Source organism: Zingiber officinale, chromosome 1B, assembly GCF_018446385.1.
Source record: "Zingiber officinale cultivar Zhangliang chromosome 1B, Zo_v1.1, whole genome shotgun sequence".
Lineage (NCBI taxonomy): Eukaryota > Viridiplantae > Streptophyta > Magnoliopsida > Zingiberales > Zingiberaceae > Zingiber > Zingiber officinale.
In genome coordinates, this window is record NC_055986.1 from 165,840,774 (window position 1) to 165,912,862 (window position 72,089).

A 72,089-nucleotide genomic window follows, 5' to 3' on the forward strand; every position below is an offset into this window, starting at 1 on the left:
AAAAATTAAAAATAAAAAATAGAAAAAACAAAAAAAATGTAAAAAAAGGAAAAAAAGAAAAAACATAAAAAATTTAAAAATATATAAAAATTTTAAAAATATAAAATTTAAAAATATTTAACAATTTAAAAAATAATAAAAATAAATAAAAATATAAAAACGTAAAAATAAAATAAAAATAAAAATAAAAAAAATTAAGAAACGTCAAAAAAAAAAAAATATGTAAAAGATGTATAATGAATGTTAAAAGGTTTTTGTACTGTGTTCGTGACTGCTCAACGTCAAAAAATTTATGGATTGCTCTTGGTCTTTACTGTGAAAGCATACAGCAAGATGTGGTTGCTTGGCTGAGAGATGGTTCATATGGTCCCATTACATTTCTTTTCATGGCTGGGGTATGGTGGGCTTGGAGAGTCCGGAACATTATTTGTATGGGTAAGGAAATTATGCCCATGTGCACTCTTTTATCAAATGTCCGTAACTTTGACATTATGCAGAAGTAATATGGATAGTAGAAGTGATACTATGCAGGAGTAATATTGTATATCGACATTCTCTTGACATTGAGCACATGATTCTTAACATGGATGGTAGCTCCTTTTGAGATAGTGTAATAGTTAAGATATAAGGTGTTGTCATATTAGGTCATGAGGTCTAAACTTGACATGTCCGAATGTACCTTCTCTCATGCTTTGGCCATTGTACTAATGACATATGTAATTTATTTTCTCTGTGTTGACCTAGCAACGAATTGACGGAAGCGCTGGGGATGAACGAATCACCTATTACCACATTAACATTAATAGTAGCTACATAGGCAACCTAGGTATGGTAAGTTTTGGAGGTGTTATTCATGGCTCTCATGGTGCTTGGATTGGTTTACTGGTTCTATCGATTTTTCTAATATCCTTTATGCAGAGCTAGAAGCTATTTTACATGGTCTCTCGTTATCTTGGTTCTTGGGATTTAGAGACCTCGTTTGCTACTCTGATTGAAACAATGTTATATCTTTGATTAAAGAGATGATGCTTTCTATGCATAAATTTGTAGTTATTATGTATGATATTTAATACACTGAACAAAACGGGACAACTAGAGTGTGTTTAGTTTAAATCATCATATATATATAATCTTGATTATATAATTATTTGATAATCATATAACTAAGATTACGAAGAATAAAGTATAATATAATGTTATTTAGTTCAATCCCTAATTTGATATTTAGTATATTACCCTTGGTTCAATACTAAATACCTTTCCAATTAAAAAATTTTAATATTTGATTAATTGATTTTTAAATAAATTAAATTAATAATATTTAAGTAAAATAAACGAGCAGGTGCACCATGGGTCTATCTCTCATCTTCCCCTTCCATGCCTAGCTTAGACGGAGTAATCTAAAAACTTGTGTGGAAAAGAATTACAATAGTAATTTAAAATTTCTTCTATTAAACTCTACAATAGTTATTAACACTTAGAACAAATAAAAAACAAACTAAAAAAAAAGACAGTATAATTCAATGGAGGAAAAGCAAGTCAAACCACACAGTCACTTTATCGTATTTTCCTTTTGTTATCACGCAGTCACGCATTCTGTAGGCGAGTGGGACTGGTGGCGACCGCCGACGAGCACCACCGAGGTCGAGGTTAAGGAACAGGTGGTAATCCCTCACTTCTCGAGGGTACTAATTAGCTGCTGTGACAGGCCTAATATGCAATGGCGGAGCCCAGCATTGGCTTGCTCGGGTTATAATTCGGGGGTCCAATTGATGATTAGGTTGATTTTATTTATTCACCCTTTGTATTTTGGATTTTTAAAGGGAAAAAAGAACTTTTAACCCGGATGACAATTTTAGCTCAGGTGGACTATGATTCCAGGCTCTGCCAGTGCTAATATGGCAATAGAGAGCTCATCCTAGTCCACACCGACAACGAAGCGCTCTTCTCCCTCTTCGTCCTCCTCGGAGTTGTAGGAGTCAGTGACGTGTTCCTCATCCTTGTCGCTCTCCTCAAGCGGAGACTCGGGGAGGCCATGGAAGCTCTTGAAAGCCTCCTCGTTGAGAATGGATTTGGGAGAGGCGATAGAGACGGGGACGAAGACGGGAAGAGCACGAGGAACTCTCGAAGTGGTGGAGAACTAGGGGAAAGCGAGGCCCCTAGTGGGCAGGGAGCTGGAGGAGGCCACCAGTGCCCGAGGGGGAAGAGTGAACAAGGGAAGAGTAGTAGTAGAGGGAGGATATGCCAATGGTGAAACTGGAGGCGGAGCCAACCATGGTGGAGTGGAGGAGGTCGACCCCTTTGTTCGCCAGCTTCGCTCCTTTCCCGCCTAGATAGTCGCTTGCCCTCCTTTGTGCGAACTGCAAGGATAATTTTGGAAAAATTTCTTTCTTAATCCTTGAACGAAGAAAAACCCTAGGATTCCAAGATGATATGATTCCATCTTTTCCTGAAGTTTTAATGATGTGCGAGCATCTTTCATTTATATAATCGATCAATACCTAAATCAAATAAAGTTATAATTGAATCAAAGATACCATTAGGATAGAATATACTTAAAGAGAAAAAAAAAAAAACCTATCCCGAATTTTAAATTATACAATAAAAAATTAATATTTTACGATTACTTTTATTATTTATAAGCTCACCAACCAAAAGACCGGAAAAGGTGTTTCGTGCATTATGAATAACAGCTGATCCTAAAACCGGGCCGCTACCGAGTACCGAGTCCATAGCCGCGTCAATCACTGAGTAATAATAAATAAATAAACCCTCGTACCCATCGGCCCAACTCTAATTCTACAGCGACGAGGGAGGGAGGGGGAAGGAGAGGGAGGGAGGGGATGGCCGCCGCAATCCGTTGATCCCCGCTGGTACCCTAGTTGTAGAGAAGGGAGGATATGCGATGGGAGGGGGCAGAGGATCGGTAGCGGCGGGCCTGGCTTTGGAGGATGACTATGCGACGGTGAAGACGTCGGTGTGGTGGGATATCGAGAACTGCCAAGTCCCGAAGGTATGCGACTCGCACCTGATTGCCCAGAACATTAGCTCGGCGCTGGCGGCGTTGGGATACCGCGGCCCCGTCTCGATCTCCGCCTTCGGAGACACGAACAAGATACCCCAGTCCGTGCAACAAGCGCTCAATAGCACCGGCATCGCGCTTAACCACGTCCCCGCCGGTAAAATTTCTTGATGCTTTACTTTCTATGGTAAACCATAATTTTCTCGACGTTGTGGTTTGTGGATCTTCTTTTTCTGCCCTAAAGTGTGCCCAAATTGCCTGTTTTGTTCTATCCTATGGTAAGGCCTTAATTTTATCTTTATTTTTTGGGGTTTCATTATTGAGTTTTCAACTCTTTTGTTGTTTTTCATATATGCTTTGATTGTCTGGGAACTTCTTAATACTTCATGCTTGTTCTTCGTTAATCCCCGCTGGCTAGAAAGTGACAAGACCTAAACAAGAATGCGGCAAAGATTGCCAGATGACTAAAGTAATCATCATGATGAGGTGCTGAGATAATCAATGATTTGGTAAAACTTGCCAATTGATTTTATTGAAAATTAGTTCTTTTGTCTTGTTGCACAAAGAAGGGGCAACACTTCTCAATCTCCAATGCGGAAGAAGAGGAAGAGAGAAAAAGATCGCGCGGAGTAACGAGGCAAAGCCGCACAAGAAAAGAGCAAACACGAGGAAGGAGAAGAAGAAGAGAAAGAAGAAGAGTTAAAGTGTTTTAGTAGCATGCCTACTTTACAAAAACAACCGAAACTTTATTAGAATTCTCTCTACTAAAGAGAATCACATTCTATGATTCTCATGATTGTACAATAGGTTTACAATGATCCATATAAATAGTGCATAAATCTCAGACCCGGTAAAATCATAACAGAATTTTATTATGAAAAATTGTAACAAAATTCTGTTATGAAAAACCATAACAGAATTCTGTTATATAAAATCGTAATAGAATTTTATTACGAAAAATCTTAACAGATTTTTTTTCATAACATCCATCGCATTGATCTTCATCCAAATATGAGCCATCCGTTAACAATCTCCATCTTGGCGAATATTCACCCTTTCGAAAAACACGAGTATCTGAACAAAACTCCACCTGGACCTCTGGTCTAGGTTTCCTCTAGCATCTAGAGATATGGATCAAGTTCAAGCAATGCTTGAACTTCTCTGTGGTCACTAGCTTTGTCAGCATGTCTACAACATTGTCAGCATGTCTGCAGTGTGAACATTCTCAAGTTGAATTTCTCCAAAAGCAATTGACTCTATGATATTGTGAAACCGCACATCAATGTGCTTGGTTCTCGCATGATACACAACCAACTACATTGACATAAAGAACCTTTGACATCTTTTGGATCTCGTCATTCATTTTTGGACACTGTGTACTTATAACTTGAAGTGATGCACCAGGGGTGTGCTCACCGACTTTGCATTCTTCATGTTGAACCTATCCAACACATTTTCCACATAGCTACGTTGAGACAACTATAATCTCCCTGTAGCTCTATCCCTGTGAATCTCCATCTCAAGAATCTTCTTGGCTTCTTCTAAATCTTTCATGTTAAATTCCTTGCTAAGTAGCCTCTTCAATTTGTCGATCTCTTTCATCTTCTTCGCAACAATAAGCATGTCATCTATGCATAGTAGTAAGAAAATCAGTACTTCATCTTCAAGGCTCTTCACATATATGCAGTAATCATACTCACATTTCCTATATCTATTTTGAATCATGTATGAATCAAAATGTTTATACCATTGCCTAGGAGATTGCTTCAATCCATAGAGCGATTTCTTCAACTTACAAACCAACCACTCTTGTCTGACTAAATCCCTCAGTTGTGACATAAAAATTTGTTTCTCCAAATTTCCATGAAGAAATGCCGTCTTCACATTTATTTCCTCCAACTGCAAATCGTAATGTTCCACCAAAGCCAACGCCGCTCTAATTGACGTATGTCTTACTATTGGAGAGAAATTTTTTTTATAGTTAATATCTTTTTTCTGTGAATGCCCCTTTGTTACCAACCGAACCTTGAACTTCACTTCTTCTCCCACATTGCTTCTTTATTCTTGAATATCCACTTGCACCCTATAACTTTCTCATCTGTTATAACATCCGTCCACTTATCCTTCTCACAGCTGTGTATCGCCTCCCGAAAAGACGTAGGGTTTCCGCTACTAGTGATAAGTTCATAAGATACTAAGTCTTCAAATCCGTATATAGTGGGTGGTTTTACAACTTCTCTCGCTCTGCCACCAACTATAATGTGTGCTCTAAGTTAGAATCATCAGAGTTATCAGTCTGTAGCTCCACCTACACGACATCTTTCTCCATATTGCTCTGTGGTGTTTCCTTTCCTTCTTCCTGAGTACGTTGTAGCATAGCCTTCTAGTCAAACATTACATCTCTGCTGATCATCACCTTGTTTACCTTAAAATCCCAAAGCTTGAAACTTTAACTCTTTTTTATACCCCCAAAAAATGCATCGCTTTGACTTTGCATCCAACTTTGATTTTTTCTTATTAGATATGTGCTTATAAGCTGGACATCTAAAAACTCGAAGATGAGAGTAATCTACTTAATTTTCTGTTTATACTTTCTCTGATATTTTGCCTTCTAGTGCTGTCCTTGGTGATTTATTAATGAGATAACATGCCCTGTTAATTGCTTCCGCCCAGAAATTCTTTGCTAGCTCTGCATTTAGCCTGAGACATCTTGTCTTCTCAATGATAGTCCTGTTCAATCTTTCCACTACCCCGTTTTGTTGAGGTGTCTTGCGAATCGAGAAATGTCTCATTATCCGGTTTGGTTCTCCACTTCAGTTTTCCACAGTTTGAACTTTGTGAAAGTTTCTGACTTGTGACGCATAAAAATATACTCAGACCTTTCGTGAGTAATCATTAGTAAAACTCACAAAATACAAGCCCTCCACATGATGTTACACTGGCTAACCCCAGAGATCTGTATGTATGTAGTCTAGAATCCCCTCCGTCTTATTTGTTGCCGTCTTGATTTGCACTTTGCTTTGCTTTCTAAGAACATAGAATTTGTAGAATTCAAGCTTGCACGTCTTGACACCCTTCAATAAATCTCTCATGTGAAGTTTTAGCATTCCACATTCACCCATATGCTCTAGCCGCATATGCCATAAGCCAATAATGTCAGATTCAGATTCTACCGAGACAACTCTACCTACAACTGTAGTCCCTATTAACTTATAGATATTCTCTGCTAACTTTTGTCCTTTCATTACCGTTAGAGCTCCCTTGCTGACTTTTATCATTCCGCTTATTGATTTGTAACTACAACCAATATCATCTAGTGTGCCCTAGCGAGATTAAGTTCTTCCTTAGCTTTGGTATATATCTAACATCACATAGGATTCTGATCACACCATCAAATATCTTGATTTTGACGTTTCCTCTACCGATAACTTTGCATAACGCATCTTTTTCCATCAATACTGAACTAGAATCTACTACCCTATAGGTGTCAAATCAATCCTTGTTTAATATGTAGAGTCTAAAATCCATACATCCGTCAGCTACTTCGAACTCGACATAACTGATAATATATCTCCATCACCGCTCTATGAATTTTCCTCTGCAACTATTTTTGCTGACTTTGCCGAATTACCTTTGTTCTCTGCAACATGTTTCTTTATTTCTGGACAATCTCTCTTAATATGACCTTTGCCTCCATATTTGTAGCACGTGATCACCTTCTTCTTTCTCGACTTAGAACGAGCCTTGTTGTTGTTACCTAACCCATGTCGAGATTTGCTCCTACCACGCTCTTGGTTGCTATTTATCATAAGTCTTTCTCCCTGAGAAACTTTATCGCTTATTTTCTTCCATTGGTGAAAACCTAGCAACGCACCTATGATCTCCTCCAATTTGAGAGTTTCCTTACCCCACATCAAAAAAGTAGTAACTAAATTCTCGTACGTAGGAGATGAAAGTAGAGAATTCAACAACATCAGCGCCTTGTCTTCATCTTCGATCTTCACATCAACCTGCTTCAGATTACTTATATTCTGGTTGAATACGTTGATGTGCTAGCTCAGATCGGTTCCTTCTGTCATTTTCAGCCCGAATAATTTGTACTTAAGATACAATTTGTTTGTCAATGTATTGACTTTCCAACTTTTGCCAAACTGCCACTGGTGATTTTTCGTCCATGATACGGTACATCACATCATCCGTAAGACAAAGCCTGATTATTGTCATTGCCTTCACCTGAAGTTCTTCCCAATTTAATCTCTCCATGCTTTTCGGTTTCCTTTCTCCTAACGCCTTCACCATGCCTTGTTGCACCAACAAATTCTTGACCCTTCTCTGCCATAATCCGAAGTTCCCGGTTCCGTCAAACTTCACCATATCAAACTTCGCAGAAGTCGTCGTCGACATATTGAAGAAATCTGCCAAAACCTGTAGTTCTGATACCAATTGTTGTGTAAAGAGGGGGCAACACCTCTCAACCTCTAATGTAGCAAAAGAGGAAGAGAGAAAGAGATCGCGCGGAACAACGAGGCAAAGATGCACAAGAAAGGAGCAAACACGAGGAAGGAGAATAAGAAGAGAAAGAAGAATTATCGTGATTTGGCAGTGTGCCTACTTCACAAAAACGATCGAAGTTTTATTAGAATTCTTTCTACTCAAGAGAATCACATTCAATGATTCTTATGATTGTACAATAGGTTTACAATGATCCCTATAACTAGTACATAAACCCAAAATCCGGTAAAATTGTAACAGAATTTTGTTATAAAAAATTACAACAGAATTCTGTTATGAAAAATTGTAATAGAATTCTGTTATATAAAATCGTAACAGAATTTTATTACGAAAAATCTTAACAGATTTTTCTTCTATGACATCCATCGCATTGACTTTCATCCAAATATGAGTCACCCGTCAACATGTCTTGTATAGAAGATTGACAATTGATTTTATTAATTTGTGTAGATGATTGTATAGGTAGATTTCTAGGGAGCCATTTGGGGACTATATATATATATATAGAAGACCTACGCCCTATTCGCTTACCAGGTAAATCCGAAGTACAATTTATGCACACTTAGAAGCCGACCTCCATCATATTCGTCCCTATTGGGATTTGAACCATGGGTCTCTTTATTGGTCCTTTTGAGTGTTTTACCATTGCACCACACCGATGGGGGCTCCACTATTGGATCAGTCAAGATGTATAACAACAAAAAGTACTAACTCGTCCTTCTGATTTTCATGGTATCATAGCCAAAATTTTCCTCCCTCTTCAAATCCTATCAATTTTGTTGGTTGGTCTTCTATTCTCTCTTCAAATACTGTTGTTGGTTGAGCTTGAATTGTAGGATTGACATGGACTCATTGCTTCTTGCATCGCCTGCTCCTTCCTCAAGAAGAAGCAATTGCGTCTGCCAACACTAAGCCTCATCCTTTAGTGCCAAGATCCACTACAATGCCAAGTCATTAAGTTGCAAGCTTTCTATACAAAACACCCTCTAAAAAAGATAATATCATGGTGTGTCTGTTACTGATTAAAAAAAGGAAAAAAAACAAAAAAGGAAAGAAAATAATTAAAAAAAAATAGTTAATGTAGGCCGTAGGCGTTCACTTATTGAAAAAATTTACAATGTGTAGTATCGATTGATAAAGATGCATATTGTTGGGTGAGAAAAACTAACCTACATCATGGATAAAAGTGCTCCACCTGTTGCATTGGAAAAGAGAGGTAAAAAATGGTAAATCAAAAGATAAAACATTGACTTCTGATATCTGGCTCCTGACATCATGAAGCATTATTTTCATATACCCATTGCTCATAAAATCTAGAGTATTCAAGCTTTTTGTGATGGTAATAATGAGATGCATATTATTCTTTGCATCAGAAAGCCTTCTTAGTCAAACAAGGTGCCTAATCCCGCTCAGTATATTGTTGGGAGCTCTTAGTATATTATGGGAACTACTAGAAATTTTTTGGTAACTAAATTATTGTTATAAAGTAGCCATAAAGGATTTCGATGATCCAACGTATGATAGGCCTTTTAGTGAACTTGAGCACATATATTTTGTTCTGAATTAGATAAATATTTTTATCATCATTGATGAGAAATTTTATGGCATGACCCACTTCTATGTTCGGAAGAGTGTTATTCTTTAGTTTGTTGTGAGGTCATACGATCTATTACTTACATTGAGTTTCCAGAAGCTTCCATTATGATTTTTCATGATCTACTCAGTTGGATGTCATAAGACTAACCAAACCAATGAAATTGACTACAATAAAATGTTAGCCTGGCTTGGACGCTTTTCCAAATCTATGACAATCTTTGGTTACAAACGAAGTAATTTAGATCACATATTATTATTATTATTTTAAAATGACATGGAAAAAATTGCTGCACATTATATATGTGGATGATGTGAACATCATAGGCAACAATCCAGAAAAAATGAAAGATTTGCCGTCATATTTGTCTAAGGAATTCAGAATGAAAGACTCGGTGCTTTTAAAATATTTTTTGAAAATTGAAGTATCTCGATCAAGTAAAGGGATTTTCTTATCTTAAAAAAAGTATGCCTTAGATCTATTACATGAAGCCAGTATGTCAATCTGACACTTTAGTGGAAGAGGATCTAAAATTGTGTACTAAGACAAGCCAGGAACTACTGGACATCAATGGACAGGAAGAGATATTGGAAGATTATGTAATTAACTTGCACAAAACTAAATCTTGCCTATACTTTAAATATTGTGTCAGTTTATGCATAATACTGGCGAACAAGATATAAAATATGAATGTTGTCCTTCAAATTTTGAGATATCTAAAATTAGTTCTTCGAAAGTCCATCATGGCCGGCCCCAAGCCTGGATGAGAAAGCGTGAGGGTTGCATTAGGTTGTCAACTAATGTTGAATTCACGTAAATGTTCAATGAATGGATCCATCAAACTATTGCGCAAATGTTAGGTTGTTCTCCGAAAGGAGCGTGTTGTTGGGCAAGGACTGCTACATCTCTATAAAAATTCGGGTGTAGTATTAAATGTGTAAGAGTTCTTGTTACAAGATCGATTGTAACGTATCAATAAGGGCCGCTACCTAACAATATGCAAGAGTTCTCATACCAGAGGTTATATAAGATCAAATATTATAAGAAAATTAATGGTCTAAGATTTGGAACATGGACATAAGAACGCTCATTGATAAAAACAATAAAGGTAAGTTATAGTATAAAGGTAGGAGTAAAATAAGAAATAAAGTAGGTATTATCGTAGATAGTTCGTTAAAAGATGAAGTTATACGAGTAGTTAGAAAAGGGGATAAGATTATAGTTCTCAAGATAGTAGTGAGGACAGAAATTATTAACGTAATTAGCATATATGCACCTCAAATATGATTAGATGCAGACACCAAATCTAAGTTTTGGGATCACCTAGATGAGGTATTACAAAATTTTTCATCAAATGAAATGATTTTACTAAGAGATCTAAATAAACATACAAGAGTGAAAAAATAGGAATATGATAGGGTACATGAGAGCCATAGATTTCGAACAAGAAATGAAGAAGGAAAAACTATATTAGATTTTGCGATAACAGATGACTTAATACATTTTTTAAGAAAAGAGAAGAATATAATAATAAATTGCAACTTGATTTTTTTATGGTTAGAAAGAAAGATAGAAAGATTTATAAAAATTATAAGGTTATCTTCGAAGAAAACTTAACTACCTAACATAAGTTAGTAGTGTTCAAACATAGTATTAATAGAAGAAAAATATGCATGACTTTTATAATTAAGTGGTGGAATTTAAGAATGAGAAACAAAATATATTTAAGGAGCGAGTAGAAGTACAATTATTAGGAGAAATATACGACGACTCGAATACGACATAAGATAAGATGGTATCAAAGTTGAAAATAGTAGCCAAAAGTGTACTCGGTGAATCAAAGGTACATGCATCAACTAAGTAAATAATCTTAGTGGTAAAATGAGAAAATACAGGGAAAGTGAAATAAAAACGAATAACTTCTAAGGCATTATATCTTTATAAAAATGAGGAAAACTTAAAAACAAATACAGTAGTCAAGAAAGAAACTAAGAAAGCAATGAATGAAGTAAAAAATGAACTTTGGAACACTTATATCGAAAATTAAATACAAAAGAAGGGGAAAAAGACATTTATAGAATAGTTAAAGCGAGAGAAAGGAAGACAAGAAATCTTGTCCAAATAAGACGTAGGTACTAGTAAATGAGAGCAAATAAAAGAGCGGTGGTTGAGCTATTGTCATCATAATTTAATGAAGATTTAGATAACCAATTTAATTTAGGTAATTATTAAAAGTAGTATAATCTCAAATGGGATGCAAAATGGAAAAGTAGTTGGAGCAGATGATATTCCAATAGAGATATGAAAGTGTCTAGGGAAATAAGGTATTGAATGACTTACAAAGTTATTTAACTTGATATTGAAAATGAAAAAAATCTGATTAATGAAGGGTAAGCATTTTAGTTCTCTTATATAAAAATAAAGGAGACGTACGACATTGTGCAAATTATAGGGGTATTAAATTAATGAGTCGTACCATGAAATTTTGGGAAAGAGTAATAAAAAATGATTAAGGAAGGAAATCATGGTGATCGAAAATCAATTTGGATTAATGTTTGGAAGGTCGACAATAAAAGTTATACATCTTCTCAACTGAAAAGTATCGGGAACAAAAATAAGATCTACACATTGTATTAATTGACTTAGAAACAACTTATGATAGAGTTCCAAGAGAAATTATATGAAGAATTTTAGAAAAGAGAGGTGTTAGTGTAACATATATTGAACTAATCATGAATATGTATGAGGATGTAACGACAAGAGCGAAGATTTCAGGCAGATTAACCGAAGTGTTTCCCATAAAAAGAGAGTTACATTAAGGATCAACTCTAAGTTCTTATATTTTTACACTAATCATAGAGTAACTTACTGGACACATCCAAGATACGGTACTATGATGCATGTTGTTTGTAAATATTGTTTTGTTAGATAAGACACGCGAAGAAGTAAATGATAAACTTGAATTTTGGTGGTAAACACTGAAGTTGAAGGGAGGCTCAGTAGAGTGAAGTCATAATATATAGAATTTAATAATATATGATGTAATGAGAATTTTTAAAATATGAGATACTTCTAAAATTGAGAGCTTTAAGTATTTAGGAGCTTTTTTTTGCAAAAGGATGGAGGGATTGAGAGAGATGTCTTATATAGAATATAAGCAGGATAGTTGAATGAAGAAGAGCTTCAGGTGCTCTATGTGATCATAAAGTATTTCTAAAAAAGAAAAGTTTTACAAAACGATGGTTAGACTTGCTATGTTATATAAAGTTGAATATTGAGCTATGACTCGAGCACATGAGCCGAAGATGAGAATTGTAGAGACGAGGATGTTAAGGTGGGTATGTGGAGATACAAGGATCGACAAGACAAAAAATGAAAACATTTGAGAGAGTCGGAGTTGCATCAATTGAGGGAAAATCTCTAAGAAACATGTTTAAGATTATACAAATATGTACTTAGATGATCAATAAATGCTCTAGTTAGATTATATGAAACTATGATAAATATGCACATCAAACGAGGAAAATGAAGATAAAAAAAATACTTGATTAGCAACAATAAAGCAATATAAAATTTAGTTAAATATAGATGATGATAGAAGTAGGGGATAGAACCCAATGACGTATAATGATCCATATAACGGATTCCACCTAGTGGGATATGATTTGGTTGATGATATAGTAGGGGAAGAATCTTATGACGTAGAATGATCCATATAATAGACTCCACCTAGTGGGATATGATTTGGTTGATGATATAGTAGGGGAAGAATCTTATGACGTAGAATGATCCATATAATAGACTCCACCTAGTAGGATATGACTTGATTATTATTGTTATTGTTGAAAAATTAGTTCCCGGAAAGGGAATTCTACTATCTAAAAATACAAACTACTAAAATATAAAGATATATATAGATGCTTCTAAAATTAGGCTGGACTTTTTGATGATAGACGGTCAGTTTGTAGGTGGGAGCTTAGTTACATGGAGAAGGGAGACATAAAATGTAATTACATAAACTAGTGGAAGTTACAATTTGATATAAATATAGATTTTCCATGTTACAATCTTATTTTGATTAGTGTGCACTAATTTTAATATATCACTTGGCTATGTAGTCTGCTTTTCTTCTTTGGAGAGATCTTATTTCTTGAATAGTATAGAGTTGTTTCAGAAGGTTTGTTTACAGTCCATTTGTATATTTATCCTCATCTCCGTAACACAGGCGTTAAAGATGCAAGCGATAAGAAGATTTTGGTTGACATGTTACTTTGGGCAGTTGATAATCCACCGCCTGCCAACTACTTATTAATATCTGGTGATCGTGACTTCTCAAATGCTCTCCACCAACTTAGTTTTCGAAGGTACAACATTCTTCTTGCTCAACCACCAAATGTATCACAAACTCTTGTTGCAGCAGCAAAGAGTGTTTGGAACTGGAAGGACCTTGTGACTGGTGGGAAACCATTGGCTGTGCCACCTTATATTAACAATGTGTCAATTGGTAATCCTGTCAGTGAAGATATAAATTGTCGATGTTCTGCTGATCATGAACGAATGACTGAATACCCTAGTGATCCCACTACAGCAGGAAGTCTAGGCACTCATAGAATTTGTGCGAATGTTAAAGTTGATAATCGCACAAAATGGAAACAAAGGAAACAATCAAATCCTACCCGGTCAACTAGTGTTATAACCTTGACGCCAAGCACGGTCAATCTGCCTCCAATAAGATCAGGTCTTCCAGATTACGTTAGTAGCCAACAATTTAGCAACAATATGAAAAATCCTGAGCAAGTGTCTCTCTCAACTATACCTAGCCCTGAATTCCAGGATGATTCCCAATTGAAGAATTCTATTCCTTTTTATCAGTCATCAACTCAAATGCCACCTTGTCACCCTTCTGAATCAATGCCTTTTAAGGTGGCTCCTCATGAGTTTTTTCAAGGAAACTGTCCTGATTCTTCTAGTAGCCATTTAGCAGAAGGAAACTGGCCTGAATATTCTAATGGCCATGTAGCAGAATATACTGCACCTAGGCCTGTTTTTGCTGTAGAACATGGGAATATCTTTTCTAGTAACCATAAATCGCATGGGCCTGATCCACTAAAACCAAGTGATTTGCTGCCGCCACAACCTAATAATCAACATGGGAATTTGTCGTCAGCAAATTCTCCAAGTTACAACTATGCTACCTCAAACTCTTATAATGACCCGCGATACTATTCCCGTGGTCCATTCAATCCATCAATTCGCCCATTTAGCCAATCTGAAGTGGTTAGGCCTGGTGCCTCAGAATATTCCAGCAGTGGTAATCGAAATGGCCTATCCTATAAACAAAACCCAAACAAGCCAAGTATGAGTTCTTGTCCAGAGAAAAATGGCTCTTGGAGTTCTGAATATATGCACAGACCTCCACCTCTACCTTCACCAGTAACAAACAAATTTATGTCTCAAGATGGGCTTTCGAATAACCCAGGGCGCCCTGTGCCAAGTTCTGAGGTTCAGATTATTTTAAATGCCTTGCATATCTTAGAAGTTGACAAAATGATTCCGACAGAAGCAAATATAGCTGATTGTATTTGGTATGGTGAAATGAATATCCAGAATTTCGACATTAAGGCAGCCTTAGATTATGCTATTCAACATCAACATGTTGTGGTCCATATGTTGGGCGGTAAATTGCCTTTATATGTAGAAAAAAACATTACACTCTGGAAATGGGTTAATACTATGGATATTTATGCTAAACATCCAAAGGCTACTTGGGATACAGTGCTTAAGTTTCTATCGTCAATAGAAGGACGCCGTTCAGTGGCGGCATCACAAAGCAGGTAACATTCTTTTCTTTGCAGATATGCTTCATTTTGTTTTCACATCTATATTATCAACAATGATAATCTTGTGCAGGTATCAAGCAGCAATAGCTATTAAAAAATCATGCCTGAACCATCTTACTTTAGGTGAAATTCTTCAGATACTGCAAGCTATAACTGATGTGAAAAAGTGGATTGTGCCTCACCTATCGGGTTGGCAGCCATTATCTTTCAGTTTACCATATGCAGATAAAAACACAGATATGGGAATGAGTGGCAAATGAGATAACCGTCCTAAACTATGATGATGCAAAAAAAAAAATGGAAATGCAGTTTCAGTACATGTTATCTGTATGCAAAATCTAGGATAGCACACCTGAGATCAGCTCATTCTCTACAAGTTTGCTACATATTGTTATTTACTGTTAATCGGTAAAAACTTATAGAAATATGCTAAATGCTTTCAAGTAAAGCTAGGTAATTTGGTGGTCAAACACATTCTTCTGAATGTGCTACTAGATTATGTTATTAGTTGAAGACAATGAGCTTGTATGCGTGCTATTGGCAAACGGCATGCCAAAGATGTTGAGTTGCTGTTATACTCATTGAGTTCTTGTACTGAAATATGTTTATGTGATATGCTTTTACTATCAACGAGGTTTTTTTTTTTTTGTTGTTAAACCAATTATTTAGCTTTTGCTATCTGACTAATTTTGGAGGTGGACGATCCGACCCTACAAATTGCCACGAGGTAAATTTGAAAAGCGTGTGAGCGTGTGATATGCCTTATGAAAGAGAGTTCAATTGAACTCTCCCTGTATGAGTATACATACTATCCTGTTGCTTGCCATCGCGCTGGGCACACTCAGTGTGTCTGTTGATTTCATAAGTACTCTTGATTGGGTATCATCCCATTTTAACTTTATTAGATTTCATTATATAGGATAAAGGAATCTAGCAATCGTGCACTGCAGAAAGAAAGATACACGAAAACGTATTAAAATCCTTATTAGTTTTCTTATGAAAACGTCGACATTGCTTCTGCTGATTGCTGTCTCTTTTTTGTTATTTTTTCATTCAAAAATATTGGTGTAATATACATTCTGTTATTCGTCTTCTGTACTCCTGTCTACTTAATTCGTCTTCTGTACTCCTGTCTACTTAATTAATGCAAGGTTTTAACATGAAAGAGAATTATTGTAAGCGATAGATTATAGTAAAAAATTCTAAATAGTGTCACTATTTTTATGATAGATTAACAAACTATTCATAGTTATTTACAGCATGAGCCTTTAAAAATACATAGGTGCAGTCGAACCTTAAACCTTAGACACAAGGTGAGACACACTTCTTACTAAAAGAAAATATTTTAAATATAAATTTTTACAATTTAAATATATATACAAGTAATTTCTGTTAAAATATTTCTAATAAAATTTAAATATCAAAAAACACGAGTTTAAGCACGCTTCATTAAGTACTATGCTTGAGTCATGCATAGGCGTGTCTAACTATTCTTTACACTTAGACTATCCATATCATTTTTTTTTTTATTATTATATCTAAAATTTAAGATAAATGACCTATTTTATTAAATTTAGACAATTACTTTTCACTACATACTAAATCAAATACCTTAAAATTTCCATCATCCTTAATTTATTTCCATCATACTAAATACTCATCCTTAAGATTGAATGGAAGGAGAGAGATTGAAAAAATTGAGTGAAAGAAGAGAGATTAAAAAGAAATATTATTTTATTTTTAGGATAGTGATTTAATTTCTTAAATTTAGAGAATCATTATTCATCAAATCTAAATTTAAAGAATTGATAGAATAGTTGATGTAAAATTTTTTTAACTATTCTATTTAAAATTTAAGATAAAATTTTTTCATAAGATAATTAATATGGATGCTCTTAGGCACAGACATGCGTTTTTTTACATCTATGAAGCTATTGACGTTGCTTGTTATAAGTTTATTAATCTGATTGATAATTTTTTTTTCCATTGAAAATATTTATCGTCCCATGCATAAAGCTCCTAGGCTTCTGTACAACCCCTATTCACTTCATAATCCTACTACCCACTTCAAAATTATCCTGTGTCACAATGCAGCAGCAGAAGGCACCTCCGCTTCCTCTGGTGTTGTCATTTCTCTCTCCGATGGCTTCTGGTCTTTACCCACGCCCAACTCTTCTGATAACCTTGAGCCCATCTGTGAATGAAAACCAAGGGAAGTTGAACTAAGCCATCACTGAAGTGGGAGTTCTGAATCCCAGAGTTCGGAGTTTGAACCAGAAGTAAATTTAGTACCTTCCTATACCATGAAGAATCACCTCGTGATTTCATCAATTCTACAACACATAAAGATGGATTGACCTCGAACACCTGCATCCCACATTAAATGATAACTAAAATTCTTTGAATTAGGGAATCGACTAGTTCTGCATCTAGCTCATGCATTGAGTCACCTCTATCGAAACGCAGAGTGATCCAACGTTCTTGGGCCTCTTTGAGTCCTGCTTCTGAACGACTTTCAACTGATAACGAACAAGAACATTAACTCCTCGTTCTGAAATGAAAGTTTGGCAATGCCAATGAGAAAAATATCAAGGAGTTACTAACTTTGTCGTGTGTCTTCAGAACCTGAAGGTCCATTTGTGTGACAATGTCCACTATACGCTCAAACAAAACATTAGGCGCATAGTTTGATGTAAATCTGATTTTCCTTTCGGAGACATCCTGTAATCGCAAACAAGGCAATAGAATGTTAATCATCCAGATAACTTCAACTGGTTGTTCCTGAAAATGAATATTTTTTTTCCCTTTTTTTTTTTAAAAAAAAAATTCGTTTAAGTTTAGACCATAGCTTTCTCACAGTTCGATCTATGTACTGATTAACATCCTTACCTCTTTCTCAAAAAAACCAGAAAGATCAAGTGATGAAGACATTCCGATCAGCTGAAATGCATTGATATGGCTGGGCGAAGTCTCATTTTCATCTGCGACATTATCCTGCAGACAAAAAAAAAATCAGTTCTCTTGCTGCATCCAATTAACAATTCTCTGTTTTAGATTGATATACATCTTAATTAATATCAGTGTCACCTAAGCGGCATTCTGTTTGATAATTATTATTATTACTGAAGTTCAACTTTTTTATGAATTCAGTACCAGTTTCATGTAACACATTATGCATATGTTCCTGCCTTGTTCCTTTCAAAAAACAAATTTACAAAGAAGTGCATGATAGTGTAAAAACAATAGTTTGTCATCAAATTGCTCTTTTTACCTCTTTACTTGGAAGAGAGTTATGGAAGAGTATCTCCTCATCGCCATAGCCATCGTTCGGGACAGCTGGTACATAGTCTTGCTTGAACCACTCATCTGCCTTGATTCCTGCCACATTTATCCGAGTAACAGGATTTGGATCGAGAATTCTCCTAAGCATGTTTTGAGCACCAGGAGAGAGCCAGTTGGGAATCTTTGTATCTCCCCTAAGTATCTGAAGAAACAAGGCACATTAAAATGAGTCAAAAGTAACTTGGTTCACCGTTGTATCATTTCATCCTTCAAAAATTTACCTTCTGATATAGAACAGCAAGATTTCGATCATCGAAAGGAAGATAACCAGTGAGAAGAACATATAAAATGACACCACACGACCATATATCTGACCTTGCACCATCATAACCTCGGTTGGAGAGAACCTAGTCATTGATCATGAGAACTGTTAAGACTCGCAAAGAAATTAAACACGTTCTAAATCTTTATCTTGGAAGGTATTGTATGAGTTGAATATGTACCTCAGGAGCAATGTAGTTTGGGCTTCCGCATGTTGTGTGTAACAAGCCGTCATTCTGATGCACAAGGCAAGATATTAGTCAAATTGTATGTTAATAGATAGATTGCTCTGTGTTTTGTTTCATTTGGAAGATTGAATGGCATACCCCAAGATGCTGAGGTAAAGCACTGAGACCGAAATCAGATATCTTTATGTTTCTATTTGCATCCACAAGTACATTTTCCGGCTGTTTAAAAAAAAAAGAGAGTCAAGAATCATTATCTAACAAGTGAAAAAATCTGGTTGCTTGCATCTTATAATCATATGCTAGGGTGTAACTTGAAACGCCATAGTTATGTAATTGAACCTTTAGATCTCTGTGGTAAACACCCATATCATGGCAATAGCTAATCGCATCAATCAACTGTTGAAAAAAATGTCGTCCTTGCTTTTCGGAAAGCTGTCCCTTCGCCGGCTTCAATAGATCAACAAACAACAAGAAGAGGGTACCAACTTTAGGAACCCTGCATCTCGAAATGCAAGAACAAGCATAAAGTCACTGGTCGAAGTTCCTTACAATTATGTCGAACAATTCGCCACCATTTACGTATTCGAGGACCATGTAAATCTTGATTTTGCTAGCGGACACCTGTCACATGACCAAAATAAATCATGAAAAGCTAAACGATAAAAAGTATCTTTCTAAAATTCGTCACCACTGACAATGATGCAGTTTTTCGCTTAGAACTTTCTGATATATATAGTGAAATTAAAGTACAGCCGTAGGCCATAAGATATTCTACATCCTTGTAGCAAAAGATGGACGACCGGCCCATGGACATGGAGGTAAATCAAGAAGCTTGACCCCTTGCTTATTGTAGTAATATCTAGAGGTCCATAAGATATTCTACACCGCTTAATAAGTGGGTTGCGGAGATTAGTGGTAACAAAGTTATGAAATTTAACAATTCGACACCACTAAATAGCCAAAAAAAAAATACTCAATAATTTTGCCGAAAAAAATAATGCCGCCGTGTTAGTTAAGACACAAAACAATGCTGCAGACAAAAATTCTCTATAATTAAATGAGTGCTAGACAATCGCACTCCTGATAACTGCTGGCGACGAGCACGGATCCTCTGGATATGGTCCAGATCCAGACCAACTCATTGGGCTTTATGTGGCAAAAAGGTGAAATCGTTCGTCTTCAGCGCCTCCATCGCATCCGACCCAAGGATCATGAGAGAGATAAATCACAGTATCCTGAACTCATTGGGTTTTATGGACCTTATATACAGATGAAATCTATGAAATTTCATGTATGAATAACCCCTGATATGGAGCGGACCAAGGATTGTGGTCGTCCGTGACACCAATTACAGAGGCTGAGCCGAAGCACTGTGCGTCTGACACTGAACAGAGCACGATGGAGTAAAATAGCAGGGACAGCGTGTCGGCACCGGACGGATGGGGATGTTGGGGTCCCACGCTAAAAGGGTACCTCAATAATTTGGGTCTATTCCATCCTTTTATGAACAAAAAGAGATCGTAACCAAACTAAAGGCGACGACGGGAGGGGGAGCCAATCCGCGCCGTATCACGCGAGCAAAACTTTTTGTGAAAAAAAAAAAAATCCCCCAAACCCAAGAACATATGAAAACAGCCATTCTCCGGGTCATGTTTATCCACGCGAAATAACTGCCTTCTCCTTCTCACAATCAACTTATCGAATCACATCGGACTCAATCACTCCATTAAATACCTAAAAAAAAACTCAAAAACGGAATAGGAAAACTAGCAATATTCTAAATCGAGGAGGAGGAACTCGAAGAAACGGACCTCGTACAGGCGGACGATGTTGGGGTGCTTGAGAAGCTTCAAGGTGCCGATCTCCCTCTTGATCTGTTTCCACGTTTCCCGGAGAAATCAACGACGGCGACAAGTGAATTGCTCTGTTAATTAGAGCAAACGAGACCGAAACGAAACTAACCTGGTCGTCGAGGTTGAGCGATTGGATGCGCTTGCGGTCGAGGATCTTGACGGCAAAGGAGCGGCCGGTCTCAACGTGCCTCGCGTACTTGACCTTCCCGAAGTTGCCCTCGCCCAGCGTCCGTCCCATCTCGTACTTCGACAGCAACGATCGCATTCCAGGCCTGCTCCTCCCCTCTGACTCCTCTCCCTCCTTCATTATCTACCTCGACTCCGCTCCGATCGATGACAGCGGTCAATAGCCGGAACACGAGGAGAGAGGCAATCGATTCGCTGGTCGGAAGAAAGGAATGGGATATATATAGAGAGAGGGGAAGGGGAAGGAGAAGGCCGGAAGGGAGGTTGTGGCGATGAGCTTTCCTTCGGGTGTATTTTGCTGCAGTAGTAGTACTATTTAGGGAAAAAATTAAATTTCATTCTACCCCTTATAATTTATTCATATTGCGAAAGTACCTTTTATAGGTTTTCAGCTTTTATAATGGAACGTTAAATATAAATATGACAGGGCGTATTTTGATGATTCTAAAATTATTCGGGATTCTTGATGAATGAAAAATAGTTGAGGGTGTGGAATGCAAATTTCGTGGAATAGAAGTGGATAGAATTGCGCAGCTGGCGATTCTGTTTCCTTTCTATGATACTTATCGTAATTAACAAATTAATTGATTGGTTAAATTAATTAATTAATTAACCAGTCAGATATTTGGGAGAGGAAAAAGAGAAGAAAAAACAAGTTGCAAAGCCAATAAGTATAAGCCAAGCTATAGAATTAAATAATAATCATGTGTAATTAAATTAATAAAAAAAGGTAATTTGCACACAAATTTCTTCGAAAACATAGCAATTTAGCTTAATTTTGATTGGGCCGAGTGTCGTTGACTTAAGATAGGATCAACGGTAAAGGGGGGAAAAATAATATCATTTATTTATTGACATGTCAAATATCAACTACCATTTCCATCTAAATTAATTGGTATCAGGACAACGCAATTAGATGAACTAATTAGTTTTTGAAGTTGATAAGAAAATGACCGTTTATTTTTAAAAAACAAAATTCTAATTCAGGTGTAATTAAAAAAAACAAGGGTAATATGATAATTCAGGGGACATTTGGTATTTTCTTAGGAATATAAATCAGAATATGAATCATAGTGTTATGGAATGTAAATGAGTATGAGTATGTATATCACTCTTAAAAGAAATGTTTGGTTAATTGAATATTTTCTTTCGGAATAAATCAAAATTTCCTTTTTTACCCTTAAATGAAAATAAGAGAAAAAATTAGATGTTAGAGAAAAATATGATGAGAAAGAATGATGAGAGAAAGTATGATAAGAGAAAAAGTGTGATGGGAAAGAATGAAGAGAGGGAAAGTGTGATAAGAGAAAATGAGGAAAAAGAGTGTAATGAGAGAGAGTATGATGAGAGAGAAAATGCGACGGGAGAGGATGAAGAGAGAGAAAGTGTAATGAGAAAAAAAAGTGAGGAGAGAGAGTATGATGGGAAAGATTAAGGAGAGAAAAAGTATGATGAGAGAGAAAACATGATGAGAGAGAAAGTATGATGAGAAAAAAAGAGGAAGCGAGTGTGATGGGAGAGATTGATGAGAGAGAAAGCATGATGATAGAGAAAGTGTGTTAAGAAAAAAAGGGAGAGAGTGTAATAGGAGAGATTGAGGAGAAAGAAAGTGTGATGAGAAAGAAAGTTTGATGAGAGAGAAAGTGCGATGAGAATAAAGAGAAAAGAGAGTTTGATGAGAGAGATTGAGGGGAGAGAAAATATGATGAAAGAGAAAGCGTGATAAGAAAAAAAAAGGGAAGAGAGTGTGATGGAAGAGATTGAGGAGAGAGAAAGTGTATGATAAAATAAGGAGAGAGAAAATATGATGAAAAAGAATAAGGAGAGAGAAAATGATATGAAAGAAAAATTAAATAAATATATTTTGATATTTGATATTAAGGGAGGAAATTTTAATTTTATGTCAAGATATTTTTAGAATAAGGGAATATTTTGATTGTTGAAAATAGAGTAATGATTCGTTGAAGAAGAGACATGGAAATGAATTATTACCCAATTATAAAGATTCATTCTCTTATTTATATTTTCATTCATATAATTCAAATATTAACAATGATAATTAATAATTACTATTTTTATTTTCTACTCTTATTCCTTTGATACAAACCATCCTCTCAATCTACGATTCCACAATAAAATATTGATAAATAAATTAGAGTACAAAGGAATTTTAATTCATGTCATAACACTCCATCAAGCGGTCAGTATCATGACCTCACTATATGTAAATTATAAATAGTATCATCGAACCCCACTTGATGTAAATTAATAAATTATAAAGGACATTTTATTCTAATACAAGAAATCTTTATCTAAAAAGTTATGACTATAAAATTAATTACCAACGCCAACCCAGGGACAATTTTAATTCATGTCATTTTTTTTTAATGAAAATTCTAATTAATGTCATTGTAGTTATCGTCATCACAGAGGTCAGGCAGAGTCAACAATAAGTTGGGAATTTATTTCATTTCGTGTTACTCAAGAAAAATAATTAAAATTCTCAGGTGGTAAATTTGGAATAATAATTAAACTTAGTTTTTCTATATATTATTTTTTAACCCAACCTAATTTCATATATACTATATAAAATAATTTTATATAAAAATTCTTTATAACTCAATAAAAATTATTTAAATTCCATCAAAGTCATCATAAAACTATTATAACATATATTAAATGACCGTTATATATATTTAATAATTTTAAAACTATTCTATTTAGTTTAAACCAGTGTCATTAAATCGTTAAAGAGTTGTATATATATCATTTTTGATTAAATTAAACTGATTTATTTTAATATATTATAGATATTCAATAGTACTCATCCTTATAACAATATTAAAATAAAAGTATTTTTAAAATTATATATATATAGTAACGTATACGTTTCCATCGTGGAACTCGAGCAAAAGAAGAGTGCACGAAGCTGTGTTGGATGGTGGTGCTTTGCTTCCACGTTAACCACGACTGTGGAGTCCAGACTCAGGTCACGAGTTGCTTATTCTCATAGATACAACTCTTCAAACGAAATAACTCACGAGTTTCTGTTATTCTGTCTCCATTTGTCCCACATCATCGTCTAGTTTCTCAATTCGGATCTTCTGTCCTTAAATTTTTTTGTTCCCGTGTCCCTTGCTGATTGGATGGAGCATATTAGATTTCAAGACATCATGACATCCTTAAGATGTGTACATCATGACATCCTTTTTGTCTTCTCGTTCGTGTCTTGGCATTTATAGTTGTAAGTTTTTTTTAATGGGATTTAAATTTGAAGAGAGGTCAATAAAATAATTTTAAAAAAGCAAAAAGCCAAAGGGAACATAAAATATTTCTTTTCATATATTTTTTTTAAAAATAAAAATAAAAATCATGATTGCACGTTTATAATGAGTTGAAGACGTTGGAGGTGTGGAATCCATCTGCCAATCTTTTGAACCTACCTTGCATTCTATATTTGTATTGAAACCTAACCTTCCTCGCTTCCCTTATCATATGATTTATATAGATAGATAGATAGATGGGTAGATGCTTAAAACACCTAGAAGATAGTGACACATTATGGGTTTACAGAGATGCATCTAAATAGAGGTAACATACTTAAAATATGTATTTGTTTTCAAAAGCATATCAATGCTATAGGCATCATAACAATTAGACGTAGGTCAATTGGGCCAAATTTGGGAAGAAAAAAAAAGTGTTTCTTATGTTTGAGATTGTTCTTAACGTTAAATATCTCTCAATGTTATCTCGCCACATAATATCAGAAAACTCTTAAATTTATTAAGCTTACTATTAGATCAAATAATGGTTAATCAAAGGTTATATTTTCTATATCAATCAAGAACTAAATTTACTAGTTTTTTTTTTTTTAACAAAATGATTGAAGCAACGTAACATGGAGCTTAAAGCCTTGTCCTATCTCTGCAATATCTAGCATGGACAGGACTGGTATGCCATGAAAAGCAGGCCGGTCTTAGATTTTAAGGATCCGGTGTAAATTTTTGATTTTAAAATTTAATTAAAATTTTTTTATTTAAATCGAACGGTTGACATGTATGTACTACCAAGTAATCGATGAACAAGGACGGCGATGTGACACAACAATGCTAGACGATGATTATTAGTGTGGGCGAAGAGTTTGAGGATGAATAAAAGTAAATTCCGAAAGATTAAGATTTAGAAAAATAAAAATAAGGAAAAATTCATCTACTTTCGTGTAGATTTTTCTCTTTTTTAGAGGCACCTTATATAAAAAAAAATTATAATATTTTAAAATTTATAATTACATCAGCCCCTAGGCCAGCTCTGATGAAAAGGTTGAGCAACGAGCAAGGTCAAATGCTCAGATAGATGAGCAATGCATCTAAAATCACGCAGTGAGCAGAGTTTAGGTTAACATAGCATAATGGCTAAGGTCATCAAGCGATGAAACTATTGACATCTATGGAAAGGTAAGTGAGACAAGAACGAGCAACATGAGGTCGACAAGGGGGACGACGAAAGTAATCTATCATTGCCTTTTTTCTATTCCTTCTCTACTTTTCCTCCTTTACTTGCTACAAGCTGCCTCTGAAGGGCATAAAGCGGATCAAATTAACCCATCTATTACTAATGTCTTTGAAATAATATCATGGCCTCTTGCCAATGTGAAATTTCGGAGAAAGATTAGACCACATTAAATTTATTATATACAGTCTTATCTTACATTGTAAAAGGCCGTTTATAAAATAAATGATGAAAAAAAGGCATGACATTATTTTCCTAAGATTGCACCTAAGAAGATGCGTGCAAATGTGAACTAAGGATACAACAAAAAGCGACAAAGAATCTAAAAGTGACAAGGAACCTAATTGAAGAGTCATCCTTGTCCTGTAGGATCGTCTGAGTATCTCTGAGAAAGAAGAAGAAGCAGAAGCAATAGAAAAGACCTTCCAACAGAAATAGGGTTGACGGAGTAGCTTAACGTTTGTTAATGGGGAGCAAAGGTTATGTCAAGATGTCACCGTTAGGGACCTCTCCTTTATATAGGCACTTCGATCTGTTATCAACCCATAAATGATAACAAATCGGGCTAAAGGGTTCTGCACATTAAACTTATATCCAATAACTTGAAACCCAATAACCTAAAGTTAGATCACTTAAACGGATTCAATTCGTATTCATATTCACAACTTACAACAAAAAGGATAATAATATCCAACAATCTCTTACTTAAGCTATATATGAGTTGTATATGAAATACAAGTGTAACTTTAGTTGATATCAAACTTTATGGGTATAAAATATCCCTGTAAATAATCTAGTCCATTAACTTCATTAGTTTAGGACTAAAGATGTCATAACTACTATATATGCCTGTAACAAGCCCAATAGTAATCACAATACTAATGTTATTAATTATATAAATCAAAACGTGGATGTGTAGAGTGAAAATTATATGAAATGTGATTAGTACATGTCAATTTTCAACTAATCCTGAAGTGACCCAAAAGGGTCTGATCATATTTACAAAAAATACTTTATGCTAAACTGCACTAACAGATCATGGTCCAAACCTTATGATTCTAAAAGGAATCTATATTATATTTACAAACATCGAATACTAAACAACAACAATAAATCATGATACTTTATTTCAGAGTGTCAAATAAACAAATAAAATTTTCATTAATATTTTGAACTTTAAGTACATATAGTAATCAAAATAAAATATTTATCTTTATTAATAAAAATAAAGAGCAATAAAGAAAATACAAACTTATACTAGATTAGTTTTTCTTCCATTTTTCGTATATCTTTCACCATTAAGTGGAAGTCTGCTCATGAGATAATCCTGTATAGTGACGCTTATGTGAGTAGTAGCACCAGTATCTGTTGGAGTGCATACTAAAAGCCTAAGCTTTTGTAAACATTTATTTTGAATAAAGAATCACATTTGGTTAAATTGTCTACATTTAGTTGTAGTTGTTCAATTAATTTATATTGTGGATAACATAGTATGTGGTACCACATACAGAAGATGATGTTATCAATACCTTATAAATTATAAACAGTAGCTCATGACCAAAATGGAAAGGAACAAACCATTGGAAGGTCATAGTGTAATTAGGAATTAGTTTATCTTGACTATATAATTACGCTAGTACACTTAGAGTATATTGAGTAGGACCATTTGAGGTTGTTTCTTTTATACTGACTTAATAAAGGAACAAATACCTCAGTTATTATGGAAGTGTGTGCTCTTAATCCTAATATAATAACAAGCACATATATTTGATATTTATTTCTTTAATTTATCAATGGGTGAGATTTAGTTCGATGAATCAATAAACCCGATAAGTTGAGAAATGATATCACTTATAGTGTGTGTTGTTGATTATAGAAGGAAACTGTGTCCTAGTAATCTAGGTTGATAATGTCCCCCAAGATGAGCTCATAAAGATTGTCATGTTAAACCCTGCAGGTGGACTTAGTCCGACATGACGATAAGGTTGAGTGGTACTATTCTTAGATTAAGATATTGATTAAATGAGTTGTCAGTAACTCACTTAATTAGTGGACATTCGACATCTTAAACACAGGGAGACTAACACACTCATAATAAGAAGGAACCCAAAAATGTAATTTGGGATTGGTGCGGTAGTTCAATAATAGTTCTCTAGTGGAATGAATTATTATTGATAAAATTAAGTTGTGTGTTCGGGGCGAACACGGGATGCTTAATTTTATCGGGAGACCAAAACCAATTCCTCCTCTCGGTCCCTATCGTAGCCTCTTATTTATAGAGTACTATACCCACCTATACCCACCTTCTATACCCACCTAAAGGGGGCCGGCCAAGCTAGTTTAGGAATCAAGCTAGGGCCGGCCTAAGCTTGGTTTATGGGTGGCCGACCCTAGCTTGAACCCAAGCTAGAGGGGGCCGACCATAATAAAATTAAAAAGATTTTTAATTTTAATTTTTATTATGTGGAAGATATAATTTATTAAAGAGAATTAAAATTAAAATATCTCTCTTAAAAAGATAAACAAAAGATTAAAGAAAGAGATTAGATCTCTTTCCTTATTTGTAAATTGGAAAGATATTTTATTTTCTCTTTGAAAATTATTCACATGTTGAAAAATTAAAATTATAGAAATTTCTTTTTATCAACCATGAAGGGATTTTAAAGGGAAATTTTATTTTTTTAAAAAAAATTTCCAAAGACAAATAAGGAAGTTTTTATTGTTGATTGAAACTCTCCTAATTTGTCTATTTGAGGTGACCGACCATGATTAATTGATTAAGAAATTTTATTTAATTTTTCTTAATTAATTGTTGTCAAGGAAAGTTAAGGAAATTTTATTATAAATAAATTTCTTTATTTGCCAAAGCCAAGGAATATAAAAGAAGAGGTAGGGGTGCCTTCATGGGTTACAACTTCTATTGTTCTCTCCCTCTTTTCCTTGGTGTTGTGGACGGCCATCCTCTCTTTCTCTCTTCCTCTTTGTGGTGGCCGAATTCTTCATCTCCCTTGAAGCTCTTGTGGTGGCCGGATACTACTTGGAGAAGAAGAAGAAGAAGGAGAAAAAGCTTGCATCCTTTGGAGCTTGGTTGGTGGTTTTCTTCATCCTTGGTGAAGCTCTTGTTTTGGCCGAATCTAGCAAGGAGGAGAAGAAGGTGTGTTGGTGATTTCTCATCTCGGAAGATCGTTGCCCACACAACGTCCGAGGTTAGAAGAGGAATACGGTAGAAGATCAAGAGGTCTTTCTAAAAGGTATAACTAGTAATTTTTCCTTTCCGCATCATACTAGTTATTTTTGGAAATAAGTACCAAATACAAGAGGCTTACGATTCTAGTATTTCGAATATGTTTTTCGATGTTGTGTTCTTTTGTTTTTTTTCTTTTCCTTGTGATTTGATTGTTCTTTTCGGTTAACCTAAAGTTATTTTAGGAAATTAAATATTAGCTTTCCTTAAAAGGTTTTGTCTAGTCAGTGGTGGTTGCTCCCATATCCAAGAAGGTCATGTGCCTCGCCACGTCAGTACTGGGAACCAATTATGGAAATTAATATTTAATGGAATTAATAACTTAGGTGATTTGGATCGAACGTGTTAAGTTCCGCAGGAGATCCAAGTCTAAACCTAAAAGAATAAATAAATTAAGTTTTGGATCAAACGTGTTTGTTGGGGTTGCAAGGTTGCAAACATAGTCCCATATTGAAAACACATGGAAAAGATCATGGGTTTATAAGAGAAAGATATCTCCATTGACGAGAGGCCTTTTGGGTAGAGCCCAAGAGCAAAACCATGAGGGCTTAGGCCCAAAGTGGACAATATCATGTCATTGTGGAGATATCTAAATTCTTTTCGATCCTACAATTGGTATCAGAGCCTGAACTGCCAGAAGGTTTAACCGCCGACTGTGCACAAGAGTTATGGTGTAATTGAACCATGTGAGTACAATATTGACCTCGAACAAAGAAAGTGGGGGCTCCTTTGTTCGGATCAAGAGGACCAGACACCAGGCAGGAAGTCCTAGTAGGTCGGGTGGACCGAGGGGCAGGAAGTCCTAGTTGCGGCTAGGCAAGGAAGTCCTAGTAGGTCGGGTAGACCGAGGGGCAGGAAGTCCTAGTAGGTCGGGTAGACCGAGGGGCAGGAAGATCTGGTGGGTCAAGGATCGGACGTGGGAAGCCCATGGTCCTTTGTTTGAGGGGGGGATTGTTGGGGTTGCAAGGTTGCAAACATAGTCCCATATTGAAAACACATGGAAAAGATCATGGGTTTATAAGAGAAAGATATCTCCATTGACGAAAGGCCTTTTGGGTAGAGCCCAAGAGCAAAACCATGAGGGCTTAGGCCCAAAGTGGACAATATCATGTCATTGTGGAGATATCTAAATTCTTTTCGATCCTACAGTGTTAAGTTCCGCAGGCGATCCAAAATTTAATTTAAAAGAACACATGGTAGCTAGGAAAAGGTTCAGACCTTTGTACAAATTTTTTGTACAGTGGAACCTCTAGGTTTTCCGAGTAGCATCCAACAGTATCTATCCACCAAGTGTTAGTGGATACAATAGTCAAATTGACTTCTAAACTAACAAAGTTGAGAAGTTTACCTTTCTTTACATCAGTTGACGTATTTGGAGTAGTCTTTTTTCATACGGTCTTTTCTTCTTGTAGAAGAAACAAGTGGACTCTTTATCTTGTTTCTTTTGCTCCTTATGACCAAAGTCCCAGAATCTACAATTTGCTTTCCCTTTGCTTTATTGATCCTCTTTCTCTTCTTGCCTGAACCTTAAGAACCAGATGCTAGGTGAGCACTTTCAGGTGTCTCAGACCTTAGTCTCTCCTCCTCTTGCATGCATTGAGCTATAAGCTTATTTAATGTCCACTTTTCCTTTTGAGAATTATAAGAAACACTACAAAAATAATAGTGAATAACGACTGAATTTTTCGTCGGTATTTGGGTTTATCAACGGATACCGACGGAATTTGTGATATCGGGAGTAATTTGGTCGGCAATGCAATTTACCGACGGAAATGAAATTTAGTTAGTAATTCTCGACGGAACAATATATTTTGTCGGTAAAATTTAACGACCGAACACTTTTCCCGTTGGCAAGGAGTGAACGACATGTAACGGAAGTTGTCGACTGAATTTTATGTTGGAACCCCAAGATTATTTTGATGTGATCAATAAGTTAAGTTAGGTCCTGTGATATTTAACCTTGTGTATAAGTGTGCAGGAGCTTAGGAGCACTGGGAGTCGAGCAAAAGACGCAGCTAGCGAGAATGATGACACGGGAGAGAGCCGACGGGCTCGGTGCATCTGAGGTACAAGGTGTTGCAAAAGAGTACGCGGGCGGACGAGAAGGAGGCGCGCGACATTTCCGAGGGACGAGAAACCGGAGCGGAAGGTTGCTCGAGAAGGCCGAAATTAGGTTTGGGTGAGCCTTATTTCGGTTGGCTGAAATCACCCAAGCGAGCGGAGCCGGAGAGGAAGACCCGGACCGAGGCGAGCAACACCAGAGCAGAGGACCAGGACCAAAAGTCAACTTTGTTGACTTTAGTGGTCCGGCCGCCCGGAACCATTTCGGGTGCCCGGACTAGTCTGGGCACCCGAAACCATTCCGGGCGCTCAGAATTGAATCTTTACCAGATCACGGTCAAACGTGATACGTTGTGAAAGAGATAAAATTTTATCCCCTCCCAGGCGCTTGGAACCCTTCCAGGCGCCCTGACCAAGACTATAAATACAACCTTAGTTTAGAAGCTTTTCAATCAATTCAAGAATTGTGTACTCAACACTTGTGCGCTTACTTTTAGTAATTTAGCTTCTATTTTTTTTTGTACGTCATTACTGTAAGAGGCTTCTCCGCCTGAAGGAGATTCTAGAGCGACTCATTCCTTGGATTAATAACCTCCCCAGTTGTAACCAAGTAAAAATCCCTTTGCCTCTTCTTTTAGTTTTATTTGTTTACTTTATTTATGCAAGTGTTATTTTGAAAATTCAAGAAGGGTAGTTTTATTTTTGTGCAGGCTATTCAACCCTCCTTCTAGCCGACCAACGCGGTCTAACAAGTGGTATCAGAGCCAGGACGCTTCAGGAGGACTAACCGCCGAACGAAGCGCCGAATTAATGGCTGGATCAAGCATCTACCCACCAAAATTCGAAGGGGAATTCACTAGCTAGAAAAAGAGAATGCAGGTATTTTTTAAAATTGATTTCGATTTATTATTAATAATAGAGTTCGGATTTACAACACCAGAAGGTAAAGAAAAATTCCAGTGGATGAAAAAGGAGCAGGTCGACTACGTGGCAAACGACAAAGCAGAATTCTATTTGCTAAGCATCCTTCCGCACAAGAAGTCAACCGGATCGACAACTACGACTCAGCAAAGGAACTGTGGGAAAAGTTCCTTGAGCTACATGAAGGGACGCCCGAAGTCAAGCTCACAAGACGGGATTTACTTCGCAACCAGCTCAGCAACCTGTGACTTGAAGAATACAAAACAGTTGAGTATCTGCACTCGAGAATTAAGGAAATCATCACTGAATTTTCGAATCTCGGAGAAAAGATATGTAACCGAGATTCGCTAAGGTACGCACTCAATTCTTTTCTTAGAAATTCAAAATGGGCGTCACTAGTAGATGCGTTTTATATTTCTAAGGATTTAGAAACTATTTCATTAGAGGAATTATTTTCCACATTTGAAGTGCAAGAATCAAGATGTGCAGGTATGAAGGAGCCCAAACACAACATTGCCCTCAAACCATCGAGAGACAAAACTGAGTTAGACTCTTCTCTCGACGACAAAGAAATGGTTATGATGGTAAGACATTTTAAGAAACTTTGTAAATCTAGAAAAACTAACCATCCGTAGGGTAAAAGAAAAGGACGATCCGATGCTACCACTGCAACGAAGAAGGCCACGTTAAGGACAACTGCCCAAGCTAAGGAACAAGGACAGAGACAAAGGAAAGAAGTCTGCCCCAAAACACAAGATCTTAAAAGCGACGTGGGATGATACGTCGTCCGAATCAGAAGTCGAGGCCTTCTCCGGACTTGCATTAATGACAAGTCATCAAGATGAGGACTACGATTTAAACTCGTCCGAAATGAGCATCGAGAGCATCGATAAAGGGGGAGCTACGTCGGAAGAAAATAGCAATTCAGGAGGGACACAGATAACGAGATCGACAAGGTAAGTCAGGTACGATCTCTTCCTCCCGATAAATTATTTTAGTTTGTTAAATTATTAACTAAGGATTGTTGTAAATTAGAAAAAGAGATTAAAAATTTAAAAATAATTCTAGCTAAATCTTGCCCATTAGAAGAATTAGACAAAGTAAAATTAGAAAATAAAAATTTGAAAATACAAGTAGATAGCTTGAAAAATCATACATGTTCATCAAATACAAGCTATAGAAAATTCACTAATTTAAATTGGTATTATAGATATCACAAGGGACAAATTAGGAATATTCTAAAGAGATATGTCCCTAAGAAATTCTTAGTTAATCCAATTGGCTGGAACCTATATTGGGTTCCAAAGTCGTGTCTAACTTAAAATTTAAATTAGACTTAGCGCTTTCAGCGAGAAAAATTAAACGTTAAATTTCTTTAAGAGGCTTTGTCTAAGAAAGTGGTTGTTTCTCCAATAACCAAGAAGGCCTAGTGTCTCGCCACTGCTTGGAAGCCAAAATATTGAAATGAATTGTTTAATTAACTTTTTGATAAAATATTAAAATTAGATAAATGATTTAAAAAGTTCTTTAACATTGTGGAAATCTCTCAATTTTTTTTTAAAAATTTGACTAAGGGTAGAATTTTTTCTAAACTTAGAAATTTTGCTCATTTTTTTTTTACTTATTTTCAAAAATAATTTTCTTGAAAAATTCTTTAACTTAGAATTTTTTTCCCAAAGTTTTCAAAATTATTCCCTTAGAGTTTTCTTGGAACCCCAGTTTTTTATGTGATCAAAGGGGGAGAAGAAAAAATATAAGTCTAGGGGGAGGTAGACTACTGATTCGATGGTAAAGGGGGGGGCCCGTCCGGCAGGAGGTCAGGGTGGTCAATACCCTGTAGGCGCCCGACTGGGGGCGAATTGTTGGATTGAAAGCGCTAGAGGGGGGGTGAATAGCGCTCGTGACTTTCACTCTTCGTTTTCGTTTTTAGAAAAAACTCGAGTGGCGTAGCGGAAGATAAGAAACAAAAAGAACCAAACACAGAGGACACAGTCGTTTACTTGGTTCAGAGCCTGTGGCGACTCCTACTCCAAGGCCCACGCTCATTGAGCATTTACGTTGGGCAACAACTATAATATCGAAAAAGATGATTACAATATGAATTACAATTAAGTGCAGTAAAAGAAATTATACCAACGAAAAGGAAAACAATGAACTTTTGGAGCTTTAATTCGTTGGAGCAGCAGGGCGTTGTTGAAGAGCACAGGGCAGCACACAGGAGCACAGGTTGTTCTGTTCGAGTTGTTGTTTTTAAAGCTGCACCTCGAAGCCTCCTTTTATAGTTCTGCAAAGTCTGATCCAAATCCCCAAGCTTCGGGATCAAGTTTGACCTGAGACGGATCGGTCGACCGATCCCCTGTTCGGTCGACCGATCAGGTGATCTCTTCCTATCTGATCCGCCTGATCCTCTCACTCCGCTTCATTCTGGTCAAACTTCATCCGAGGTTCGGTCGACCGATAAACAGGTTTGGTCGATCGATAATCTGTTCTGACTCAGCCCAGTCAGCCTGATCCAGTCGACACCCAACCGAGGTTCGATCGACCGATCCCAAGGTTCGGTCGACCGATCCCAAGGTTCGGTCGACCGATCCCCTGGTTGAGCCCGGTCCAACCTTTGGAGATCTGATCTGTTGGCTTGTGGGTTCGGTCGACTGATCCCAAGGTTCGGTCGACCAATCCAGGTCACTTCTAACTCTGCACAAAAACGTTAGTCTCCTGCAAAACAGAGTTAGAACGCAATAGATAATATATAAACAAATAAACTGACAGCCTTCGGACTGTTCGGGTCTGACTTCGAGTTTCCTACCAGAAATCCTAGGTCGACCCGACGCCTACTGTTCCCTCCAAGGGGACGCGTCCTCACCTACTCCACTCAGAAGATTTACCTGTTGCCAGTGCGATCCTCCAGATCGACTGGACTTTTGCTCGGCGCTCGATGCCTCCAGACTTTCTGCTGTACGCCTGCTTCCCGACCCGTCCAGTCTTTCACCTGGTTCGCGACACTAGGATTTCCACCTAGGGTTACCACCCCCTAGGATTTTGCCTGAAGCACTCGACCTGCCAAGACTTTCCGCATAGGGTTACCACCCCCTATGACCTAGGGTTACCGTCCCCTAGGGTTTTCAACTTGCCTAACCGCAGCTACGTCTTTCCTGAGACACTCAATCAAACTGTTAGATCACAAATAAACTTAACTCTGAATTCCTTTGCCATTATCAAAATAATGGTTTGATCGTCGGATGCTTTCCACACCAACAATCTCCCCCTTTTTGATTATGGCAATTGAAATTCAAAGTTAAGTAGTATGGACGCATAAAGTTTAAGTAAATACGCTTAAATAAATTTTAAATGCAAGTGTAATTAGGCTAAAACTTAAACTTTGTGAGGCTCCCCCTTAATGAGGGTTCTCTTTTGAATTTTCCCACTCTTTTGAATTTTCCTACTCTCCCCCTTTGCCATTTATCAAAAAATATGTTTGAGAAAATACCAACTTTTCAAAAAGATTTGATAATCAGAGAGATAGAGAATCAGATAAGTATTAGGTTTTTTTTTTTTTAATGTTTGGATAACACTTGGCTTTTCATAATTAGTTTACATTGTGTTATTTTTGCCAAGTGAAAGATAGAGTTTAATAGAGAACATTACTAAAGTTTCGAACACCACCCTTAGTAGAGATTACTTAGCTGAATTTTGAATAAAATTTGAAAGATTATTTTTGCAATTTTGAATAAAAACTGACTAAGTTTGAAAGTATTTGCTAAAATATTTGTAGACAGTTGTAGAGATCATGTTGCTAAGCATTTTGCAAATACTTTAGTTGAAAATATTGAATTTTGAGGGATCATAAAAGGAGATTATGAATTCGATAAGATGTTTTAGCAAAAATTTTAAAATATATATAGCTAAAGTTGAAAAGCTTGATAACAACATTTTCAATTTTGAAAGATGTTTAGTTTTAACAAAACTTAGTTATCTTTTAGTTGCAAAGAGGGAGTAGCTAGACTTATAAGAATTTAAGTAAGGTTATTTATTCAAATTTAGTTGGTCCTTAAGTCCAAGCATGAGTCAAGTTAAATATATTTCAAATTATCCAATTTACTTTAGAAAGACATTAGAGCTCTACAGGTTAAGCATGCTTAGCCTTAAAATCTTAACATTGTTTACCAACTGTCTAACCTTTAGCTACTGGTTGATTGCTTAGAGGGCAGCAACTTTCACTTGGTTAGTTAAGTTAAGTCATTTGGTCCAGTTAGATTTGACTAAGACTAGAAGACTTGACTTGATTACTGTAAATAAAGTATTTAACGCCCAGACTCATATTAATGCACAGATATAAGCATTCTTGAGTCCAGACTGTACCCTATGCATCTCACGCAGTTCTATGTTATATAACCACAAGCAAGGTAAGCCTAGGTGTTTGTGAGATGCTCTGGCTGAATTCTAGGGGAGCATAATTTCTAGGGTAGAGCCTAAGCTAATTCCATATTTTGAAAATCTAGTAAAATTGGAATTTTAAAAATAATATTTTCCTAGAATTTTAAAATATAAGATGATTTTTTTTTTTAAAAAAATAGGAAACTGATTTGAAAATCAAAAACTATTCTACCCAACACATTCCTATTTGCCTTCGAAGTGCACTGAACTCAAGTTTAGGTAAGAGTTTTGTGAAGATGTCAGCTAGGTTTGATTTGGACTCAACATGGTTAAGTACAATTTCACCTTTAGCTACATGATCCCTTACAAAGTGGTGTCTTACCTCTATATGTTTGGTCCTAGAGTGGTGAATTAAATTTTTGGTGAGATTAATTGAGCTTATGTTATCAATTAAAATTTTTGTTTTATTATATTCTAGTTGGTAATCTTTTAGAGTATACATCATCCATAAAAGTTGAGAAGCACACTCGCCTAGGGCTATGTATTCAGCTTCAGTAGTGGATAAAGCAACACATTGTTGCTTTCTTCTTGACCAACTTACTAGGCACTGACCTAGAATCTGGCAGCTACCACTTGTACTTTTTCTGTCTAGTTTGCACCCAGCATAGTCTGAATCAGAGTAGCCAAAAAGGTCAAAGGTGCAAGTTCTTGGGTACCAAAGTCCTACATTCATGGTGCCCTTAATGTACCTAAGTATCCTTTTGACATAGGTTAGGTGTGACTCTTTTGCACAGGATTGGTATCTTGCGCACATACCTACTGTAAATAATATGTCGGGTCGGCTTGTAGTTAGGTAAAGTAAGCTACCTATTGCACTTCTATAGTACTTTGGGTCTCTACTGGTTTTCCTTCTGGGTCAGAATCAATGTTAATATTAGTGGCCATTGGGGTATTTTTAATTTTTGAATTTTCCATTCCGAATTTTTTAATTAGTTCTTTAGCATATTTGGTTTGATAAATATAAATACCATCTTTGGTTTGTTTAATCTATAATCCCAAGAAAAAGTTGAGTTCCCCAACCAAACTCATTTCGAATTCATTTTCCATTAATTTTACAAATTCTTTTAAAAGTTTGGAATTTGTTGAACCGAAAATTATATCGTCAACATATATTTGGGCTATAAAAAATATCTTTTTCTAAGGTTTTTACAAATAAGGTCTATTCTATTTATCCTTGGTTGAAGCCCTTGGATATTAGGTAATTAGATAATCGTTCATACCATGCCTTAGGGGCTTGTTTTAGTCCATATAAGGCATTTTTCAGTTTAAATACATGGTTTGAGTAGTCTAAGTCTTCAAATCCGGGGGGTTGACTTACATAGACCTCTTCCTTAAAAAACCCATTAAGGAATGCAGATTTTACATCCATTTGGTATAACTTAAACCCTTTATGTGTTGCATAGGTTAACAACATCCTACTGGATTCGAGTCTAGCTACTGGTGCGTAGGTTTCGTCATAGTTTAAGCCCTCAACTTGACTAAACCCTTTGGCTACTAATCTAGCCTTATTTCTTATTATCTCACCCTGATCATCCAACTTATTTCTGAATACCCATTTGGTGTCTATTACTGATTTATCTATGGGTTTAGGTACAAGTTCCCAAACTTGGTTTCTATCAAATTGGGCTAACTCTTCCTGCATAGCAATAACCCAGTCTGGGTCAGGTAGGGCTTCTTCTACAGTCTTGGGCTCAATCTTTGAAATAAGGGCAATTTGGCTCTGGTTTCTATAAGATGACCTAGTTCTGACTCCTAAAGTTGGGTCACCCAAAATTTGGTCAGATGGGTGATTTGTGCTTGTTCTTGTTGGTCGTATACCATTTGAGTTAGTGATTTGTTCTTCAGATTCGATAGGTTCAGGTTGAATTTCGTCATCTTCTCTATTTCTTGGGTTAATGTCAACATTTTGATCTATATTTGGTAGATTATTTTCTTCATCAAATATTACATTAGTTATTTCTTCAACTTTTAGGGTATTTTGATTATAGACTCTATAGGCCCTACTGGTTGTAGAGTACCCTAAAAAGATTCCTTAGTTTGATTTGGGTGTAAACTTTCCTAAGTAGTCTTTAGTGTTTAAAATATGAACTTTACATCCAAATATTTTTAAATAGTTTAAGTTAGGAATTTTATTATAATATATTTCATATGGGGTTTTATTATGAAGTTTGTTAATTAGAATTCGATTTTGAATATAGTTTGCCATATTTATTGCTTCAGCCCAAAATTGATGATTTAGATTATATTTGTTTAGCATGGTTCTAGCGGCTTCTTGTAGGATTCTATTTTTCCGTTCCACTAGACCATTCTGTTGAGGGGTTCTAGGGCATGAAAATTCGTGTTTGTATCCGTTGATTTTATAAAATTGGATAAACCTATGATTTTCAAATTCCCCCCCATGATCACTTCTTATCCTTTTAATTTTAGTATCTTTTTTATTTTCTGTTAATTTACAAAAATTACAAAAGACTTCAAAGGTTTCATCTTTTGTTTTTAGAAATTTTACCCAGGTGAACCTGAAGTAGTCATCAATTATAACTAAGCAATACTGGTTCTTGCTTAGTGACTTGACTCCATGTGAATCAAATAGGTCTAGGTGAAGGAGCTCAAATAAAGAGTTAGTTCTATCTAGATTGGTTGACTTGTGGGTTGACTTGGTTTGTTTTCCTTGTTGATAAGCATGTCAAATTGTATTTTCTAGGTTTTTTAATTTGGGCAATCATCTAACTAAGCCATTTTGACTCATTTTTGAGATGAGTCTAATATGAGTGTGACCCAGTCTTCTGTGCCACAAGTTGGTTTCCTCTTGTTGTGTCAAGAGACACTTTATTGAGGGTGTGGGTAGGTCAATGGTGTAGATATTATTTTTTCTAAGTTCCTTAAGCGTGATTTCAGGGTTTTCAATATTTTTAACTAAGCAGCCAGAATTATCAAAGGTAACTAAGTATCCACTATCACACAATTGACTTATACTTAATAGATTAAAATTGAATTTTTCAACTAATAAAATTTTTCGAATAATAAAATCGGAACTAAGTTCGATATTACCTTTTCCGATTACTTTCAGTTTACCATCATTGCCGAATGCAACTGATCCTAGGTTCTTTAGTTTTAGCTTAGTGAACTTCAACCTATCTCCAGTCATATGTCTGGAGCATCCACTGTCCAACATCCATTGATCTAATTCCTACACATAAAGTAGTTGAATTGGTTTTTTTTTCGATGGATCAAAAGACAGTTTGATTGAAGTAAGCTCCTTAATTTTCCATCTCACCCAATCTAAGTTAACAATTAGTTAATCCTGTGAGTGTTTGTGAGATGGTTTGACGTTAATTGAAGAATTTCTGAAAATTATTTCAAGTTAATTTAATTTTGAAAAATATTTTAAGTTAATTTTGAAAAATATTTTAAGTTAATTTAATTTTGAAATTGAGTTAATTTTAATTACGAATTCAATTTGAAATTGAGTATTTGGATTAATTTTTTATTCCTTAGTCATCTCACCTGATCTAAATTTTCAATCAGGGAATCCTATAGTTTTTATGAGATGAATTATGGTTCATTTTAGGGTTTGATTTAACTTTGTGTTAGATTCAAGTTTAGCTTTGGGTTCAACAAGTAGACATTCTTTGGATAAACTTCTGGGCTATGGTGAGTCTCAAGGACATCATTAAAGTAACCATGCCTTCGAGGTTTTCCAAATAGTCCTACCCATTGGACTTAGTACAAAATCTTGATCTAACTGGCTAGAATCCATAAAGGGTAGTTTCGGTCAGTTCCACTTAGCCAAATGCACCAGGTCGAAGCCATATCTTCCTAGACATGCAATGACTAAGCTTCCCCAACGTACTATCATCCAATACTTCACCAGTACCGTGATTCAAGTTAATCCTAACCCGTTTTTAATCTAACCTTAATTACCCTTGCCGGGTAGTCTACTCTTGATTACCCTTGTCGGGTGAATTAAGTTTGGAGGTGCCAACTATTCTGGAGCCTTCCCTTGAAAATTTTAATTTTAATTCTGAATTTGATTCTTATTCTAATTTTTAATTTAATTTTTAATTTTAATTTTAATTTTTTATTTTGATCTCGAGTTTTAATTTTAACTTAATTTTTAATTTCAAATTTTAATTTAATTTTTAATTTCGAGTTTTAATTTTTAACTTAATTTTTAATTTTAATTTTTAACTTACTTTTTAATTTCGAGTTTTAATTTTAATTTTTATTTTAATTTTGAATTTTAATTTTTAACTTAATTTTTAATTTCGAATTTTAATTTTAATTTCGAATTTTAATTATTTTTGTGTTTACTCCCCCTGTATCATAGCCTCGATATGGTCTATCGAGGTAATGTATTTGATCTTTGGGAACTCAATATTGACCAAGTCCAACTTGATTGATCAGGTTGGACTTGGGGACCCATGCTTGGACCATTTTTCTATTTGGTCTTTGTATAAGTGATAAATATGATTTATATTTCTTTTTCGGTTTGAATCTTAGTCCAGTTCTATTGTAGATTGCCCTTTGTGTCCCAAGAATCAGGTCAAGGTTCTTGGAACCCAAAGAGAATCGTTCTAATGTTTTCTCCAGATCCTTGACCTGAGTTTTCAGGCTAGAATTCTCTTCCTCAAGTTTTTGGACTTGAGTCGAGTTTCCAGTCTGAACTGGTTCAGTTAAAGATTCGGAGTTAGTCACTTCTTTAAGGACAGCTACTTCCTTTAGAAGTGACTTAATTCTAAGATTAGACTTAGCTAATTTTCGTAACATGTAATTGACTAGATTGTTTAGTCGAAGGATACTTATAGTGGGATCGAGCCCTTCGGAGACAGATGCGGATCCGTGGCTTCTTTCCGATTCTGCTTCCGACTTGCTCTCGGACACATCGATCTGGTCCCGGGCCATCAGTGCAAGAAGGCTCGTCTGTTCGAGCTCGTTGTCGGTATCCTCTTCTGAAGATTCATTCCATGTCGCCTTCAGGGCCTTTTTCTTCCTTTGTTTCTTCGGATCTTTCTAATTTGGGTAGTTCGCCTTGATGTGCCCCTTTTGGTTGCACCCGTAGCAGATCACCTCAAACTTGACTTTTGAGCTCAGTTGACCCCCTTGGATCGGACTGCCTTCTTTAGGTCCTTCTTGTTGAACCCCTTCTTCTTCTTGTACAATTTCTCTACAAGATTGACGAGTTCGGTTGTTAGTTCGTCGTCTTCATCGTCTGAGTCTGGTTCTGGTTCCGACTCCTGTTCAATTCTTCGTCATGATCTTTGTTTGCGTGTTCTACTGGTACCTGCAAGCAAAGCTACACCTTTCTCGGGTGGCTATGTATTAGTCTGCTCATGAAGTTCAAATTCAGAGAATAACTCGTCTAATCTAATGGAAGATATTTCCTTGGAGACTTTGTAGGCATCTACCATTGATGCCCACAATGTGCTCCTCGGAAAAGCATTAAGTGCGTACCTTATGATGTCCCTGTTCTTGACCTTTTGTCCGATCGCGTGGAGGGAGTTTAGGATGTCTTGTATACGAGCGTGAAGTTGACTGGCCGTCTCGTCTTCCTGCATTTTAAGATTAAACAGTTTATTAAACAGTAGATCACGCTTACTTACTTTGGTTTCGGAGGAGCCCTCGTGCAGTTCAATTAACTTTTCTTATAGCTCCTTTGCAGTTGAGAACGGACCAACTCTATTGAGCTCCTCCTTGGTCAGTCCACACTGGAGGGTGCAGGTAGCTCTTGCATTAGCTTCCACCTTCTTGATTAGGGTCGGTTCCCATTTTTCGTAGGGTGTTGGCTCGCCATCTTCATCGGTTGGTAGTTGAAGTCCGGTCTTGACGATCATCCAAGTTTCAAATTAGATTTTCAAAAAATTCTCCATCCGTCCCTTCCAGTATCCGAAATCCTCTCCGGTGAAAAGTGGGGGACGAACGGTGCTATAACCCTCTTGTGGGCCATTGAAACCTTGCGTGGAAAAAACAAAGAAAACTGTTCCAAGACTAAGTCTTGGATTAGTAGTGCGGGATAAAAGAAAAAAAATATTACGAACTCGATTGGTATTGCACCTGATTCGAGTAAAACCGATTCGTAAAAAGAATTAGAATGTTGCTACAAAGCTAATTCTAATTGACTCCGAAAAGATAAAAAAGACCACGTAAAATTGCTTCGAATGGTGGTTGCACCAATTCAAAACGACCCTGCTCTGATACCAATTATTGGATCGAAAGCGCTAGAGGGTGGGCGGGGGGGGGGGGGGGGAATAGCGCTTGTGGCTTTCACTCTTCGTTTTCGTTTTTAGAAAAAACTCGAGTAGCGTAGCGGAAGATAAGAAACAAAAAGAACCAAACACAGAGGACATAGTCGTTTACTTGGTTTGCAGCCTGTGGCGACTCCTACTCCAAGGCCCATGCTCGTTGAGCGTTTACGTTGGGCAACAACTATAATATCGAAAAAGATGATTACAATATGAATTACAATTAAGTGCAGTAAAAGAAACTATACAAACGAAAAGGAAAACAATGAACTTTTGGAGCTTTAATTCGTTGGAGCAGCAGGGCGTTGTTGAATAGCACAGGGCAGCACACAGGAGCACAGGTTGTTCTGTTCGAGTTATTGTTTTTAAAGTTGCACCTCGAGGCCTCATTTTATAGCTCTGCAAAGTCTGATCCAGATCCCCAAGCTTTGGGATCAAGTTTGACCCGAGACGGATCGGTCGACCGATCCCCTGTTCGGTCGACCGATCAGGCGATCTCTTCCTATCTGATCCACCTGATCCTCTCGCTCCGCTTCATTCTGGTCAAACTTCATCCGAGGTTCGGTCGACCGATAAACAGGTTCGCTCGACCGATAAGCTGTTCTGACTCAGCCCAGTCAGCCTGATCCAGTCGATACCCAACCCAGGTTCGGTCGATCGATCCCCTGGTTGAGCCCGATCCAACCTCTGGAGATCTGATCTGCTGGCTTGTGGGTTCAGTCGACTGATCCCAAGGTTCGATCGAACGATCCAGGTCACTTCTAACTCTACACAAAAACGTTAGTCTCCTGCAAAACAGAGTTAGAACACAATAGATAATATATAAACAAATAAACTGACAGCCTTCGGACTGTTCGGGTCTGACTTCGAGTTTCCTACCGGGAACCCTAGGTCGGCCCGACGCCTATTGTTCCCTCCAAGGGGAACGCGTCCTCACCTACTCCACTCAGAAGATTTACCTGTTGCCAGTGCGATCCTCCAGTTCGATTGGACTTTTGCTCGGTGCTCGATGCCTCCGGACTTTCTGCTGGACCCCCGCTTCCCAACCCGTCCAGTCTTTCACCTGGTTCGCGACACCAGGACTTTCCACCTAGGGTTACCACCCCCTAGGATTTTGCCTAAAGCACTCGACCTGCCAAGACTTTCCGCATAGGGTTACCGCCCCCTATGACCTAGGGTTACCGTCCCCTAGGGTTTTCAACCTGCCTAACCGCAGCTAGGTCTTTCCTGAGACACTCAATCAAACTGTTAGATCACAAATAAGCTTAACTCTGAATTCCTTTGCCATTATCAAAACAACGGTTTGATCATCGGATGCTTTCCGCACCAACACGAACCACCTCCCTGATCGGCAGAAAGCTGACCCCGCATCTTGATAGCTCGGCTCGACTCGGGTCCGAGCTCCTGACGCCTGGCGAGTGACTAGCACGGCTTAACAGCAGAGGATGAAGGCTGTGTTGGTTGCTACTCGGAAAATCTAATGGTTCCACTGTACAAAAATTTTGTACAAAGGTCTGAACCTTTTCCTAACTACCATGTGCTCTTTTAAATTAAACTTGGATCGCCTGCGGAACTTAACACGTTTGATCCAAAGTTTAATTTATTTGTTCTTTTAGGTTTAGACTTGGATCTCCTGCGGAACTTAACACGTTCGATCCAAATCACCTAGGTTATTAATTCCATTAAATATTAATTTCCAAAGTTGGCTTCCAGGACTGCATGGCGAGGCACATGACCTTCTTGGATATGGGAACAACCACCACCGCCTAGACAAAGCCTTTTAAGGAAAGCTAATATTTAATTTCCTTAAATAACTTTAGGTCAACCAAAAAGAACAATCAAATCACAAGGAAAAGAAAAATAAAAGAACACAACATCGAAAACTAATTCGAAATACTAGAATCACATGCCTCTTGTATTTGATATTTTTATAAAGAAATAAAACTAGTATGATGCGGAAATTAAATACTAGTATACCTTTTCTTTTGCAAACAAAAACCTCTAGGTCTTCTACCGTATTTCTCTTCTAATCCCGGACGTTGTGTGGGCAACGATCTTCCGAGACAAGAACCACCAAGGCACCTTCTTCTTCCTTCCTTCAAGTTTCGGCCAAGCATATCTTCTAAAGGATGAAGAACTTTTTTCACCAACCAAGCTTCAAGGGATGCAAGCTTTCTCTCCTTCTTCCTCAAGCTAGATCCGGCCACCTCCTCCAAGCTCCAAGAGATAAAGGATTTCGGCCACACAAGAGGAAGAGAGAAAAGGAGAAGGGCCGGCCACACCAAGGAAGAAAAGAGGGAGAAAATAGAATAGAGTCGTTAGCCATTAAGGCACCTCTACCCCCTCTTTTATAATCCTTGGTCTTGGCAAATAAGGAAATTTTAATAAAAACTTCCTTTATTCTTTTTCCATGAAAAAGAAAAATTAATTAATTAAAAATCAATTTTCTTTTTCCAATTTTCTTGGCCGGCCACTTTCTCCCCCCAAAAAAGGAAAGTTTTAATTAAAACAAGAATTAAAACTTCCTAATTTGTTTTCAGAAATTTATAAAAATTTCTCCAATAATTTTTATCCCTTCATGATTGGTTAAAAGGAAATTTTATAAATTAAAATGTTTCTTTTAAACATGTGGATAATTTCCAAAAAGGAAAGTTATCTCTAAAAATTAAAATCTCCTTTCAATCTACAAATAACGAAAGATATTAAATCTTTTCTTAATCTTTTGTAGAAACTAATAAAAGAGAATTTTTAATTTTTAAACTTTTTTTTTAAATCACGAACATGATTAAAAGGAAAGATTTTACCAAAATTAAAATCAACCTTTTAACCTACAAATAAGGAAAGAGATTTAGCTCTTCTTTTAATCTTTTGTAGAATCTTATAAAAGGAATGATTTAAATTTTTAAACTCTCTTTTAAATCATGTTATCCACATAAGAAAATTTTAAAAATTAAAATTCCTTTTTATTTTAATAGGGCCGGCCACCTAAGCTTGAGTTCAAGCTAGGGCCGACCACATGAATTCACCCATGAACCTAGCCATGGCCGGCCCTAGCTTAGTCTCCAAGCTAGCTTGGCCGGCCCCTATAGGATGGGTAAAAAGGTGGATATAGGTGGGTATAGTACTCTATAATTAAGAGGCTACGATAGGGACCGAGAGGAGGAATTGGTTTTGGTCTCCCGATAAAATTAAGCATCCCGTGTTCGCTTCGAACACACAACTTAATTTTATCAATAATAATTCATTCCACTAGAGAACTATTATTGAACTACCGCACCAATCCCAAATTACATTTTGGGCTCCTTCTTATTATGAATGTGTTAGTCTCCCTGTGTTTAAGATGTCGAATGTCCACTAATTAAGTGAGTTACTGACAACTCATTTAATTAATATCTTAGTCCAAGAGTAGTACCACTCAACCTTATCGTCATGTCGGACTAAGTCCACCTGTAGGGTTTAACATGACAATCCTTATGAGCTCCTCTTGGGGACATTCTCAACCTAGATTACTAGGACACAGTTTCCTTCTATAATCAACAATACACACTATAAGTGATATCATTTCCCAACTTATCGAGCTTATTGATTTATCGAACTAAATATCACCCATTGATAAATTAAAGAAATAAATATCAAATATATGTGCTTGTTATTATATTGGGATTAAGAGCACACACTTCCATAATAACTGAGGTCTTTATTCCTTTATAAAGTCAGTATAAAAGAAACGACTTCTAATGATCCTACTCAATACACTCTAAGTGTACTAGTGTAATTATATAGTTAAGATAAACTAATACCTAATTACACTACGACCTTCCAATAGTTTGTTCCTTTCCATCTTGGTCGTGAGCTACTGTTTATAATTTATAAGGTACTGATAACATGATCCTCTGTGTGTGACACCACACACCATGTTATCTACAATATAAATTAATTGAACAACTACATTTATCATAAATGTAGACATTTGACCAATGTGATTCTTATTTCTAGATAAATGTTTATACCAAAAGCTAGGCTTTTAGTATACATCCTAACAGGCTGAGCGGTTTGCGTCTCGACCGAACGGGAACCATGGACACCGAGGTTCTCCCGTTCGTACGAGCAGTGCCAGGGCCTTCGTATGATCGGCTGAGCAGATGTCCCGCTCGGCCAACCGCGACGTTAGCCGAGCGGTTCTTCCGTCCAGCTTAGTATGAGACAAAAGGGACAGGTAACTCTATCTTCCTCGAGACAAGTGTCGCCGACAGGCAGCATGGTAGGCGGCCGGATCAGACAGAGAATCGTATGACGGAAGTTTCCACTGTCACGTCAGGGATATGCTTGCGCTATTGAGGTATGGCGTCAGGCACGCTTTCCTGACACACTCATTACAAGTATGCTTTGAGAAGTATGCACGTCCCGGTAAGCGTGCACGCGCCTTCAGGGAGCCCTATATAAGGATCCCCAGACTCCAACGGAGGTAGGCACGATTCATTACTGTAGCTACAGTTCTCGTCACTCTCTTTTTATTTCTTGCCGCTAGGAGATGACTTGAGCGCCGGAGGGCCGTCGCCGGGAATCCCTTCCCGGCTCGGTTTTGTGCTTGCAGGTTCTCACCGGAGGCCTACGTCCCTTAGAGGGCCACACAGAGTCAACGAGAGCGTCGCGCCCCCAATGACCATCGACTAAGCACTCGGACAGGATCAAATTGGCGTCGTCTGTGGGAACGCACCTGAATCCGAGTCTAGTAGAAGATGGAGGAAGCTGGAAGACCTCACACCGTGACACTCTCTCAAGAAAAGCTCGAGGCGCTCATCCAGGCACGGGTGGCAAAAATCGTGGAGCAGCAGCAGCAAAAGGCATTAGCTGAACGAATGGCGCAGCAAGCGACTTCGGTGTCGGGAGGCCGAGCGGCGCACGAGGATCGGCCAGAGCAACTCTCCATATGGGGACAAAACAAAGGCCCGACCGACACTCAGGCAGAAGCACCGCCCGCCCCAATACCGTTTTATAGGGCTTTGTTCCAGACGCCCTCAGAAATTGCACAAGCTCATCAAGACGAAGGATCTTCGTCAGATGAAGCTCCAGCTCGGGATGCCAGGAAGGGGAAAGCTCCCCGAGCTGATTTGTCGCCCGAGCGGATCAACCGCCAATTCTTTGAGGTAATTTTGCAGGATCCGTTACCCAGGCATTATGCACCTCTGGCGATCGAGGAGTATAATGGATCAACGGACCCGGATGACCACTTGGGCAAGTTCGACAATACTGCTACTCTTCATCAATATACGGATGGAGTCAAATGCAGGGTCTTCCTCACGACGTTGTCAGGCTCGGCACAACGCTGGTTCCGGAGGCTACCGGACGGATCGATCAAAAGCTTCAAAGACTTCCGAACGGCCTTCCTCCACCACTTTGCTAGCAGCAGACGTTACCAGAAGACAAGTGTCAGCTTGTTTTCTATGAAGCAAGGGCCGAGAGAGACCCTTCGATCCTACATTCAACGCTTCAACCAGGTGGTAGTGGACATTCCCACGGTCTCCTCTGAAACCATGATGCATGCCTTCACACAAGGGCTTACCGACGGTGACTTCTTCCGCTCGCTCATCCGGAAGCCACCTCACGATTATGATCATATGCTGAAGAAGGCAAGCAAGTATATCAATGTAGAGGAGGCCCAGACAGCCCAAAGGAAGGAGGCTCCGACCGAGCCTGCTGCGCTGACTGAGCGGAGGTAGCCGGTTAATTATCAACCACCCAGACGACCTCGAACCGAAGGGGTAAGGCCCCATCAAGAAGCCAGACCGCACGCCGTTCAGCATGTGGCTTCCGAGCGACCAAAGCCGAGGGGAAAGGTATGGACTCCCATGTTTTGTTCTTTTCACCAGTCTGCCAGCCACAACACACGAGACTGTCGGGGGTTCGCCCTGGGTGTCTAGCCAACCTCGAGGAACTATCGTCGCCAATCACCCTCGCCCGAGCAGCGGCACCCAGATATCGAGAGACGAACGGTTAGATAGTCACCCGATCGAAAGCATCGTCGTTCGCCCAAGAGTGGCGATCGACCCCGAGCCTCGCACGAGCAAGCAAGACACTCTGTTCGGGAGGAAGAAAACAGGAGCAATGCTGCTCGAGGGGAGATCAACATTATAGCGGGAGGACCGACCGACGAAGACTCCAACCGAGCCCGCAAGTCACACGCCCGGCGGTTAGAGATCCATGCCATCGGTTGTAGCCAGGAGAAGGCGAGCGGGCCCGAGATCAGTTTTGGCCCCAGGGATCTTGAGGGAATTGAAGTGCCACACAACGATGCCCTCATCATCCAAGCGGTAATAGCGAATTACACTATTCATCGCATCTTCATTGACACAGGGAGTTCGGTCAATATCATCTTCAAAAAGGCGTTCGACCAACTCCAGATCGATCGTGCCGAGCTGCTTCCAATGACAACCCCCCTGTACGGGTTCACGGGCAACGAGGTCCAGCCACTCGGCTAGATAAAATTGGCCGTGTCGCTCGGAGAGGAGCCCCTTCAGAGGACAAGAGTAACTAACTTCATCGTAGTGGAGGCTCTCTCAGCATATAACGTCATTCTAGGCCGACCGACCCTCAATGAGTTTCGCGCGGTCTTCTCGACTTTTTTCCAAAAGATCAAATTCCCGGTCGAGGATCAAGTAGGAGAAGTGAAGGGGGACCAGCTGGCGGCTCGGCGATGTTATGTCAAGATGGTCAGAATGGAGGCTAGTTCTGCCCGAAAGACCCCGCGAATCGAGGTAAATACCATAACTAAAAAACCTCTTGCCTTAGTTTATGAAGAAAAGGAGGAAGTACAGATACATCCTGGCCGACCAGAGGCGACAACTTTCATAGCATCTGATTTGGAAGCTGATCAAAAAGCCGAGCTGATCAACTGCCTATAGCAGAACCATGATGTCTTCGCGTGGTCAACGCATGAGCTGCCCGGCATCTCCCCTAGCGTCGCGCAACATGAGCTCCATGTCCTATCAGATGCCCGACCAGTAAAGCAAAGAAAGAGAGATTTCAACGTCGAGCAGAACCAGATTATCCGGGCGGAGGTCGGGAAGCTGTTGGAGGCCGACCATATACGGGAAGTCCAATTTTCGAGCTGGCTAGCGAATGTAGTACTTGTCTCCAAGCCGAACAACAAGCGGAGAGTCTGCATCGACTTTTGGGACCTGAACAAAGAGTGCCCGAAGGACTTCTATCCCCTACCCAGGATCGACCAAATGGTGGACTCCATGGCCGGATGTGAATTAATATGCATGCTGGACGCGTATCAGGTGTGTCACCAGGTGCCGCTCGCCAGAAAAGACCAAGAGAAGGTCAGTTTCATAATAGCGGATGACACGTATTGTTATAACGTCATGCCGTTCGGGCTGAAAAATACGGGAGCAACCTGTATACTTCTTGAGCCATATATTGAAAGACACTGAATCTCGCTACACCGACCTCGAAAAGCTCGCATTCGCGTTAATACTGGTCGCTCGGAGGCTTCACCCATACTTCCTCGTGCACACTATCATTGTGAGAACCAACAGTCCCCTGGGACGAGTCCTCCTAAACCTGGAAGCCTCCGGACAGTTGATCAAGTGGACAACAGAGTTTAGAGAATTCGACATCCAGTATCAACCCGAACTACTATTAAGGCGCAGTCTTTGGCAGATTTCGTCACCGAAGTACAAAACCCCAAGCCGGAGGCCACGTGGCGGATATATGTGGACGGATCATCCACTCGGCAAGGAGGTGGAATTGGTGTACTGCTAGTTTATCCTCGGGACGAACGGATGCATCTGGTCGTCCGGCTAGACTATCGGGCCACCAATAATGAGGCCGAGTATGAGGCCCTCATTGCCGGCTTATAGGCCGCTCGGCATGTGGGAGCAGTCAAGATTTTGATCCACTCAGATTCTCAGCTAGCCGCTCAACAACTTGCCGGAAACTTTAAGATAAGCAATCCAAGGCTCAGACTCTACGTCGAGGCATTTGAAAGGCTAAAGGGCAATTTCGAAGAAGTGATCATACAAAAGATTCCCTGATCAGAAAATCAAGCTGCTGATGATTTATCCAAGCTCGCCAGTTTCATATCACCAGTCGTCATTCAGTAATCGGTCGAACAAGTAGCCCTAGTAGCTCACATAGATAGGATGGAAGGGCTCAACTTTCCCCATGACTGGCGGACGATCATAACAGAATTCCTGAAGTCTGGGGCCACACCCTCCGATCGGGAGGAAACACATCTGCTTCGAAGAAGGGCTGATTGTTTCATCCTGATCGGAGAACAGTTTTATAAGAAAGCATTCTCCCGGCCTTTACTTAAGTGCGTCGGTCCGGAAGACGTCGACTATATACTACAAGAGGTGCATCAAGGGTCCTGTGGAGGACATCGGGGCGGCCGCTCATTAGCAAGAAAGGTCCTTTTAGCCGGGTATTTTTGGTCGACACTCCAGGAGGACGCTGTTTGGATAGTCAGCATGTGTCTGTCCTGTCAAAAATACCATATCTTCTCGCATCGCCCAACGGAAGAGATGAAGTCCTCCACCATGTCCTGGCCGTTCGACTAATGGGGCATGGACATCGTAGGGTCGTTTCCTATGGCACCAGGGCAGCGAAAATTCTTACTAGTGGCAATTGACTATTTCTCCAAGTGGATCGAGGCCGAGCCATTAGCGAAGATAACAGAGCAGATGGTCATGAAGTTCATCTGACAGCATATCATCCGTCGGTTCGGCATTCCCCGTCGGCTCATTTCGGACAACGGGAGGTAGTTCTCAGGTCAACAACTAAAGAATGGTGTGAGGGGTACGACATCCAACAAGCCTTCACCTCTGTTGCATACCCGCAGAGTAACATGCAAGTCGAGGTAGCGAATCGGGAAATCTTACGGATCCTTCGAGCTTGGCTTGATCATGAAGGGGGAAGCTAGGTGGACGAGCTGCCGGGTGTGTTGTGGGCGATCTGCACAACGCCTAAGAAAGGGACGGGGGTCACCCCGTTCCACTTGGTATACGGAGGAGAAGCCGTCGTTCCGGTCGAAGTTGGAATAGAGTCCGACCGGATCCGGCGTTACAGCGAGAACAATGCCGAACGGAGGCAATTGGAGCTAGACCTGGTGGACGAGACGTGAGCCAAGGCAACCGTCCGGTTGATGGCGTATTAACAAAGAATGAAACAAAACTACAACAGGCGAGTGGTACCCAGATCATTTCAGGTTGGCGACTTCGTTTGGAAGAAAGTCAAGCAGGTCAGTGACGTCACCAAGCTGGAGGCCCCATGGGCTGGGCCATTCAAGGTTGTGGAAAAGTTCCGCTCGGGGGCATATTATCTGGAAGACGAGAACGAGCGGCGATTGGAGCGCCCGTGGAGCGCCAAACACCTGCAGCCATACCGAGCTGGATGAGAGGTGAGATAATGTAACTAATATCCTGTACCTTTGCATTCCCCTTCGCCTTTTCATTACAGGCTGAAAACCAAAAAGCGCAATGTTCGCTGAATTTATCGCCGAACGGCCAGTCCTCAAGACCTCACCAGACCGTCGAGCGGTGACGTTAAATCCAAGAGTCGAGTGGTGACTATAAACCCCAGGGTCAGAGTGGCGACCATAAAAACTCCGCCTTGAAGACCGTCGAGCGGCGACGTTAAACCCAAGAGTCGAGCAGCGACTATAAACCCCAGGGTCGGAGCGGCGACCATAAAAACTTTGCCTTGAAGACCGTCGAGCGGCGACATTAAACTCAAGAGTCGAGCAACGACTATAAACCCCAGGGTCAGAGCGGTGACCATAAAAACTCCGCCTTGAAGACCGTCGAGCGACGACGTTAAACCCTAGAGTCAGTGCAACGACTATAAAAACCCCGCTCGGAAGACCGTCGAGCGGCGACGTTAAACCCAAGAGTCGAGCGGCGACTATAAACCCCAGGGTCGGAGCGGCGACCATAAATACTCCGCCTTGAAGACCGTCGAGCGGTGACGTTAAACCCCAGAGTCGACGTGTCGACTATAAAAACCCCGCTCGGAAGACCGTCAAGTGGCGACGTTAAATCCAAGAGTCGAGCGACGACTATAAACCCCAGGGTCGGAGCGGCGACTATAAATACCCCGCCTAGAAGACCATCGAGCGGCGACGTTAAACTCCGGCCTTGAAAAATTGCCTAACACAGACACTAAAGCTAAAGTCAGGCAGCGATTCTAAACCCCAGAGATATAATCCTAAGAGAATCTTTCAGTAATATCCTAGGCATCATTGCCGATCGGGACTACGCGACCACGTACACAGCAAACCGACAGCATATGAAAGAGACAAGATTTCATTCATAGACATTGCCGAATGGCAGGAAAGCCATTAAGGCTTACAAAAAACAAGGCTTTTACAAAATAGCGGCTCCTCGCTCACTAGATATATTTAGAGGCCTCGTTAGGGATACCCTCTAGGAGCTGGACTCGGTTGACATCTCGGTCGGAAAACCTTTAGAGAGGTGGTCGTTCATCTTCAGCTGGGCGATCGTGGCAGTAATGGCCAGCTCGAATGAATGGACGATACGGTCTGTCACCTTCTCCAGAAAGGGCTCCGAGCGGAGGTATTGATGCTGTTAGTGCAATATTCCCTAGGTCAAGGTTGACCTGTTTGACTGGGCTTGAAGTGAGTCAAGCTCGAGTCTTGATGATTTGGTTTCGATGTTTGACAATACTTGTAGACAACACATGAACATTGCAGGTGAAATTGTTCATGTGGGGAGATTGTGAAGGAGAGTCAAGTAGGTCAAGGTTGACTGGATACTTGACTGAAAATCCTAGTGAGTGAAGCTAGGTGAAAGTCCTGTTGAGTGAAGCTAGGCAGAAGAAAATCCTAGTGAGTGAAGCTAGGTGAGAGTCCTGGTGAGTGAAGCAAGGCAGAAGGAAACCCTAGTGAGTGAAGCTAGGTGAAAGTCCTGGTGAGTGAAGCCAGGCAGAAGGAAACCCTAGTGAGTGAAGCTAGGTGAAAGTCCTGGTGAGTGAAGCTAGGTGAAAGTCCTGGTGAGTGAAGCCAGACAGATGAGAAGACCTAGTGAGTGAAGATAGGCAGAAGGGAAATCCTGGTGAGTGAAGCCAGGTGAAAGTCCTAGTGAGTGAAGCTAGGCAGAAGGGAAGTCCTGGTGAGTGAAGCCAGGCACGGGAAAATCCAGATGGGTCAAGGTTGACCAGACATCTGGTGAAAGTCCAAGTAGGTCAGAGGGATTGACCGGATACTTGGCAAGAGGAGAAAAGTCCAAGTGGGTCAAAGGGATTGACCAGACACTTGGTGAGAGAGTCCTAGCTGGTCAAGGGTGACCGGATGCTAGGTTTTATGTACCAACAAGTCATGGTTGATTGGATGTTGGTTTAGGGGGCTTTGGACTTGCTTTTGGGCAAAAACCAAGATCTGGATTGATCAGCTGATTGATCCAGCAGATCTGGATTGATCAGCTGATTGATCCAGCAGATCTAGATCGATCAGCCGATCGATCCAGCAGATCTGGATCGATCAGTCGATCGATTGGATCATGCCCAATCGATCAGCTGATCGATCGGGTGAGTCCCCACGAATAGAACCCCTTTGGATTGATCCGTGGATCGATCCAGAGGTCCTAATCGATCAGTGGATCGATTGGGAGCTGCTGTTGCCGATCGATCCAGGCTATTCCAGAGAGCACAGAGGCACTCTGGATCGATCGGTTGATCGATCCAAAGCCTCCCAGATTGATTGGGAGCAATCCAATCGATCGGGATCCGACTATTGGCGTCGTATTTAGCTGCAGGCGAGCGTTTCCTTCAGCAGTGCTCACACGATTCATCTCCGATCTTCACCAACGACTCCACAGCTCTCTCTCAAGTTCAGATCGCCAGTTCTTGAAGATTCTTGGAGGTTCTTCCAAGTCAAGAGGCGGATCAAAAGCAAGAAGAGAAGTTAGGGTTATGGTTTATTGTAAGCTTTTGCTTGTATTTCATATCCTTTCCTTTCTTCTTGTATTGAGAGTTTGTAAAGGCTTCTCCGCCTTCGATAGTTACCGTAGAGGAGTGTGTTTCATAATGGAGGGTGCGTGAGTGTGTGGATCCTTGGATTAGTCATCTCTTGTGAGATGGATACCAAGTAAAATCCATTTGTTAGCGTTGTATTTTGTTTCTTGTATATTTCCGCTGCACATCTTTGAAGAAACAAGCAACGCCAACCACGAAGCACGCGACGAGCTATTCATCCCCCCTCTAGCTACTTTTCGGTCCCTACAGATGCTTCATGGCGGCAAAGCGAACCGGCTCAACCTCTTGGTAGGTCTTCAAAGCAGCACGCGACGCCAGCAGCTCATCTTCAAGGCGCTTCACGTGGCCTTGTAGTTCAGTCTCCTTGGCCGAGCGGCTCTCCTGCTCAACAACCAGGGAATTCTCCGCTGCCTTCAGCTTCTCGGCCAGTCGCCTAGCTTCCTGGTTCTTTTCTTCTAAGTCGGCGACGACCCGTTACTTCCTCGTGGAGGCCAACTCTAGCTTCCTATCGTAGGTCTTCAATTGAGCCTCGATCTGGCGTAGCCTACTGGCTTGTTCGGCTGACTTCTGCTGCTCCTCCGTCAGAAGTTGTTGGGCCTTCTCCAGCTTTGCCTTCAACCGAGCGGGTGGCGGCCCCCGGGAGGAAGAACCTTCCCTCGAAAGTTTGAGCTTCTTCAGCTCATCCTCCACCTGTGCCAACTGCTGGCACATGGCGATGCTTTTCATCCAGTACTGCAAAACGAATATTAGTGCCGATCGGAGATAACTTATGAAGTGATAACCAAAAATACTAACCCCGGTGGACATCTCCAGATGGCTGTCGGCCAGCGCGCCCGGGGGTTTCATGGTCACTCGAGCCCTCACCTCCTCCCATACGTGGTCGAGTCGACCGCGGATGTAGACTTGATGTTCGGGAAATTCGGCCTGGTCGCTCGGCAAGCGAAGATCCTCGATTGGTAGACGAAGGGTGGCGGTGACGAATCGTCTCCCGCCCGGCACTAATTGGGCTGAGGCAGACGGACTGGAGGACTGGGCGGGACAAACGGGATGAATAGCTGAGCGAGTTATCCTCCTCCCAATCGGAGGAAGGGAGGCGAGTGGCTGCACGGGAAGTGGCTCCTACAGCTCGACCACAGATGGGGTCCGATCGGAGGATGTATCCTCCATTGTTGTGGCGGCTGTAGATGGGACGCCTTCCGCAGAAGTTTGCACAACGGACGTGGCGGACCGGGAGGGTAGGTCGGCTCGACACCTCTTGCGGGATAGCGAAACTTCATCACTCGAGGATCCCGATCCCTCAGCAAGAATGACGGGCAGCACATCGCAAACCGAGCTTGGCTCGGTTGCCACATCCATGCTGGGGGTCTGCTCAGCGGTCTCATCACCCGCAGTTGTGTTCTCTATAGCTGTGGCAGTTTCCCCAACCGTGCCCTCTTGCGAGCCGACCGGGGTTAAGCCGAGCCGCTCCATCTCCTTGGCGGCAGCTGCCTCGATCTCGGCCTGATTGGCCTTCATTATCCCGATAGCTCGGGCGCACATCATGATGTCAGCTGCTAAAAAAGAACAGAATCAGTTAGACTCAAAGGAAGGAAGATAAAGAAATCTTGTACCTAGGCTGCTCGGAAGCTGCACTCAGCTTGGACTCAGCCCAAAGATATACAGTATGCCCTTGGGGAGTAATTTGTGAATATCAAACTTCAGGCCGGCCAACATATTGGCAGCATGAAGATAGTCCGACCGTGTCTTGTACCTCTTCAAATCTGGCTGAAGGGGAAGTCCGACCTGCCACTTGGTCCGGAAGCTTGGACGCTCGGGGAGTCTGATGCAGAAGAAATACTCCTTCCAGTGCTTGTTGGAGGTGAGCATCCTGTCAAAGAAGACTAGGCCAATGCGAGATTGGAATAGGTAGGTGCCAAACTCGGACTGTTTAGGGTAGTAGAAGTAGTGGAAGACCCGAGGGGTCAGCGGGATGCTGTGCACTTTGAATAACACAACTACACCAAATAACAAGCGGAAGGAATTGGGAACGAGCTAGGCGAGCGGGATGTGAAAGAAATTGCAAACTTCGGTAATGAACGGGTGGATGGGAAATCGAAGGCCGACCACAAACTAGTCTCGAAAGAAACAGATAGTGCCGGTCGGCGGGTTATGTGGCCGATCGGACGGTCCGACCAGGACAATTTCGTGGTTGGGCGGAAGGTCAAAAGAATTTATGAGACGTGTCGAGTCGTCCGCGTCAAATCTAGTCTCCATGGTGGTGTACCAAGGACCAGGGGCCGAGTCGACTGGCTGGGAGGAACTGGCCATAGTCGGAAAATAGAAACAAAGGGATTCGCTAAGGAATTCAACGGAAAAGCAAAAAAGGGTCGATGAGAGGCGATGGAGCACTGTAAAGCGGTAAAGACCAGGAGAAAAGATAAGGAAATAGAAGATTAGAGCTTACAGCAAAATGGAGTGCTGGGGAAGGAAGCTGAGGATCGCCGGAACGCTGGAACAGAACGCTGGAAGCAAATGAAGTCGCTAGAGCAAACGGGGGAGAAGCGGAAACAGAGCACCGAGGAAGCGACGATGCCAAAGCTTTATAAAGATGGGCACGGCTGAGCTGAGCCGTCCGATCTAGGGCACCAGGATCGAAGTGCACATCTGACCGTTGAATTCAAACCGCCGAATGTCACATTAGCAGCTATCACCTCGGACGTGCGACGACTGCACCAGCGACACGTGGCGTCCCCCCATGGGTCAACATTTAATGGGTGCGTGCTCGACCTTAATGGAAGCGATCTGCACGTATCACGAGGAGATTCGGACGACGTCAGCAGTAGCCGACCGACCCGCGCCCCCTCGACAGCAGTGAGGAAAAGTATCCAAAAATGACCAAGTACAAAGGCACGAAGCACCGACCAGGAGAAAAAGGCCGGTCCTACGGGATCCGGCTCATCTGCTGGCCGACCAGCCAATTTCTCGCCAGGCTACTTGTCTAGTCAGTCAGACTTTCAGCCTCCTTCGACTAGACTTGAAGGGAAGGCATGTGATCCGGTGGTAAAAGGGGGGCCCATCTGGCAGGAGGTCAGGGTGGTCAATACCCTGTAGGCGCCCGACCGGGGGCGAACCACCTCCCCGATCGGCAGAAAGCCAACCCGACATCTCAATAGCTCGGCTCGACTCGGGTCGAGCTCCTGACGCCCGGCGAGTGACTAGCACGGCTTAACAGTAGAGGACGAAGGATGAGCGGTTTACGTCTCGACCGAACGGGAACCATGGCCACCGAGGTTCTCCCGTTCGTATGAGCAGTGCCAGGGCCTTCGTATGATCGGCTGAGCAGATGTCCTGCTCGGCCAACTGCGACGTTAGCCGAGCGGTTCTTCTGTCCGGCTTGGTATGAGACAAAAGTGGCAGGTAACTCTATCTTCCTCGAGACAAGTGTCACCGACAGGCAGCATGGTAGGCGGCCGGATCAGACAGAGAATCGTACGACGGAAGTTTCCACTGTCACGTCAGTGATATGCTCGCACTATTGAGGTATGGCGTCAGGCGCGCTTTCCTGACACACTCATTATAGGTATGATTTGAGAAGTGTGTACATCTCGGTAAGCATGCACGCGCCTTCAGGAAACCCTATATAAGGATCCCCAGACTCCAACGGAGGGAGGCACGATTCATTACTGTAGCTACAGTTCTCGTCACTCTCTTTTTATTTCTTGCCGCTAGGAGCTGACTTGAGCGTCGGAGGGTCGTCGCCGGGAACCCCTTCCCGGCTCGGTTTTGTGCTTGTAGGTTCTCACCGGAGGCCTACGTCACTTTGAGGGCCACACAGAGTCAATGAGAGCACCGCGTCCCCAGCGACCATCGACTCAGCACTCGGACAGGATCAACTACGATTTTCTATATTGTTTATACTTTATTGAAATATTATCTGTTTTACTTTTATGTCTATTTACCCTAGCTTAACTTAGGTTACTCACATCAAAAAGGGGGAGATTGTTGGAACCCCAAGGTTGTTTTGATGTGATCAACAAGTTAAGTTAGGTCCTGTAGTATTTTAACCTTGTGTCTAAGTGTGTAAGAGTTTAGGAGCATAGGGAGTTGAGCAAAAGACGCAACTAGCGAGAAGTGTTGGTGCAACCTTAGGTCAAAGTTGACCTGGTTGACCAGACTCGAGTTGACTTGACTCGAGTTATGTTTTGATGTTTGACGAGTTATGTTTGACGTGAACAGAAAAGTTGTATCTTGATGTTTGACAAGGATACAAGCTTGGGAGATTGTGGGTGCAACTCGTGGTCAAGGTTGACCTGGTTGACCCGAGGTGAGTTGACCTGACTCGGAAAAGTCCAAGCAGGGAGCTTGGCACGGGAGAAAGTCCAAGTATGGAGACTTGACACGGAGAAGTCCAAGTATGGAAGCTTGGCACATGGAAAGACGGAGAGGGCTCGGTAGCTCGTTCTCCGGACTGTGGTCAGAGAGGGCTCGGTAGCTCGTTCTCTGGACCGGATGTGGAAAGTCCTGGTGAGTGAAGCCAGGTGAAAATCCTAGCGAGTGAAGCTAGGTGAAAGTGAAAGTCCTGGTGAGTGAAGCCAGGCAGTTAGGAAGTCCTGGTGAGTGAAGCCAAGCAGTTGGGAAGTCCTGGTGAGTGAAGCTAGGCAGATTGGAAATCCTGGTGAGTGAAGCCAGGTGAAAACCCTAGTGAGTGAATCTAGGTGAAAGTCCTGGTGAGTTAAGCCGGGCAAGGGAAAATCCAGATGGATCAAGGGTGATCGGACATCTAGTGTTGGGAAGTCCAAGTAGATCAAGGGAGTGATCGGATACTTGGCACGAAGAGGAAAGTCCAAGTGGGTCAAAGGATTTGACCAGACACCTGGTGGGGAGTCTTAGCAGGTCAAGGGAATGACCGGATGCTAAGCATGATGTACCAATAGGTCAAGGTTGACCGGATATTGGTTTGGAAGGTTTGGGACTTGGTTTGAGCAAAAACCAAGCTCTGGATCGTCAGTGGATCGATCCAATCGAGGTGTCCTGATCGGTCCGGTGACCGATCGATAACAAATGAAGGCGATCATGGTTCACGTGGGCTTACCGATCGGTCCGGGACCGATCAACATGGAGCCTGATCGGTCCCCGGGACCAATCGGGACGCTACCACGAGGTGGGATCGGTCCGGGACCAATCAGATTCCACACGGAGAGTTGGGCAACTCTATGTTCGATCTGGGGACCGATCAGCACAGGCCCTGATCGGTCCCCACGACCGATCAGTAAGCCCCGGACCGATCAGGCCGATCCGGATCTAGCCGTTGTAAGTGACAACGGCTAGGTTCTGCGTCTTCTGTCTTCGTTGCAGGTTCTTCGCAGGTATAAATCTAGGTGAAGGGCTGCTGCTGCGAGTTGCTTCTTCTTCCTCGGATTAAAAAGCTTCTGCTTCTGTGCTCTGAGGTTCTGAGCTTTGTTGAGCTCGCTTCCGAAGCTTCGCGTGAGCTTCCATTCGTCGATCAGCTGCTGCAGTTGGGTTGTGAAGTTGCTACTTCATCGCCTCCGGTCGACAGAGAAGGTAAGCGAGTGTTGCATTCATATTGTTGTTTGTATTTGGTTCTTGCTTTCCTTGTACTCCTTTCTTGTTGTTACAAGTATTGTGGCGAGGTTTCTCCACCCACAAGGAGCATTTATTAGCCGGTTATCCGGGGACTCATCCACCGACGGATTGATAGGCTTCGTCCACCTTACGGACACGCCGAGGAGTAGGAGTTTATCTCCGAACCTCGTTACATCGGTTTGTTTGAGGTTTGTTTTCTTTCCCTTTCGTTTCTGTGTTTATTTTCCGCTGCGCTAACACGTTTTGTAGAAAGAAACGACGATTTGGGGTCGGCTATTCACACCCCCCTCTCTAGCCTCCGTACGAAGGATCCTAACAAGTGGTATCAGAGCGAGGTTGCTCTTCGTCGGATTAACACCCGGGGGAGCACAAGCTAGAGAATGGATCGACTCGGAGAAGACATCACGTTTCCACCATTCTACGAGTGCTGCGACTTCGCGTATTGGAAGGTAAGAATGAGGTATTTTCTTATGACTAATCTTGAAAATTGGAGTTGTGTTCAATTAGGTTTCAAGTCTCCGATGGACAAGAAAGGAGAAACCCTAGAGAAGAAGGAGTGGACCAAGGAGCAAATCCACCAATCAACTATCAATGATGAGGTAACGAAAATCATTGAATTTTCTTTACCTAATGATATATTGTGTAAGATAGGTGGTTACAACAATGCCAAGGAATTGTGGAACAATTTGGCCAAGCTCCATGAAGAAAGCTCGACTTCAAGTCATGAAGAGGAGTCAAGTGAGCTAAGTAGCTCACACCATGGGGATGTGGATTTAGAAGTTGAGGGCCACTCAACATCTAAAGAAGAAGAGGAGGAGATTTCTTCTTCAAGTTCGGAGCAAGAAGAAGAAGTTTCTACCTCCGGAAGGGATGAAGGAGAGAGCGTTCATCCATCCTCAAACCTAGGTAACTCAAGCCATTTAATTTCTAGCAAATTACACATAATGTGCTTTGAGTGTAGGGAGTATGGACATTACAAGAGTAAGTGTCCAAGGAGGATTAGAAAGACTCCACCGGCACCAAAAGTCAAGGAAGCCGGAGTCCCGATACGCAAAGGCAAGGAGCACGTGGTGTGCTTTCAATGCAAGCGAAGGGGACATTATCGGAGCCAATGTCCAAGGGGGAGGCAACCTCACAAGGACAAGAGATCGAGCACATGTATAGGGGGAGCTAGGGCAAACCCTAAGGTAATCTCTAAGGCACATTCTTGCAATTCTAGTAGGATGCATGCTAGTAGCCTTATTGCTATTGTCAAGAATGATAAGCATGTTAATTCTAGGAACCAATATATGTGCTTAGGTGCCAAAGATGTTAGTCTAGATAAGGATAACACTAGGAAAGTCAACCCTAGGATTAACTCATCTAAGGTTAAGGGAAACCTAGATAGAAATCCCAAATCATCTAGACATATGCCTAGGAATACCTCAAAGAAAAATGAAAAATTAAAAATTGAGGTATTAGAGAAGGAGAATCAAGTCTTGAGGTCAAGACTTGATACTTTGGAAAAGGCTCTTAAGAACTTGGAGAAGTCATCTCTAGGGTTTAAGGGTCAAAAACCAATGTCCAAGGACAAGAAAGGTTTGGGTCACAAACCTAAGTCCCAAATGGTCAAGCCCACTTATCACAATGTTCCATTCGATTATGGAACAAAATCTAGGGCTAGGAAGATCATCACCAAGGTCACAAGGGGAGTCACCCCTAGAGTTGATCTTGATGAGTCCCAAATGACCAAGGCTTTAAAGCCTAAGAGGGTCATTAGGAGGATTGCTAGGGAAGTCATCCCTAGTGAATATTTAGTGAACCCAATGAGCTCCAATAGGTATTGGGTTCCTAGGAGCGTGATTTCATCACACTAGATGAGTTAGGGTGTGCCAACCTTACTTGAATAGGTAGTTAACCTAATCATGGCAAAAGGTGGCACTTTAGGATTTTTCAAGGTATAATCAAGCCTTGAAAATGAAATGAAGAATTATTCCTAAGGTGATTAGGATGTGCCAATCTCATTTGAGGAGTTTTCTAGGATCAATCTAATTGGCACATGGTGATCTAAAAATCTTTAGTATATGATTTTAGGTCTATTACACTTAGGAATATAGAACCTATGGCAAAATGATCAAAATTATCAAAAATGGCAACTAAGGCTAGAATTAGGTATTTTCTATACCTTTTTGTGCTATTTGCCATATATTGTTTGCCATATGCCATGTCATGACATCATATTTAGTTTATAATCATTTAAAATGTCATGATAATGCTTAGGTTATCTATATGTCATGCTTTATTTAAGTTTCATACTTTATGCCATGACATCATGATATTGGCACATGCTTCTATTTATGACATCATTTTATGCCATGTCATCATCTCTTGCATTAATAATCAATGAAAGTGATTTAAGGATAAAAACACAATTTGATATTGAGATCAAATTGGTGTTTAGAAAATGCATGAGAATTTAGCCTAAGATAACCTAAACCCATATCTCACATCAAAATCGACTTGGATGTGTTTTATACACCTTAGATGTGTGTGAGATATTAGGATCATGAGTTAGGATCAAGGTGCATAGTTCTTGTACCTAGATGAGCCTAATTCGAAAATGGGGATCATAGGGAAAGCTTATGTACAAGTCATGTACATATAGCCCTAAGATTGTGGTCCTAAATTAAAGGGTTTAAAATCATTTCAAAATTGATTTGAAAAACCTTGATGAAGCTTTTCTAGTGATAGCATTCATCATTGATCAAATTGATACAAAGTTTTTGAAACTTTGAACTATTTCAAAAGTTTTTGAACTTTGTATCAAGATTTGAAAATGGAAGTTATTTTCATCTAAAATTATTTTTCCATGATAGTATATGGTATGAGGAATGTATCCTCAAAATTTTATGATTTTTGGAATTTTCTGTGAGTTTCTGAATTTCTCCCGGGGAGAAAAATCAGAAATCTCTGATTTCAGAGGCTGGATCGGTCACCGGACCGATCCAGAGAAGTCCTGATCGGTCTGGTGACCGATCAGTGACGATCCAGAAAGCGAGGATCGATTTGGGAATCGATCCAAGGGGTTCCTGATCGGTCTGGGGACCGATCAGTGCGTGCCGAATTTCTGATTTTCAGCAGGTGTCTGAAATTTCAGTTTTTGGGAGTTGAGTTTCAGATCTCTAAAGGATTGAAACTCTCCAAGACATTGTTGGTGCAATGGTCAAGGGGGAGTTGGCCTTTAGGGGGAGTTTTACCTATTAGTCAAGGGGGAGTTTTTACTCCTTAAGACTTTTGAGGATTAGTGATATGGAATTGTCACTAAGTTGAGTGTTGAGTTTAGTATCAAGGGCGAAATTAAGGGTTTCAATGGAAGGTATGGGACTTTCATTGGGAAGAAACTCTTGACCTTGATTCCCTCTTTTTGATGTGTGTCAAAAAGGGGGAGAGATGTTCCAAGGGGGAGAATGGGAGAATGTTTTGGAAAACCTAAGTTAGGTTATCGGGTTAAGCTAACTTGTTTATGGGTTTTGTCAAACATTAAAAAGGGGGAGATTGTTGGTGCAACCTTAGGTCAAAGTTGACCTGGTTGACCAGACTCGAGTTGACTTGACTCGAGTTATGTTTTGATGTTTGACGAGTTATGTTTGACGTGAACAGAAAAGTTGTATCTTGATGTTTGACAAGGATACAAGCTTGGGAGATTGTGGGTGCAACTCGTGGTCAAGGTTGACCTGGTTGACCCGAGGTGAGTTGACTTGACTCGAAAAAGTCCAAGCAGGGAGCTTGGTACGGGAGAAAGTCCAAGTATGGAGACTTGGCACGGAGAAGTCCAAGTATGGAAGCTTGGCACATGGAAAGACGGAGAGGGCTCGGTAGCTCGTTCTCCGAACTGTGGTCAGAGAGGGCTCGGTAGCTCGTTCTCTGGACCGGATGTGGAAAGTCCTGGTGAGTGAAGCCAGGTGAAAATCCTAGCGAGTGAAGCTAGGTGAAAGTGAAAGTCCTGGTGAGTGAAGCCAGACAGTTAGGAAGTCCTGGTGAGTGAAGCCAGGCAGTTGGGAAGTCCTAGTGAGTGAAGCCAGGCAAGTTGGAAATCCTGGTGAGTGAAGCCAGGTGAAAACCCTAGTGAGTGAATCTAGGTGAAAGTCCTGGTGAGTTAAGCCGGGCAAGGGAAAATCCAGATGGATCAAGGGTGATCGGACATCTGGTGTTGGGAAGTCCAAGTAGATCAAGGGAGTGATCGGATACTTGGCACGAAGAGGAAAGTCCAAGTGGGTCAAAGGATTTGACCGGACACCTGGTGGGGAGTCTTAGCAGGTCAAGGGAGTGACCGGATGCTAAGCATGATGTACCAATAGGTCAAGGTTGACCGGATATTGGTTTGGAAGGTTTGGGACTTGGTTTGAGCAAAAACCAAGCTCTGGATCGGTCTGCAGACCGATCCAGTGATACGTTTGTGTATCTGATCGGTCTGGTGACCGATCAGATAACAAATGTAAGGCGATCATGGACCGATCAGGGACCTCCGGGACCGATCAAGATGGAGCCTGATCGGTCCCCGGACCGATCAGGACGCTACCACGAGGTGGGATCGGTCCGGGGATCGATTCCACACCGAGAGTTGGGCAACTCTCTGTGAATTCGGTCGTGGGGACCGATCAGCACAGGGCCTGATCGGTCCCCACGACCGATCAGGCAAGCCCCAGACCGATCAGGGTGAAGCCTGATCGGTCTGGATCTAGCCGTTGTGAGTGACAACGGCTAGGTTCTGCGTCTTCTGTCTTCGTTGCAGGTTCTTCGCAGGTATATATCTAGGTGAAGGGTTGCTGCTGCGAGTTGCTTCTTCTTCCTCGGATTAAAAAGCTTCTGCTTCTGTGCTCTGAGGTTCTGAGCTTTGTTGAGCTCGCTTCTGAAGCTTCGCGTGAGCTTCCAGTCGTCGATCAGCTGCTGCAGTTGGGTTGTGAAGTTGCTGCTTCATCGCCTCCGGTCGACAGAGAAGGCAAGCGAGTGTTGCATTCATATTGTTGTTTGTATTTGCTTCTTGCTTTCCTTGTACTCCTTTCTTGTTGTTACAAGTATTGTGGCGAGGTTTCTCCACCCACAAGGAGCATTTATTAGCCGGTTCTCCGGGGACTCATCCACCGACGGATTGATAGGCTTCGTCCACCTTACGGACACGCCGAGGAGTAGGAGTTTATCTCCGAACCTCGTTACATCGGTTTGTTTGAGATTTGTTTTCTTTCCCTTTCGTTTCTGTGTTTATTTTCCGCTGCGCTAACACGTTTTGTAGAAAGAAACGACGATTTGGGGTCGGCTATTCACACCCCCCTCTCTAGCCTCCGTACGAAGGATCCTAACAAGAAGGACGGCACGGGAGAGAGCCGATGGGCTCGGTACATCTGAGGTACGAGGTGCTGCGAAAGAGTACGCAAGCGGACGAGAAGGAGGCGTGCGGCGTTTTCGAGGGACGAGAAGCCGGAGCGGAAGGTTGCTCGAGAAGGCCGAAATTGGGTTCGGGTGAGCCTTATTTCGGTTGGCTGAAATTAGCTAAGTGAGCAGAGCCGGAGCGAAAGACTCGGACCGAGGCGAGCAGCACCGGAGCAGAGGGCCCGAACCAAAAGTCAACTTTGTTGACTTTAGTGGTCTGGGCGCCCGAAGCCATTTCAGGCGCTCGGAATTAAATCTTGATCGGATCGCGGTTAAACACGATCCGTTGCGAAGGGGATAACATTTTATCCCCTCCCAAGCACCGGGAACCCTTCCAGGCGCCCTGACCAAGGCTATAAATACAACCTTGGTCCAGAAGCCTTTCAATCATTTCAAGAATTGTGTACTCAACACTTGTGCGCTTACTTTTAGTAGTTTAGCTTCTATTTGTTTGTATGTCATTGTTGTAAGAGCCTTCTCCGTCTGAAGGAGATTCTAGAGCGACTCATTCCTTGGATTAACAACCTCCCCGATTGTAACCAAGTAAAAATCTCTTTGCCTCTTCTTTCAGTTTTATTTGTTTACTTTATTTATGCAAGTGTTATTTTGAAAGTTCGAGAAGGGTAGTTTTCTTTTTGTGCAATCTATTCAACCCCCCTTCTAGCCGGTCAATATAGTCTAACATTTTATTCAGTTGGTAAATTGTCGACGGAATATTTAATTCCGTCGGCAATTCCTAACGAAACCAGTCATTCCGTAGGCAATTCCCGACAGAACCGAGAATTTCGTTGTAACTCCCGACGGAATTAAATATTCCGTCGGGAATTCCCGATTTCGTCGGGAATTACCGACGGAATAACTGATTCCGTTAGTAATATATCGCAACTGTTACTATGCTGGTCAATATTTTACCAATGGAATAGTGTATTCCGACGGTAATCACCGACGGAAACTTAATTCTGTTGGTAAAAAATAGTAAAAAAATTAAAAAAACCTGCTCTTATTTTCCACATATCCTATATACAATTTTCATATAAATACAAACAATCACAAACGATGGCAGCACAAACACAATTCATACATATATCACAATCCATACAACATTCTCACAACATAAAACTATCCAAAATATAATACAAAACATAATCGTAATTGCCCAAATATCCAAAATTCAATACAAAATACAAGCAGAACTATCCAAATATCAAGTACTCATAATCATAAGTATCCAAAAGTGCATGATAAGTGAAAGGCAAATACAAAATATCTACGCTCGCCATGGATAGCTCTAGTCCTATAGCTTGTTTGGACTCAAAAAGAGTGGGAAAGAAAATTATGCTTGTGCATTTTTCTTGATGCCATTGCGGTGGCTTGTTTGTTTAAGAATTAATATCTAAGTTGACTCAATAAGGACTGTTTATTTTTTAGGCTCAGGAAAATTATGTTTAGTTGTGGAATAAAAAGGTTTGGCATCCTATAGCTTCCAGTTAAGTAGCTATGGTAAATATTTTCAAATTACAACTCTCATGGTGTTGCTTCATTCTGTGCACTGTCTTTTCAGATATTTTGAAGGTGAATGGAGGTATTCAGAAACTCCAGCTAAACAGCTCGGGTATAGATGATTATAGGAGCAACAACTACATGCTATATGACATTGCATCCAAACCTCAAGGGTGTGACTGGAAAGTACTTCGATGAAGAATTATTAAGAAGACTTTAGGATTTAAGCAAGAAAATGGTTAAAGCCAATGAGTAAAGAACATTCAAGGCAAGAGGATAAGTAGTCAAGATCCTTTAAGTTCATGCAATAAGATGTGGTCGATAGGAGTAGTTTTGAGTGTCTCCTAATTAAAATTTCTTTGTATGCGAGTAATTATGTTTATTATAGAAGTGTAAGGATGATAATTTGTATATTTATCTTAGTTGTTTATTTAATAATATGTTGTTGATTGAAATAGATTTATTTTCATTTATATTTTATTTGTCTTTGGTATTAAAAGACAACAGTTTAAAACTTCTTATCTTTTGCTAAAAAAACAATGCTTTTTTATGCATTGTGAAACTGTTGTCTTTGTTAAAAAAGACAACATTTTTTATGTGTTGTCCTTAAAAAAGACAATGCTTTTTATGTGTTGTCTTTAACAAAGAGACACTTTTTATATGTTGTCTTTGTAAAAAATGACAATGCTTTTAAAGCATTGCAAAAGCGTTGTCTTTGCTATAAACGACAATGCTTTTAAAGCGTTGTCTTTGAGCAGACTTTTAACAATAGTGCTTTTACAATGTTTTTTCAACCACATAGACAACGCTTTTAAAGTGTTGTCTATTAGCTTTTTTCTTGTAGTGGAATTTGATTTCTTTTAACCAACTACATAAAGCTTGTTTACCATCTTTGTCCAATGTATAACAAGATTTTGGAAACTTATTGGTTGTTTCATTCTGATGTAACTCTGGTTTGTTGACTAGTTCTTTTAATTCCTCATGTGATTTTGCAGTGTCCTTAGTTCTTCCAGGTATATTCATCACAGTGTTGAAGATATTATCAAAGAAATTTTTCTCAACATGCATCACATCTATATTATGTCGAATGAGTAGATACTTCCAATAAGGTAACTCCCAGAAAATGCTCCTTTTTCTTCCAACCACACTTGCACATCATAACAAGATATTTATTTATCTCATCAGAATTAGGCTGAGATATTGGAAGAAATCCATAACTATCTATTTGTTCAATGATTTCTTCACCTGAAGCATAGATTGTTGGGGGATGTTTTCTGACTACAACATTCTTTAGAAATTTTTTCTTATTTTGCCTAAAAGGATGATTAACTGGTAAAAATTTACGGTGATTATCAAACCAAGATACCTTCCCACTATAAGGTCATGAAAATGCATCGACTCGGTCATGCAATGTGGGCATGCTAATTTACCAGCCATGCTCTATCCCGATAACATTGAGTATGCTGAAAAATCACTGATCACCGATAATAAGGCATCATGCAATGTAAAATTAGTTTTAGTTGCAACATCATAAGTCACCGACCCTACATTCCATAATTCATTCAGCTCGACAATTAGAGGTTGCAAGAAAACATCTATCTTATCTTTGGGATTGGTTGGACCAAGAATAAGCACGGTAAGGAACATAAATTCATCTTTCATGTACATCCATGGCGGTAAGTTGTATTAGTATTAGCCCTAGTACCAATTATGAGATGATTGTAAATGACTCATTTTGTATCATATATCATTATTAATAAAAGGCAAAGTTGGTTATTATATTTATTTCAGTTCAGTGCCAATTGAATAAGTATAATAATGTTCTTGGGTAGTAGGTTCTTATCTACAGTATATCAATTGGTTGAATTGATAGTGAGATATTGTAGAGAACACTACTCTTAACTGTTCCTAGTCGAGCATTAATATACAAGGACAATATTAATACGTTGAGATTAGCATGTACGTCAACGGATGACTTGATCTCACAAGTCATGGATATGAGATATCAGGTTGACACATGAGTATATATTAGAGAATATATACTGAATGACCTGCCATGAGAATGTTTCATGGATCGTTATATGAGTGTCATAAACATTCTCATGTGACTATTGGTATGAATAGTCCTTAGACCTGAAGTCGATACGGTTCCCTACATAAGGAGTTGTGTACTTTGGTATCGGCAAATGTCACCTGTAACAAGATGGACAATAAAGTCGATTACTGGGTATGCAATGAATTATGCGGAGGGATGTGAGTGATGTAGATGAGATCTATCCCTTCCATATGACGAAAGTGATATATGTGGGCCCCTTGATTTGTAGGGCACAAGAAGGCATGCCCATGCTTAAATGAGTTAATATGATATATTGAGTTTATTTGATTGAGTGTGTCTACTTAGAGATCATATGATGAATCATTGGATTAAGTCTAATCCGAATTGGACTTATTGAGTTGGACTCAATTGGATCTAATTGTTGGATTAAGTCCAATTCAAATTAGACTCAAGGAGTCAATTTGAATTAATGAAATAGTGATTCATTAAATTTGAATTGCATGAGGATTAATTGAGTAAGACTCGATTGAATTAAACTTGAGTTAGATTCAAGTGAGGAGATTTGAGTTAGACTCAAGTGAGGATTAATGGAGATAATTATTGAATTTCAAAATTTAATTATTCATTTCATTCAATTTTCGAAATTAAATTTGAAATGAGGAGTTACACTCATTTTGAAATGAGGAGTTACAAGTGTGATCCTTAATGGTGTGTAAATACTCATTAAAGCCATTAATGCTAATTAAGTGTTTTCATTGGATGAAAATACTTAAGCAATTTTTTCTTCATTTTGGGTAGATCTTCATTTCTCATTGCTCCTCTCCTCTCTTGGCCGAAATCCACTCCATAGGTTGCTAGCACAACCTTTCTCCATCTTGTGAGTTTGTGAGACAAACGAACGCTTGTTCGTGTGGATATCGTAGAGGCGCGAACGTGAGATCGTGCTGTGATCTGAGCTGTCGGGAGTCCGTGAGCACGCACCAAAGGTATAATCTCTCATGCTATGTTAGAAAACTTAGTATATGTAGGAATTTCTCTTTCCCTTCGCATGGATCTTCTGGAGGAAATATGTTTTTTCGCTGCGCATTTGCGTATTTAGCAACATATTTCCTTACAAGTTGTATGGTGTTAATATAACTGGTCAAGATGAATATTGTTGTCCCGACTGACCAAATGGTTGAAATCCATCTGCAAAAAGCCCCAATCTCATATTATGTGGTTTCATTGCAAAGGAGGGAAACACAATATCAAGATGTTTCAAAGCAGGAGAATCACAAGGATGACACATTATACCTCCTTCGTGCTCATGCTCATGATGCCACATCATGTGGCAAGCTGTAGCTGCAGATGTATACAAGCGTTGAAGTCTAGCAGTTAACGGAAAATAATACATCACTTTTCGAGCAATATTTTTCCTGTTCTTCCCTGGTATGCGAGTACGATGCTTAAAACGAGGGTGAGTACAGATTTTACATTCATTCAGATCACTGTCTTCATTCCAAAATATCATGTAGTTGTTTATACAACAATCAATCTTCTCTACAGGCAAACCTAAACCTCTGATCAATTTTTTTGCTTCATAGAAGCTATCAGTCATTATGTTATCAGCAGGGAGCAACTCTGACATCAATTGACAGATGTCATCGTAACATCTTTCAGAAAAATTATGTTCTACTTTTATATTCAATAACCTTGTAGTAGCTGATAGTTGAGAATGACCAGAAGGAGTGCCTTCCCACACTTCTCTTTCACTAGCCTTTAACATTTCATATAGTTGCTGATATTCAGGTGTTGGTATTTCATCTATATTGGAATAATCTGTTGGTGTAGTTAGCACTGACATTCTAACTCAAGTTTTGATAATTGACAAAGTAGGTTAAGTTAGTTTCATAGTGATCTAACACTTTGACGAAGTGTGCAGGAGAAGCCCATCTAGGTTCACGGGCCGATCGGATAGCTGGCAAGAAGCTAGCTAGGTCGACGGGCCAACCGGATAGCTGGCACGAAGCTCAGCTAGGTCGACAGGCCGACTGGACAGCTAGCACGAAGTCCAGCCAGGTCGACGACTGACTTGATAGCTAGCACGAAGTCCAGACGGGTCGACGAGCTGACCGGACATCTGGCAGGTAAGTTAAGGTAAGTCACTGAAGGAGAGTGACTTGGTGAGGACGCGTTCCCGGTTAGGGAACTTAGGCGTCAATCCAACTTAGAACTATTTCGGAACTCTAAGTTGAGATCTTGACTAGATTCCGGTCTCGGTGAGATGGAATCTAATTACTATTCTTCTATTATATTGTGCTAACTTCTGTTTTGCAGGGTAGTTTTACCTCGGATTAACTCTTTCTTGCAGGGGAAGGATTTTCTGGAGAAAGGTGGTCCGGGCGCCCGGGGTTGGTCCGGGTGCCTGGAAGGCAAATTCTATCCCCGACAGCTTGGAGTGCGCTGATTGGTCCGACGAGGTCATGGTCCAGGTGCCCGGAGCATCCTATATAAGGAGGGTGAACCCTGGAGCAAAGAACAACAACTGATAATAACTCCTTCCAACGCCTGCTCTACTGCACTGTGCCCCTGAGACGCTGCGAAGCTTCTCTAACAACGTGTTGATTTTTCTTTCTTTTATTACTGTCGGTATTTCCTCTTTAAAAGTTCTTGTACTTTCATTTGTAATATTTTTGCGAACTATTAGTGATTGCCCAACGAAAGCACTCGACGAGTGCGGGCCTTGGAGTAGGTGTCGACCAAGGCTCCGAACCAAGTAAATCGGTTCTTGTTAGCATTGTTCTCTTTCTTTTCCGCTGCGTACTCACTATAAATTTTTCGATCGATATTCACCCCCCCTCTATCGATATTCACGATCCAATAAGTGGTATCAGAGCAGGTACCACTCTGGTTTGGTGCAACCACTAATCAGACAAGGTGGTGAAATTTTTTTTCAATTTTTTTTTCGACTTTAAGTTTTACGTTATAATCCAAACTAGTATCATTACCTTTTTGGAAGTTTTTTGTAGTAATTAAGCTGAACTGGTGCAACACCAATTCAGTTTTAGATTCTTTTTAATTTAATTCCGCACTACTAATCCAAGACCAAGTCTTGGGATTTCTCTCCTCGTTTTCTTGTGTGCAAGATCTATGGCCTTGAACGAATGATATAGCACTGTTCGCCCCCTCTATTCAATGACGATGATTTTCCCTACTGGAAGAAGCGAATGGAGGTCTATCTGAAGACCGACTTCGACCAGTGGTTTAGTGTCACCAGAGGCTATAAGGTACCGATCGACAACTCCAGAAATTCATTGGACCCAGAACAGTGGACTCCGGACATGAGAAAGAAGGTCTCGATAGAC

The 72,089-nt window shown here is 40.1% G+C and overlaps 2 protein-coding genes and 1 long non-coding RNA gene across 3 annotated transcripts; 2 read left to right on the forward strand and 1 right to left on the reverse strand.

The window, feature by feature from the left end:
- Nucleotides 1–2,803: 2,803 nt before the first annotated feature.
- LOC121989100 (meiosis regulator and mRNA stability factor 1-like) lies at nt 2,804–15,598 on the forward strand. Its single transcript, XM_042542944.1, has 3 exons — nt 2,804–3,179; nt 13,354–14,962; nt 15,039–15,598. The coding sequence occupies exons 1-3, from the start codon at nt 2,906–2,908 to the stop codon at nt 15,226–15,228; spliced, it is 2,073 nt and encodes a 690-aa protein (XP_042398878.1). The 5' UTR covers nt 2,804–2,905; the 3' UTR covers nt 15,229–15,598.
- LOC121989106 lies at nt 3,186–8,683 on the forward strand. The gene is made up of 2 exons (XR_006114181.1): nt 3,186–3,508; nt 3,589–8,683. It is a non-coding gene; the product is annotated as an uncharacterized LOC121989106 (long non-coding RNA).
- A 1,314-nt stretch (nt 15,599–16,912) lies between the features above and the next one.
- Nucleotides 16,913–21,082, reverse strand: LOC121989112 (CBL-interacting protein kinase 1-like). Its single transcript, XM_042542961.1, has 13 exons — nt 20,722–21,082; nt 20,571–20,633; nt 19,309–19,380; nt 19,099–19,206; nt 18,898–18,978; nt 18,754–18,807; nt 18,532–18,657; nt 18,240–18,452; nt 17,858–17,962; nt 17,573–17,689; nt 17,419–17,487; nt 17,261–17,335; nt 16,913–17,162 (listed from the first exon to the last, which is right to left on the reverse strand). Exons 1-13 carry the CDS (start codon nt 20,917–20,919, stop codon nt 17,052–17,054), a joined length of 1,392 nt encoding a protein of 463 aa, XP_042398895.1. The 5' UTR covers nt 20,920–21,082; the 3' UTR covers nt 16,913–17,051.
- Between the last annotated feature and the right edge of the window lie 51,007 nt (nt 21,083–72,089).

Bases quoted from the DNA above. Each gene is read 5' to 3' on its own strand.
- LOC121989100 (XM_042542944.1), top strand. From the start codon at position 2,906: ATGGGAGGGGGCAGAGGATCGGTAGCGGCGGGCCTGGCTTTGGAGGAT. The intron at 3,180-13,353 runs GTAAAATTTCTT...TCCGTAACACAG, and splicing joins GCTTAACCACGTCCCCGCCG to GCGTTAAAGATGCAAGCGAT. The intron at 14,963-15,038 runs GTAACATTCTTT...AATCTTGTGCAG, and splicing joins GTGGCGGCATCACAAAGCAG to GTATCAAGCAGCAATAGCTA.
- LOC121989112 (XM_042542961.1), bottom strand. From the start codon at position 20,919: ATGAAGGAGGGAGAGGAGTCAGAGGGGAGGAGCAGGCCTGGAATGCGA. The intron at 17,488-17,572 runs GTTAGTAACTCC...GTTCGTTATCAG, and splicing joins TTCTGAAGACACACGACAAA to TTGAAAGTCGTTCAGAAGCA. The intron at 17,336-17,418 runs GTGACTCAATGC...TGTGGGATGCAG, and splicing joins CACTCTGCGTTTCGATAGAG to GTGTTCGAGGTCAATCCATC.